General features: G+C 34.1%; 6 protein-coding genes across 8 annotated transcripts; 3 read left to right on the forward strand and 3 right to left on the reverse strand.

The window, feature by feature from the left end:
• Positions 1–4,643: 4,643 nt before the first annotated feature.
• On the reverse strand, positions 4,644–8,062 carry LOC129877309 (multiprotein-bridging factor 1b). Its single transcript, XM_055952794.1, has 4 exons — positions 7,853–8,062; positions 5,840–5,923; positions 5,110–5,192; positions 4,644–4,987 (listed from the first exon to the last, which is right to left on the reverse strand). Exons 1-4 carry the CDS (start codon positions 7,983–7,985, stop codon positions 4,868–4,870), a joined length of 420 nt encoding a protein of 139 aa, XP_055808769.1. The 5' UTR covers positions 7,986–8,062; the 3' UTR covers positions 4,644–4,867.
• Positions 8,063–9,445: 1,383 nt separating this feature from the next.
• Positions 9,446–21,789, reverse strand: LOC129877308 (uncharacterized). 2 transcript variants are annotated; one of them, XM_055952792.1, is made up of 6 exons: positions 20,831–21,787; positions 19,883–20,104; positions 19,710–19,793; positions 11,067–11,210; positions 10,859–10,963; positions 9,446–9,860 (listed from the first exon to the last, which is right to left on the reverse strand). In XM_055952792.1, exons 1-6 carry the CDS (start codon positions 21,626–21,628, stop codon positions 9,762–9,764), a joined length of 1,452 nt encoding a protein of 483 aa, XP_055808767.1. In that variant the 5' UTR covers positions 21,629–21,787; the 3' UTR covers positions 9,446–9,761. The 2 variants fall into 2 exon arrangements, with proteins under 2 accessions (XP_055808767.1, XP_055808768.1); XM_055952793.1 differs by lacking the exon at positions 10,859–10,963 and having other exon boundaries at positions 20,831–21,789.
• A 4,680-nt stretch (positions 21,790–26,469) lies between these two features.
• LOC129877523 (peptide-N4-(N-acetyl-beta-glucosaminyl)asparagine amidase A-like) lies at positions 26,470–28,583 on the forward strand. The gene has a single exon (XM_055953037.1). It carries the CDS (start codon positions 26,578–26,580, stop codon positions 28,348–28,350), a length of 1,773 nt encoding a protein of 590 aa, XP_055809012.1. The 5' UTR covers positions 26,470–26,577; the 3' UTR covers positions 28,351–28,583.
• Positions 28,584–33,638: 5,055 nt separating this feature from the next.
• LOC129876132 (uroporphyrinogen decarboxylase 1, chloroplastic) lies at positions 33,639–38,714 on the forward strand. Its single transcript, XM_055951468.1, has 6 exons — positions 33,639–33,748; positions 34,002–34,147; positions 36,463–36,845; positions 36,968–37,252; positions 37,726–37,961; positions 38,377–38,714. Exons 1-6 carry the CDS (start codon positions 33,723–33,725, stop codon positions 38,540–38,542), a joined length of 1,242 nt encoding a protein of 413 aa, XP_055807443.1. The 5' UTR covers positions 33,639–33,722; the 3' UTR covers positions 38,543–38,714.
• Positions 38,715–45,720: 7,006 nt separating this feature from the next.
• On the reverse strand, positions 45,721–46,662 carry LOC129876133 (protein LIGHT-DEPENDENT SHORT HYPOCOTYLS 10-like). Its single transcript, XM_055951469.1, has one exon. The coding sequence runs from the start codon at positions 46,571–46,573 to the stop codon at positions 45,962–45,964; it is 612 nt and encodes a 203-aa protein (XP_055807444.1). The 5' UTR covers positions 46,574–46,662; the 3' UTR covers positions 45,721–45,961.
• A 17,215-nt stretch (positions 46,663–63,877) lies between these two features.
• On the forward strand, positions 63,878–71,843 carry LOC129876011 (phosphoenolpyruvate carboxylase). Of its 2 annotated transcripts, none has more exons than XM_055951291.1 (11): positions 63,878–63,997; positions 65,208–65,426; positions 66,241–66,632; positions 66,846–66,930; positions 67,985–68,207; positions 68,338–68,441; positions 68,550–68,637; positions 69,057–69,211; positions 69,311–70,309; positions 70,402–70,788; positions 71,282–71,843. In XM_055951291.1, the coding sequence occupies exons 2-11, from the start codon at positions 65,259–65,261 to the stop codon at positions 71,573–71,575; spliced, it is 2,895 nt and encodes a 964-aa protein (XP_055807266.1). In that variant the 5' UTR covers positions 63,878–63,997; positions 65,208–65,258; the 3' UTR covers positions 71,576–71,843. The 2 variants fall into 2 exon arrangements, with proteins under 2 accessions (XP_055807266.1, XP_055807267.1); XM_055951292.1 differs by lacking the exon at positions 63,878–63,997 and adding an exon at positions 64,249–64,388.
• Positions 71,844–72,089: the final 246 nt, after the last annotated feature.

A 72,089-nucleotide genomic window follows, 5' to 3' on the forward strand; every position in this document is an offset into this window, starting at 1 on the left:
TACTCCTATGGATACTTACGGTGAGTCCCATAAGGTTTTTGAAAAATATTGATTGAAAGATATCACCAAAACATTTATGAGCTAACACACAAAAAAATGAGAAAATCGGCTAATTTCGCTTGAGTGACCCCTAAATTCTATAAATATGTCGTGGATCTCGTTGAGACTACAAGTACTTCTTTTGCTTGTACTTACGGAGGGTCTCATAAAGATTTCACAAAAAAAATTACCGAAAGATATATTACCAAAAAAATCATTGGCTAACATACACGAAAAAATAAGAAAATTGCTTAATTTTGCTTGAGTGGATCATGTCAGGAGTACACATTGGCTAACATACACGAAAAAAATGAGAAAATTGCTTAATTTCACTTGAGTGGATCATGTCAGGAGTACACATACTTCTCCCCTTGGTATTTACGGAGGGTCTCATAAATGTTTTTCAAAAAAATTAACTAAAAGTCATATCATCAAAAAACTCATAGTCTAGCACACACGCAAAAATGAAAAAATAACCTAATTCCGATTGAGTGGCGCCTAAATCGCGCCTAAATCATATAAATATGTCGAGACTACACGTACTGTACTCCTGATTATTTACGAGGTATTATAAAGGTTTCACAAAAAAATTAACTCAAAGTCATATCACCAAAACATTCATGAGTTAACATACACGAAAAAAATTAAAAAATTATTTAATTTCGCTTGAATAACCCCTAAATGCTATAAATATGTTGTAGATCGTTTCGATATCACACGTTCTGCTCCCTAGGTACTTGTAGAGGGTCCCATAAATATTTCGCAATTTTTGTTTTTACTGAAATCACTCAAAGTCAAAGGTTTTGTTGGTGGCAAAATCGGCATGCCTTCTAGTTGTAGATGTCATATCACCAAAAAAAATCATAGTCTAACACACGAAAAAAATGAGAAAATCTCTTAATTCCACTTGAGTGGCCCCTAAAAAGTATAAATATATCATGGATCATACTAGGGCTACATGTAAAGCTCTCGTGGGTACTTACAGAGGGTCTCATAAAGATTTCGCAAAAAAAAATAACCAAAAGTCATATCACCAAAAAATACATGTGATTAAACACACAAAAAAAATGAGAAAATCGCCTGATTCAGCTTGAGTAACCCTAAATGCTATAAATATGTTGTAGATTATGACGAGACTACATGTACTTCTCCCCCAGGTACTTATAGAGGGTCCCATAAATGTTTCACAAAAAAATTGACCAAAAGTCGTATCACCAAAAAATTTAAGGGCTAACACACGAAAAAAATTAGGAAATAGATTAATTCTGCTTGACTACCCACTAAATGTCATAAACATGTCGTGGATCGTACTGAAGGTACACGTACTACTCCCCCAGGCATATACGAAGGGTTCCAAAAAGATATCGTAAAAAACTTGATCGAAAATCATATCATTAAAAATTCATGGACTAACACATACAAAAAAAATGAGAAAATAGCCTAAATCCTCTTGAGTGGCAACTAAATGCGATAAATATGTCGTGGATCATTCCGAGACTACATGTAATGCTCTCTCATATACTTACGGAAGGTAACACAAAGGTTTCGCAAAAAAATATACTGAAAGTAATATCACAAAAATAGGTTAATTCCACTTGAATGACCCCTAAATGCTATAAATATGTAATGAATTATGTCAAGGTTACACGTACTGCTCCCACGGAGACTTACAGAGAGTCTCATAAGGGTTTTGCAAAAAAATTGATTGAAAGTCATATCACCAAAAAAATTCATGGGCTAACACACGAAAAAAATGCAAAAATTGCTTAATTCTACTTGACTGGCCCTAAATCCTATAAATATGTCGTGGATCGTTACGATACTATACGTACTACTACCTTGGGTACTCACTGAGGGTCCCATAAAGGTTCCGTAAAAAAATTGACCAAAAGTCATGAGCTAATACACACGAAAAAAATTATAAAAATCACCTAAGTCCGCTTGAGTGGCCCCTAAATGCTATAAATATATCGTGGATCGGATCGAGGATACACGTACTGTTCTCCCAGGTACTTATGGAGGGTCGCATAAAGATTTCGTAAAATAATTAACCAAAAGTTATATCACCAAAAAATTCATTGGCTGACACATACGAAAAAATGAGAAAATCGCTTAATTCTGTTTGAGAGGCCCCTAAATGTCATAAATATATTGTGGATCGTGTCGAAGCTACATTTATTGTTCTTCCCAATACTTACGTAGGTTCTCATAAAGGTTCCCCAAATTTTTTTATTGTAAGTAATATCACCAAAAAATTCATGGCGCATACACACAAAAATGAGAAAATCTCCTAATTACGCTTGAGAGCCCTAAATACTATAAATATATCGTGGATCGCCTAAATATTTATGCTTCCACAGAACAGAGAGTCTCATAAGGGTTTTACAAAAAAATTAACTGAAAGTCATATCACTAAAAAATTAATGGGCTAGCACACGAAAAAAATGAGAAAATCGCCTAATTTCGCTTGTGTGGCTCCTAAATCCTATAGGTTTTCTGTGGATCGCGCCGAGGTTACATGTACTACTCCCTTGTGTACTTACGGAGGATCCCATAAATGTTTCGCAAAAAAAATGATCAAAAATCATATCATCAAAAAATTATGAACTACCATGACAATATATAAATAGTGTGATGATATCATTTCATATCGAAGCAAATTCCAATGATATCATGTTAGTATATAAATATATTGTGATAGTATCATGGAGGTCTTATTGGAGGATTGAAGCAAACATCAATGATACCATGACAATATATAAATATAGTATGATGGTATAATGAATGTTTCACTAAAATACTGAAGAGTTGAAGTCAATGATATCATGACAATATGTAAATAAATTGTGATGGTATCTTGAAGGTCTCACTAAAGGATTGAAGAAACAATCAATGATATCATGACAGTATATAGATAATGTGATGGTATTAAGGAGAAGCCGTTGAATGATTAGAGTAGACATCAATGATCAATGACAGTATGTAAATATACTGTGGTGGTATCATTACGGACTAAAATAAACCCAAATAATACCATATCAGTATATATATTGTGATGATATCATGAAGATCTTACTAAATATTGAAGCATACATTAATTATATCATTAAAGCATATACATATACTGTGACATTACATACCTAAGCAAATAAAAAAATTCAAAAAAACGAAAAGAAAATTAAATGAAATGAGAAAAAATTTCAAAAAAACAAAATACAGAATGATTGAAAATATGAAATTAAATTGTGGTGAAAAAAATAAAGAATATTATGATTTGAGAAAAAAATGAATGAAAAAGGAAGAAACAAAGAAATAATCAAAAAAAAAAAGAAGAAAAGAAACGAAACATGAAATTGAAAAATAAAGAGAAAACAAAATAAACCAAACCAATAAAGGAGAAAAAAAAGGCGGGGGGAGAGGGAGAAAAAAAAGGTTAAAAAAAGAGAAAGGAAAGGAAATAGAGAAAAATAAATGAGAAAAGAAAAAATAAAAAGAAGAAAAGGACTATATAAAATAAAAGATGAAAAATGATTAGATTATAATATAAAAAGAAAATAAGGATTAAAATAATTTGGAAAAAAATCAATAAACAAAAATGCATAAAAATAAAATAAATAAATAAATAAAAAAGAAAGTAGAGAAAAATTAAACGAATAAGAAATTAATGAGGAAAAAAAGAAACTATATAAAATAAATATTGAGTATAAATTAGATTATGGTGTAAAAAGTAAATAAAGAATAAAATAGTTTGAATAAATTTAAATGAACAAAGAAACATAAAAAGAAAAAAAAAGAATTAAGGAAATAAAAAGCAAAAGAATTAAAAATGCGCTAAATAACTAAAGCTGCTGGAAAAATCGACATTTTCTATTTAGTTTGGGGATATTTTATGTAAAGGACATTTAGTTGTAAAGAGTATTCATATTGGACATGCATGTACTTATCCCAAAAAAAATCTGCTAGGAAACATTATTTCTTTAAATGACACAAATTTAAATTAATCAAAAATTAAATGCATTTAATCGAGAAGTAAATACATATATCAAATACCAAGTGAATATAAGAAAAAAGTTGTTGGTAGCAGCGCTTATGCTGTCCAATTTTTTTAAATAAAAGATAGAATTGCTTTTTCTTTTTTCAAAAAAAGTGTTCCTACATTTTGAAAAGTTAAAATATGTGTTCCATATTAAGAAATATGTTTTATAGAAAAATAAGTGAATTTCTTACTTTTTTGTGTATGATAGATAAAAAAAGAAATTATCCTAAAAACATTTGTGTGCTCTAGACAAATACCATAAAACATGTGAGTGGGGGGTTGCACGACTATGGAATACTGACCACGCTGAGAGAGGCCCAAGGCTTCCCACAACTGAAGAAGAGCTAGGGGACCTGTCCGAAATTCAGTGTGGGGTGGTGAGGACGAGGGGCTATGGCGCAGGTGAAAATGAGATGGGTTTGAGTATGAAAAGGATACTACATCACTAAAAAAGTCATTTTTCTCATTGAAAAAATATTTTCCAAAAATTTCAACCAAACAAACCAGATAAAAATTGGACATACCCTAAGTTCACATAACACCTATAATTAAGAAAAAAGAATAATCCTATGAAAAACAGTTAAGCATATAAGCAGAAAAAAGTCCGTACAAGAGTAACTTAAACTTTCCACAGAAGAAACAGCTAATTCAACAAAGAAAACCGTATTCATGAATCCAGGCATAACGATAAGCAAAACACAGCGATGATTAAACAAAAGTTTGTGTACATCACCAAATTTTGGATTCAAACAGACGGTGACAATACATAAGGCTCACTTGTGCAATCACACTTTATTTCTTTCCTCGAAGTTTCGCTCCAAGAGCTCTCTCCAGTTTTGAGATTATCTGCTGGTTTGGAATTGCCTTCCCCGACTCGTATTCTTGGATGATCTGTGGCTTCTCATTTATCAACTGCAAAATAACAAGGGAGCTTATCAGATTTGTTTTGCTACAATTAACAATCCTCTATGTATGTGTCCATTTCATTTTTTTTCCCCTTCTGGGGGAGTCCAAAGTGAATTAGAAGTATATACTTGAGCAAGTTGAGCCTGAGTCAGCTTCTTGTCTTGTCGTGCTTGCATGATAGCTTTCTTCAGTTCAGTTGGTACCTTTTCATCTGGAAAATTAACCAAAGTACGTCGGACGCTTTCAAAGGAGAATGATATTGTGATATACATTACGGACAAAATAAGCGCAAAATAACATTAGAACAAAGGCAGAACTGCTCAAACATCCCAGGTACTAAATACCAAGACACTGATTAAGGCAAACAAAAGATAGAAAGAATAGATTTAAGAAAGAAAAGAGAACAGGGGAACGACACTGTGATATACTATGCCTAGGAGGAACTTTAAAGAGATGACAAGTGAATTTCTTCCTTCTTTAATTTATAGATTGTGAATTCGTGCTGTTTCTAAAATGCAATTAATGCAGAGAGAGAGAGAGCAACCAAAAGGATGTTAATTTAAACTTGATCATGACTCAAGAAAGAATGTATTATTTCCTCGATTGCCTTGAGACCATAAAAATCATTGAGAACTTCAAATGCAGAAGTACACAATGTGTTTTGGGAAATGTATGGTCCTCGAAGTATTTCAAAATGAAGATACTGCATGCATATGAAGTAGGCAGAATAAAGTAAATACTGAAGACATCAGACCAATCAAGCAGTAACTATGACTACATACATAACAGAGATTAAGCATCATAGTTGTCCGCCAGAAATTTTCTTAACTATGCTATAAAAGGTGTAGCTCAACTTACGAGACAAATTCTCAGTATCTTCATCAAGTTTCCTAGTGTTCAATGATGTACTACTAGAGGCAGCCTTGTTTGATCCCGCATTAGCTGCATTAAAAAAAGGTATCATGAGAACAATAGATTACAAAAGCAAGAACATGTGACTTGGGAACAGGAAAGGAGAACGAAGCATCTGAATGTTCAAACTGATAAGTGAACTTAAAAAAAAAAAACTAAGCTAGCAAGAGAACACTCCAAACAGTTAATTGTGTTCACACTTGAATGAACACATGTTTACAGAAGTTTCCACAATAACAATGTAAGTTTTTAACCTTTAGAAATTCACCAATATCAGAATATATAGGAAAGTAGGTAAAATAAGACCAAAAAGTAAATAGGTGCAATTTCTGTTACCATAACTCTATCAGTCAGAAACAACAAGAACTGCTGAAGTGAGAAGATTGATGATTCCAAGAGAGACACTCCACAAATTCAAACTCCTCTACCAGCACACAAGTTTAATGATACAAGATCAATGAACATACACTTGAGCAGTAAAATTGCATGTTCAATATTTGGAAATGTAGTGAGTGACTGATAAAAAAATCGATCACATTAGGCATAAAATGCACATATAGCAGAGAAATAATTCAGAAGTACAGCCATGATTTGCATAATTAAACATTTAAATAGATTTAGATCCATCAGCATCGTAAGCACATACAAAAAATTGATCACAGATTAATATGTGCAGATTATCTGATAATCTAACAGACACGAAGGATGAATCCCAGAAGAAAGAGAAAAAGAAGTAGCATTCACACAAACGCACAGATTATACAGGTAGACAAATTAAAGTAACAAAATCAGAAGAAATAGCTACACACGAACTGACAATAACTACAATTACAACTCAATCCCAATCTAGTTGAAGTCGGCTATATGAATCCAACATGTCTATTATGTTATATACATACTATCAGAAAAAAAAATAGAGAAAATCAATCAATACCAAATAGAAGCTAGAGATGAAAACAAGTAATTGAACAAATGATGAAACAGACTAATGACTACAGCTATGCCTCAATCCCAGAATTGCCGAGGTAGCTATAAATTCTCCATATCCATTCCGTTAAATACAGAATTATAATAAATACTGTAATAAAAAAGAGCTAGAGATGACAAGGTGAACATGAGGCTAACAACAACTATTACTACACCACAATCTCAAACTAGTTGAGGTGAATTCTCCATATCAATTCCATGAATACCACAAGGAGAGAGAGAGAAACAAGCAATACAAGTGGAGCTAGGGATGACAAAAGTGGCTCTTCAATTGAAAAAAATTGAATTCAGGAATCCTACTTCACAAAAACAGCTCAACACATTTTACTATAAGAGTTCTACACGAGATGGTACAGATGAACACAAGCCAACAACAACTACTTCTACACCACAATTTCAAACTACTATAGGTGAATTCTCCAGATTCTCCACATTAATTCCCTAAATACCACAAAAAAGAGAGAGAGATACAAGCAATACAAATCGAGCTAGGGATGATAAAATTACTTTTTTCTATTGAAAACTGAGTTCAGAATCCAGTTACACAAAACAGCTCAAACATTTTTTTATTACTACAACACACAATCTCAAACTCGTTGAGGTAAAATTCTCCAAATTCTCCTTATCAATTCCCTGAATACCACAAAAAAAACAGAGAAAGAAACAAGCAATACACATGGAACCAGGGATGATAATAGCAGTTTTTCAATTGAAAACAAAAAACTAAATTCCGAATCCTATTATACGAAAACAGCTCAACAAACACTTTCGACAAAAATCTCTGTATGAGATAGTACGTAGAGAAAATCGATCGATCGAGAGATGATAAAAATGAGTTCAGAAATCCTACTTCACAGAAACATCTCAACAAACAATTTTTCACATATAGTTCTACACTAGATGGAATATGGAGGAAAGCGTCTTCATAGATAGACAGATAGATACAGAGAGAGAAAAGGAAGGATAACATACACTTTTTGACGGTTTCGATCTCGGCGCCAGAACGACGGGCGGCGTTGACGGCTTTCTCATCCTTGCGAGCGGCGGAGGTAGGCGCCTTCTTCCTGATTACTACCGGCTCCCAGTCTTGCGATATTCCACTCATCTTTTTTTTTCTCTCTCTCAAATATCTCTTCGTAGTTATCTGTATATAGAAGGGGTCTTTTGGGGATTTTATTTTCATTTCAAGGTTTTCCTTTTCACCGTCGATAAAATTATCACGCAATATAGATTATAAATAAGTAAGACGATTTGTTTTCACGTATAATTTATTTTTAATGAATATAAAATTTTGAATAGTATTTAATAGTGTATATAACAAAATAACTGAAAAAATATATTAATTTATACGATCTTTGATGAGCCAGTCTAAAAACTAGCATCAATTGCAGCTCATGGAGATGGTGGTCGAGATGAAGGTTATGAAGTAGTGAGTGGTGGTGGTCGTCATGGTTGGTAGAGGAGGTTGGCGGTGGTGGTAGTGTAGTGATGGTCAAAGGTGATGAATGTGCGATGCAACTGATTAGTAATGATGATTAGTGATGGAGGTGATTGATGGTGTTTGTGCAGCAATGATTAGAAGTGATGAACGTGCGGTGATAGTTGGTAGTGCAGGTGAATTGTGGTGGTTGTGCGATGAAGATTGAAGGTAGATGTAATTGGTGGTGATAGCTAGTGATGAAAGTGGCTAGTGGAAGCATTGCGTACTGGAGATTGAGGGTAAAGGTGATAAGTGGTGTTGGCTAGTAGTGGTAGTCATTGGTGGTGGATATGGTTTTATGGAAACTTTCAAACAACTTTGCTCATCCAACTTGAGTAAATTATTTTACCCTATCATACTAGGAGTCGTCTACTTGGTATTAAAAACAACAATGGGAAGGAAAAATACAAATTGTTTATAAGACAATCCGAATTAAAAGGTAATTGATTGATGATAAATCCATCATAATAGTGCTAATGATAAAACTGTTCAATAACTATGTTGGTTGGAGATAGCAGGTATCCCATAAAAAACAATGAAGGTTGTTGTTGAGGTTTTTATTCCAACTAGCAAGAAAAGGCCTCGTTTTGGTTTTATAGAATGAATGTGAAAAGCAGCAAGAAAATAGGATTTCATATTGAGCTCCAAATATACGCTATTGGGATGGGATGGCTCTTCTCCCTCTCCTTCTTCAAACTCCGATTCATATTTTTCATAGAGAAATCTCTGATCTCGACATTCAAGCACGAATCCCTTGAGCGCTTCGGCAAAATTTCATTTTTTTAATACTTTGCTGACCATTGTGTCGAAATCAACTTGTGCGCACCTCAACTAATTACACGGAATACCTACCATTTGCCACCAACAACAGATACTAGGTAACTCTATCCACCAAAGAACCGACGGAAAGAATGACCTAGTGTTTTTGTCTCAGCAACAGGCATCGTGTAACCTCATGACCCTCAACCACTTCATTGACCACTAGGCCACATCCTTGGATGCGGTATCCCGTAAAATTGATCGAGATGTGTGCAAGCCAACCTAGACACCATAGTTGTCAAAAGAAACAGCGCGACCATTGAACATGGATGATAGAGAATAACTAAAGCATAGGCATCCCCCAAGTATAATAACTTCCTCAACAGCACAGCTACTGATGAGGGCATCTCAATTTCATTCATATAATTTACAAGAAAGACAAATCACTAGGGTATCATCTGATTAACAATAATGTCTTCTTAGACAAACTAATTTACCTAGATAACTAACCAAAAGTTTTTTCCTCTATCGTCTAACAACCTTTACCATGAAAAAGATGACCTACTGGAAAGAGAGATCTTGAAAGCATGAACGGCTTCACTTTGCATTCTCAAAGTTCTTGAATGATAAGGAAATCAATATTCAACTCATGTCGCTAACGATTGTTGTCTCTTGCAGAACATCATCCTTCTGATGATTGTTTTCTTCATTTGCGACAATCATATCCTCAGGCAATGGCTCCTAGATGACATAAATTATGATGTTTCAGCTCAAAATTAATGAAATAGAATATATGAATTTGTTAGAAGTCTAAGAAAGTAAGAGGGAACTTGTAGCTAAATGACGATACAACTGGGACTGGGAGATTGCAAGAACCCAGGAAGTGACAATTCAGTGCTGAGAAGCACTTTTCTCTTTGGCACTGGATATATATAGGACAAGTTAATTACGTGAACTATGCTTTCATAATTCCGTGCAATCCTTTATTAATTTATATACCTTATCCGTTGTGCAAACAATGACTACAATTCCTTTTGGTAGAATGGGTAAAAGCGGGTGATGTGTGATTTATAACCATGTGAAGGTTTTACATCTTAATTTCTTTTGTTTGATCACTTTAGAATGACATTATAGATGAGAGCACTGAGTGGGTGCAACACATCACAGACGAGAGAAAATTGAAAGACTGCAAAAAGGCGGACGAACTTCTGACTACACTAAGTTAGATTCAATGGTTTAAACTTCCTATCCTTTGTCGACAGCTACTCAGGTTCAAGAAGCAACACTCTTCCTCACATCCGTACTCACGGTACACCTACCTCCACAATCCGGTCTAGGATTAACTCCTTTTTTGATGAGCTATCTATCATCTACAGATCTAACTTACATTTAGAAAAAGGCCTTATCCCGTGTGGACTGCTAACCAGGTCGGAGGACCAACCCTCATTCTCTCAGTCATGCTCAGCGGTTACCTACCTTTAAAAAGAAATTAGGATTGTCTCAATTTAGTGATGAGCTGTCTCTGATCTACAGATCTAACTTACATTTAGAAACTTTCTTTTTATTAGTTAAGAACATGTTTATCAAGTATTAAAAGATGGATATAGTGAGCTTCTGGAAGAGATACGAGAAAAGTGGCAGTTTCATCTCAGAAACACAACACAAATGAAGGCAACAAACCAGAAGCAGATCTTAACAAAACAAACTTTCTATGAAGAATGCTAGACCAAAAGCCTTACGGGACAATTGGATGCACCCTCTGCATTCTCTTTTGCTGTTTCAGGTATATCATTGCTAGCAACTTCCAAGCTTCTATTTGCATTGGCTTCACTCATGGAATTGTGCTAAAGACAAAATATAAGTCAGCTACCACTGACATTATCTCCTTCAATACTGTCTAATTTAAAAGATATCTGACCAAACATATAGAAGCTGCATAGAACTAACCTCTAACGTTGCACCATTTTCTTGCTGGTTTTCGTTACTGGAAGACTCTTTTTGCTGAGATAACTCATTGCTGCCAATATTTACAGTATCTGTGGTATTGCTTTGACCACTCAAACTGTTCTTACCATCATCACCCTCATTCCCCTGCAATATTTCAAAATGTTTACAGATTCAATTTATGAGGTAAGATAATAACTTGAACAGCCAGTATGCTTAAGATGGACGAATCAGTGCGAACCATAACGGTTTTGAGCTTATACTTTCATCGTTAATCACATTGGGAACTTGACCACTCTGATGTTAACTTGTTAACGTAAAACGGCACAACAAAAGAGATTTGTTGAAATTCTAGTTCTTTCTTCTCGCCTCCCCCCAAATAAATTCTCCATTGTCAATTTGGTGATGACTATCATTGAATCAATTAATCAACCTCTCTTCAACCCAAACTACTTGTGTCAACCATATGAGTTCTCTATATGTTCCACTCTATCGGGGACATTTTTCATTCCAGGAAGTATAGAGACAATATGGGGGTTCTCTAAACTAAATGTTCTCTACTCACACTTATCCCTACCAGAACTAATGTAACTATGACAACGACAATTATGCCTTAATCCCAGTTGGTGATGACTATGCCCTATTAAAACCAATGGAATAACAGTAATTAACCTGAGCCTTCACAATTTATCAGAAGATTCACCAAGCTTACGGCCTGCAGATAAAACAATGCATAGAAGCCTATTAATGTCCCATCCAAGAATTTCACAAATGACGTGACCATAAGCCTTATGTGACCCCCCCCCCTTTTGTTTGTGTTGACTATAGCAATTAAAAGCAGAACAAGCCCTCCACAAACCTACTACCGCTTCTTCCACCTTTTCTTACCCACCCCACAACACACAAGACAATTAAATTCCCCACTATCATGGTTCACATCCCAATACTATCACAACGCAGCATCCTCCGCAAATTTTCACAAAAAAAAATTATAATCTTGATATCCGCTCTTCCACCTCTGTGACATCATCATCATCATTTTTGGTATCATCATCATCCTCAGCATTGTTTGAGTACTCAAATATTCAGATACAGCCTTCAGAGCCTGTAGGTCTGGTTCACAACAAAAAGGGACAATGCAGTGGACAAATGTGATTGTGATTGTGATTTAGATTTGGGCTAAGATGCGCGGACTCTTCACTTTCGATGCCGCACCCGTGTCGGATTCTCCAAAAATACACTACTTTTGGAGAATCCGACACGCACCCATTGACATTTTTGAAGAGTCAGAGCAACATAGGATTTGGGGGCAGCATTAGATTTTTGGACAGCTAACAAGGTCCCAGAAGCAACCTTCTCTTTCACAACCATAATCATGGGCCACCTAACTCCACAATCTTATCTAGGAATTAAGACAGACTCCTTTTTCATGATTAGCTATCTATCATCTATAGGTCTAACTTATATTTAGAAAAGCCTAACCTATGTGGAGTTGTAGAATGCTAAACAGGTCAAAGGACCTACCCTCTTTCTCACAACCATACTCATAGGTAACCTACCTTCACAATCTTGTTTAGGATTGACTCCTTTTTGTGACAAGTAGTCTTTCATCCATAGATCTAACTTATATATATATATAGTCAACTACATTTTATAAAATATTAAACACTAGATATACAAGAGTTTCTGGAAGAACTGCTCACAATAAAGTGATAGTTCACAATTTTTTATTTTATTTTTTGACAAAAGTAACAAGTTTGTATATAGATCTTCAGCACTAAGGCTGGGATCCCAAGAATTTATATCAAAGAGCTACATACAACTGACTAGGCTCAGCAACCCGAAAAAGAAAACTTATCTCTAGGTCCTATTTCATCTTACAAGGATCCTAAGATGGCTACAATTGCTACAGGATCATCTATATACTCAGAACTACACCAATAGCGAAAAGTGATAATGCAGTTCAATTTAATCTTATGTAAAGGAATACTGATACTTTCTAAACATCTTGAATTTCTCTCCTTCCAAATGGTCCGTCATATCACTGCTGGGACAATTCTCCATTTGTTATTGTATGTGCTACCACCACCCTCATTGTTCCAGCTTACTAGAGCCTGACCTGCCCTTTTCAGGCATAGTCCACCTTATGCCTCTGAAACAAGGAAACAGGTTTCATAGCTGACTAACCACTTACAGTGTAAGAATATAAGATAGATTGTCTCTGTCTGTTGGTCACAAAAATAGCATCTTGGACATATTTGTATGCCCCTCTTCCTGAGGTTTTCTTGAGTTTGAGCAGCCTCTTTTCACTACCAGCCAAGTGAAGACTGCCACTTTGTAGGGAATTTTCACTTTCCATATAAGCTTCCAGGGTAAGAAACTGATTTGAGACCCCATCTCATTCAAATTCCTATAAGCAGAGCTGACTGTGAAAACAACTTTGCTATGGCATTTCCATCTGAGAGTATTTTCACCTTCTTTTGGTCCTGTATACTGATCTAAGGTTCCATAAAATTCAGCTAGTCTTTCCACCTCCCAATCTTGCATCAATCTTCTATATGTCAGGTTCCACCCTTGAGGAGTCCATACTTCTTGCAGAGTAGACTTTTGTTGCTGATTTAGTAGATAAATATCTGGAAAAAGTTGCTTGAGATTGCTACTTCCTATCCAATCATCTTCCCAGAACATGTTCCTTTCACTATTTACATTGAAGCTTGTTTTTTCAAAGAAAACATGCCCCAAGTTTCTGATTGACCTCCATTTCACTGTTTACATTGAAGCTTGTTTTTTCAAAGAAAACATGCCCCAAATTACTGATTGACCTACATACTAATACCATAAGCAGAAGTTACTTCTTTAATCTTCCAAAAATCTTCCTCATATTTTAGTTGAATCATCCTGACCCACAGTGTCTGCACTCTGCTCTTCTTTACGGAATCTCCACGGCCATTTCATAAGCAAGCTTTTGCTCTATTTTCTCAATTTTTTGATGCCTAGCCCCCCATGCTTCTTAGATAGGATTACAATCTTCCATTTAACTAAATAGAATCCTTTGTTCTCCTTATCTCCATTCCCACAAAAAATTCCTCATGGCATCAATTCTTTCTTCCACCTTGGCTGGAATGGGGAAAATTGATATCAGATAAGTTGGCAAGGCATCTAAGACTGAGTTAATCAAGACTAACTCCCTCCACTGGACAAATATTGTGCTTTCCATCTGGATAGTCTCTTCTCACATATATCCACTACTCCATTCCAAATCTCTTTAGATTTACTTTTCGCTCCCAGAAGCATCCCCAAATAGACAGTTGGCAATTGCCCTATCTCTCCTCCCGGGACTTCTATAAGTTGTTGGATTATGTTCACAAAATGTGACTTTTCCTCCAATTGATGTGGAGACCAGAAGTTGCTTCACAAAGAATGAAAATTACCCTCAAAATCTTCAGTTGTTTCTCCTCTGCATCACAGAAGATAAGAGTATCATCTGCATATTGTAAATATGTGAGCTTTCACTGTCCTCTGTCAGAAGGGAAGAAACCTTCAGGAGAACCATTTATCAATCCTGAAAGTCTAACAGTAGTTATGCAAAATCTCATTCACCTGATCCACTTCATTCCAAATCCCATCCTCTACATGATACCAAGCAAAAAGCTTCAGTTGTTATGATCATATGCTTTTTTTATATCCAATGTGCACATATCTCTTGGAATCTTGTCTTTTATTCTTGAATCTAGACACTCATAGCAATGAGAACTGCATCAGTGATTTGCCTACCTCTCAAGAAGGCCATTTGTTGTGTATCAACTAATTTATGCATCACTTTCTTCAATCTTTTTATGAGAATTTTGGATATCAGCTTGTAAACACTTCCTATTAAACTGATTGGTCTGAAATCTCTCAACTCCTTGGCACCATGCTTTTTTGGGATGAGAGCTATCTATGTTGCATTAAAACTCTTCTCAAAAATCCCCTGTGAATGAAAGTTCTGAATAGCTACCATCACATTCTCCTTCACAATCTCACAGCATTTTACAAAAATACCCATGGAATACCCATCTAAACCTGGTGCTTTGGCTATGGCACAAGTCTGAAGCCCAAACACGACTTGTTCCTCTTCAAAAGGTTTTTGCAATTCTTGTTGCTCTTCTGTATTGATAGAAGGGCACTGACTCATGTTGTAAGAGGGCCTTCAATTCTCACTATCACTATACAACTTCCTATAAAAGGACACAATCTCTCTTTTTATGTCTGCAGGCACCACCAATTTTTGTCCTACTACTACTAGTTTATCAATGTGATCTATCCTCTTGTGAGCATTTGCAATTTTCTAAAAACACTTAGAGCCTGTTTGGATTAAGTTATTTTTTAACTTTTGAAAGTGTTTGGCAAATCAAAAAGGTGCTTAAAATAAGTTAAAATTTACAAAAAGAAATCAAAACTTGGTCCCCCCCCCTACTTTTTTCTTTTTGGCTTAAAAGTTATTTATTTATGTTTGACCAATAATTTTACCTTTTTCTCCCTAATATTTTTTATAATTTCTATATTGTTTTCCTCCTACTTTTTTCTTTGCTATTTTTTTTCTTCTGTTTTTTCTTCTTCTTGCTCTTTCTTTCTTCCATTTTTTCCCTCTTTTTGCTCTTTCTTTTCTTCAGTGTTTTTTCCCTCTTTTTGCCCTTTCTTTTCTTCAGTTTTTTTCTCCTTCTTGCCAGTGTTATCAAAGGCGAAAAGCACAAAAAAGCTCCAAGGTCCATTGGGGATTTAAGCGCAGAGCGCAAATAAGTGTGGACTTTAATGAAAAAAGGCGCAAAGGGAGAAAAAGATACAAATATATATGTTTAGTCCAAGACCAATAATTATAAACATGAATGACAAATATATGACCAAAGAAATTGAAAAAAAGGTATGATAAATTGAAATATCAATTATTTAGTGTCACTTCTTCAAAAGAGGCTCATTGGCAAGGAAAAGTTTGTCTTAGAACCTTGATGAGCACACTGAACCGCACATAAAGCGAGGCGAAGCGCTAAACATGTTTTGAGCCTCGCTTTAGGGCTTAAGCATGCTTAAAGCGCGCCTTTGACAACACTCCTTCTTTAGTTTTTTCTTCTAAATTATCTTCTCCTTTTTTTTTCTTTATAAATTATTTGTGGTAAAGAAGAAATATAGTCATTATTATTTATAAATATGATTGAAAAAGCATCTCAGATATTTTGACCCAAAAAAAGTGCTTAACTGCACTTGTGTACCAAACACATCAATAATTTTTTTCAGTTTAAGTACTTTTATCCAAACACATAACTACCTATTTATTAAATAAATTTCAGCACTTTAAGTACTTTTTAAGAGTCACTTTTTTTAAGCCAATCCAAACGAGCTCTTAATGTTTTTTATCCCCTAATTTTATCCCCAATGTTCTTGATATTTGTCTCCAAGCTATCTCTTTTTTTTTTGCATAATCTTCAAAATCTTTGACCACATTTGCTTTCTGGACAGCTTTTTCTTCTGCTAAAGGTCTATTCTGCTGGATACTATCAAACTTAGTAATTCTGGTGAGCATTTCCCTCTTTCTTTCTTTCCAAATTCCCATATGTACTTGCACTCCGTTCTTTCAATTTGGACTTCAGAGCTTTTAGCTCCGAAGCTAAAATATAATCACACTTCAATTCAAATACAAAGGATGTCCGCCATTCTTTAATTCTTTCATTAAAACCATCAGTCTCCAGCCACCATCCTTCAAACTTAAACAGGATTTTGTGTGAACCCAACTGCCATTTGTTAGTGCAATTGGTGTGTGATCTGAACATACTCCGGGTAAAATCTCTTGCTTCACATTATTGAACCCCCCCCCTCCCCCCGCGCAATTTAGTAGAATATAGTATTATGTCAATTCTAGATGCATCTTCCCAGTTTGTTCCCCTGATCCAGGTGTATTCCCCTCCTTCCATTTGCAGATCAATCGATTCCATGTCCTCAATTACATCAGAGAACTCATTCATGTATACCAAGGTTCTAGAGAAGTTCTTTTTCTCTGAGGCATACCTGACAATGTTGAAATCACCTCCCAAAACCCAAGGGCCTATAATAAGCTCCTGACAGCCCCTATTTCCCACCAAACTTCTTGTCTTTCTAGATTGCAAGTTGGGGCATAAGTTCCTGTCATATGCCAAGAAAAATCATGTACTCTTGACTTGAAGCTACAAGTCAGAGTATACAATCCTATCTTGACTACTTCCCCATCCCAAATCTTGTTATCCAACATCATCAAAATACCTCCCCTGGTGCCACTAACCTCTAGCTGCCCATATTTAACTCCTCTGTTTCTCCATATTTGTTTTATTACTTCCCCATTGTTCCCTTCTAATTTGATTTCCTGCAAACATATAACATCTGCCATCTAATCTCGCAACAAGCTATTTATCACACTCCTCTTCTCCCTGCAATTTAATCCCCTCACGGTCCATGATATTATCTTCACATTCATCGTATATCTATAGAATTACCCCTCCCCCTTATTCTTGTACCTTTGCTTTGGAAATTCATATCAATTGTCAATCCATTTAACTCTTTCAGCCCTCTAATTCAGAAAGTTTCCCGTCTAGTTCTCTCCTACCTTGGTAATTGGGTGTCTTGTGCTGTCTATTTTCTTAGAGAGTGTCAAAGCTTCTTTTTGGCACACCTCGAATACTACCCCGAACTCTTTGCTCATCTTGATTATGTTTTGATGGACCCATATTGACGCATCCATCTCCCCATCACTTTCCTCTTCTACAGATAAGTAATTTAAAGGTTATGCTTCCTCAATGTTCCATCTCTCTTCCTCTATACAATTCCCAATTTGCATTTTGATTGGAAATTGTTGATATCTGACTGGGTTTTTCCTTCTTCTATATTAGTGACCGCATAGGCAAAAACCTCCCCCTCTTCTAGTCTTGTGAGTTTAGTTTGATAGTTTGGTTGATTCTCGTCAGCTACAACAACTTTTCTCTCTCTCTCCAATTAGTCGTCGAAGAAGACAGTGTCCGTAGAGTTTGCTTCTATCTCGACTAACAATGAATCGGCCTAAACAATCACCGCTTCATTAATTTTTTTGGATCCAAAGAGTTGGGCATCATTAAAGACTAGGCATGTACAAGCTTTCCTCTTTATGCTCTTTTCATTTATTATCCTGTGATTCGAGTTCCACCCACCAAAATTAAATAAAGGTCTTTCCCTTTCAGCACATGTCGCTGGGCCATGCCATCTATAAGGTTTAACGTCAGACCCACGCGGTCGACCAGCTCTTTGTCAGTTTTATACCTATTGTGCCTTCCCTTTTTCACCTCTTTTGTCCAACGATCTTTGCCCATCTTCCTCTCTACCTTGCCAGCCACCACCATCGTTTGAGCTTCAGACAGATCAAAATAAAGAAGGTTAGTCCTTTATCCACTGTTTTAACTTCTTTTGGGATGTTTCCTCCATCTCTTTTTATCTTTAATCTTGCACTCTTTAGGTGGTTTATGAGAGATGTATCTTCCTCTGTTTCTCGCCATCCTCCGCGATGGTCTCCTATGGCTTTAAACATCTTCTTCGTCCATAAATGGAGTGACAAACCCACTGCTCCTATCCATGTAGCGCTTTCACGTTTTGGGCGGCATCCAGTTGTTGGTGACCACCATTCAAGATGTAGCCTCAGCTTTTCCAAGTCCATTCCCCATGAATGACATGTTCCGCCATGTTTTTGTTTGGGGATTCAAACAAAAACGAGCAACCTCCCATTTCATAAATGTTGATCCCAAAGGACTTCTTCCATGTATTGATGGCCCATTTCCTGATGTCTGCAGGTGTGGGTTTCTCCTTCGGGTCTACTTTAAAACTCCCCAGAATACATCTTTCAAGAAGGCCCTTCTCCTGCTTTGTGTCTCCACCAAGGATGGAGATAGCTTCGTTATTGTGACTGATCACTGATTCGCTGCTTCCTTTGATTGCCAATTGCTGGTCCTGATTGAATCAGCATACATGATTTTTGGATCCGCCATTCTGGGACAGTTTGTACTAAATAGACCCTTTTGCTCTTTGATGAAATTTGCTATCTTTAATGCTATGTCCCCCCAACCCCTATTAAAGGCAAACTCTGGTATAATAAGACAGCTCTGGTTTCCCCCTGCACTGTTACAATGCTAATGAATCTGCTGAATTTGTTATGCTTTCTGGATCAAAAAGAATCCACAAACTGTTCATTTAGCTTCCATCTTCTCGTATGTGTACTGGAATCCCTTAAAGCTTCTCGTAGTACAAAAGCTATCCATTCCATAGTTTTCTTGTTGAAAGTAGTTCTGCGCGTCCAATTTCGACTTCTTTCCAACCATTCAAACCAAACTTCTGCCTTTGCTATGAGCCTCGTTATATCATATGATCTTAACCCTACCGCTAAATAGATTCTGTTTTCGCCCATGTCGTCAGAGAGTAAAAACAGAAGAGAATCGCCTTGTGAGAGCACCGGAGAGGGAGATCCACCCCCCCCCCGGGAAATGTGCCTGAGAGCTTTTGTTTTTTATCTTTGCTAAGGGAGTGGTAGTTCACAAATTATTAATCTCAGAAACACAAACTAAATAAGTAACCCAGAAGTAGGTTTTCATTGAACCAATTTTCAATGACCAAAAGTCTTACCAGACAATTGGATGCACCCTCTGTGTTCTCTTTTGATGTTTCAGGAATCCCATTGCTGACACTGGCTTCAATTAGGTAGTTGTGCTAAAGAAAGAATACAAGTCAGTTACCACTGACATAATCTCATCCAATACTTTATAAGACAAAGCATATAGAAACTGCATAAAACTAACCTCTAATGCTGTTGAGCCACCACCATTTTCTTGTTGGTTTTCATTACTAAAAGACTGTTTTTGCTGAGATAATTCATCAGTGCCGATATTTACAGCATCTGTCGCATTGCTTAGACCACTCAAACCATCTTTACCACCACCAACCTCATTCCCCGGCAATGTTTTATTGGATCCGTCATCAGAATTGGCCAAACTTGAAGTCAGAAGTTCGGAGCCTAATACCTGAAGATAGATCAAGTCAAACAGAATACTATTGATAGACCGAGTCAAACAGAATGCTATTTCTGTTTATGATTACTTGGTGTAAATACAAACAGTTGGACTTTTCTAGAATATTCAGACAATCATTTTTGTCTCTTCATTTTATGCAACAACTTATGGTTCTATCTCATGTACTTTCTAGGGCTTTCCCCTATTCTCTCTCAGTTTCCTGTTTGATTCTTGGTGTTCGCATATTTCAAAAAATTGACACATACAATTTATGGGACAGCAATATGTCACTTTTCTTGGCTAATCAATGCAAGCTAGAATGGTTGAGCTTAGACATTTATGGCTTAATCACGACCGAAACTTGACCACAGTGATATTAACTTATTTTTGGTAAAGGGGACAATAAACAAAATTTATCACAATTCTATTTCCTTGTTCTCGCTTCCCTTCCTGCCTCTTCCCTCCCCAAAAAGAACCACCAAGAAACTCTCTTTCTGAAAATGATCTCAACTCTCAACATTGTCAGCATCTAGACATCCAGGCAGAAAAATGATGAATTCTCAACTGACAAAACAAGCACTCAATCAATTGACCCAAACTAACTAGGTCGACAATATGAATTCTCTATGTTTTCCACTCTTTCGGAGAACATTTCACACTAATCTCTATAACACATAATGTAAACTATAACAACAGCGATAATGCCTTGATAAACCCAATGGAATGACAGCAAATTACCTGAGCCTCCACCTGTTTATCAGAAGATTCACTAGGCTTATCACCTGCAGATAAAACATTTGATGGGAGCCTATTAATGTCCCATCCAAGAATTTGACAAATGACCTGACCATAAGCCCTATGTGCCTTCCTCGTATTTGTGTTTGCTATAGTAATCGAATGCTGAACAAGAGCTACACAATCCTTAAACCTCTTCCTCCAACCTTTCTTACCAACCCCACAACACACAAGACAACTAAATTTCCCACCACTCTCACTGTTCTTCTCATAATACTCTCTCAACCCACCATCCTCCTCAAACAACTTTGCGAAAAAGTTCAAATTTTTCTCCCCTTTTTCCACTTCCATAACATCATCATCCTCAGAATCATCATCATCATCAATTGAGCACTTCAGATACTCCGATACCACCCTCAACGCCTGTTGATGGGCCCTGTTCGCCCCGATACTGGCCAATTCTTCAACAGTGGGCAAATGGGGTTGCGAATTTGGTTGTTTAGTAAAGCTGGGCCAGCCGGATTCCATCACCGGAGGCGATTCAATTGGACTTGGCCAAACCCATTCAATACCGGAATCTATTATAGCTTCCTTCATCCTTTTCGACTTCTGCTTATTTCGTTTCTTGAATTGGGTAGAACTGGAGGGTTGTAGACTCACCGGGGTTGCGGGGTGGAGATTGGGGTGGGGGTGGGGGTGGGGTTGGGGTTGGGGAGGACCTTGATGCCACAGAGAATGGAGGTAGTGAACTTCTTGTATTAATCTCTGCTCATCGTAACGATTCATCGGAAAACGTGACATTCTTGAACTATTGGGTCAAAAGGGTTTTGGGATGATACTGAAGAAATGCCGGAGAACCGCCGGAAAGTTGAGGGTTAGGCAGCAAAATCTCCGGTTCCGGTGAAGAAAAATGGATTCTTGAAAAGCTGAAACCGGGAACTGAATAGGGGATTTTAGGTTGTTAAATAAACAAAGTGTGGTTAAAGGAAAAAAGAGGTAAAAAGTTTAGGTCCAAATTTGAGCTTAATGTCACGAACTTAGACTTCAACTAAGATCTCCGTGCGACACTTGACAATTTACTCACGTAAGCCTTTAGAGCTTTTATGAAGAAGGCTTTTATATTGCTTTGGAAGAATGTTTGATTGCTAATGTCCCCTCTATTTATACTACTCCTAAGGGATCTAAGTGTAAATAAAATTTATTATACAAGTCCTTCCGTATTTATAAAGAAGTTCCTACTCTAGAACTCTCCACACACTCTAAAGAATTCCAAGTCTTTCAAAACTTCTCTACAAGTTTCTACAAGAATCTAGAGTCTTCCACTAACCTCTCCAAGACTCTAGGTTCTTCTACCTTCTTCAAGAATTCTCTAGGACATTCTAGAGCCTTCTATTAACCTCTCCAAGACTCTAGATCTTTCCTCCGTCTTCATGACCAAGTGGCGTGTCATGACACTCTCCCCCACCTGATATGGCGACGACCTCGGCGTACTGCTGCTACAAAAGCCTCCGGACTTAGTCTTGAAACTGCCACAAGTCTTCATGCCATTCTTATGTGGCCTCTTCCAGAGATTGTCCCTTCTAGTGGACGAGGAAAATGGCAGTGGCTTGTTGTCCCTATTCCTGCTTGGTTCAGTCAACACTGGCCTCCGTTCTTTTTGGCACTTTAGAGGCAAGTGTCTTGGCAACTTTTTCGGCATCACGCCCTTCTTCATGCAAGGTGGCAATGCCTCTCTAGCACCATTGTCTTCACTCAAACTCGCAATGGTGTCTATGAACGTCGGTACTCCCTCCTCTAGGCCCTTCTCAAGCTCCATGGTCGAAAGTTGGGTTGGTCCTTCCGTCTTCGGCACCTTGACTAGGGGCACCATACATGATCCCTTTTGCTCCATAACCACGAGTTGTTGGAGGTAGGGGTCGATCAATGTATGGCATCGCTGGAAGAACTCCTGCCCAAGGATGATATCAAAGATATCTAAGGGAGCGACGGTAAAGTTGGTCTTACCTTGCCACTTGCCCAATGTGATGTCTACTCTTTGAGCGACTCCGCACACCGGTGTAAGGGGTGCATTAACCGTCCTGAGGCGGGCGTCACTTAGACTGTAACTTAGCCCCAACTTCATAGTTGCTGACTTGGTCATTATGTTGGCCTCTGCACCTATGTCAACTATTGCACGAGCGGGTCGTCCATTGATCATGATGTCTACATATTGTGCGTCGTACTCTTTCGGCTTTTCTGATTGCTTTGCGATAGCTCCGTATAGTCCAATCAGGCTCAATTGTGTTGTGTCTGAACCTTGCTCTTGCCTTTGTGCATCTTTCCCCTTCCATTCCCATAGGATGGCACCAAGGTTCTTCAGTTCAGGACACCTTGCATAGCCATGCGGCCCTCCGCATATGTAGCATCCATTCCCCTTCGTATTCTGTGTCTTTCTGTCGGCATCGCCTCGTCGTCCAATCTTCTTACCATCGAACTTATGGTTGTTATGGTTTTTGGGATGAGGTTGTTTCTCTTCACAATCTCCCCCACCTTGGTCATGACTACCTCTCGTCTCGTCTCCTCTTCTTCGGTCATGTTTGTCATGCCTGAAGTCTGTCAAAGCTTCGGCTTGTGTGATGGCCTCATCGATGGTGCTGACTTGGCGACGCTCCAACTCCGTCTTGGCCCAACTCTGTAGTCCATCCATGAAGTGGAAGAGCATGTCTTCATCCGTGAGGTTGGGAATCTGAAGTGTGAGAGTAGTGAACTCCTTCACATAGGCTCGTATGCTACCCGTTTGCTTCAATTCCCGAAACTTGCGTTTGGCCTCATAGATGACATTGTTGGGGAAGAAAGACTTCTTGAACTCGTTTCAGAACCGCTCCCAGGTGTTGATTGTGCATAGACCCTTCCCGATCTCAGACTCCTTGCGCTTCCACCATAACATGGCCATCTCCGAGAGGTATAGCACGGCTGTGTTGATCCTCATCTCATCATTCTCCACTTTGTTACACTTGAAGTAATTCTTCAAGTGCCAAAGGAAGTTCTTCACCTCTTGTGCATCACGGGCACCTTTGAACATTGGTGGCTTGGGAGCCTCAATCTTGGCCTCCCGATCCGCACTGGACATCATGCATCTCCCAGCATCTATGTCTCCTTTGAGTACTGCCATCTCGGCCTTCATGGTCTCCATCGTGCTTAGCGCGTCCATGAGCCGACATTCCAAGGAAGTGATCACCTCTTTCATCTCGTACTCGACAGCCTTGCGCACCTCCAACTCCTTCTAGATGTTGTTGTTCTCCTCAAGGGTGAACTCCTCTAGAGACTTGAACTTGCCGTCGACCTTGTTCAAGCGTTTGCCTAATATCTCCACAGCTTGCCGGACAGCATCCACCCTTGCAATCCACTCCATGCCGGGCGTGACGTCCACGGGCTCCTCACCTCGCTCATCGTCACTAACCTTAGTGACCGAGGGTGAGTAGGATGTTAGGGCCTCGCTTGGTGTAGGCTCAAGCGGTACCTCCTCACTTCTCTTAGAGTTCTTCTTTCCCTTGCGATGCTTCCTCCCAACATCTTGCTTGACGTTGGTGGCGGTAGTGGCGTTGATGTCTCCCTAACTTGCCATATCCCTTAGTAGAACCTAGCTCTGATACCACGTTGTCATGGACTTAGACTTCAACTAAGACCTCCGTGCGGCACTTGACAACTTACTCACGAATCTTTCACGATCTTGCAAGCTCAAGTAAGACTTTACGACTAGATCGCTAAGGGAATGCTAGATTGTAAGAAAGACAGGAGAGCTTTTATGAAGAAGGCTTTTATATTGCTTTGGAAGAATGCTTGATTGCTTGACGATCTTCTACAAATGAATGCCCCCTCTATTTATACTACTCCTAAGGGGTCTAAGTGTAAATAAAATTTACTATACAAGTCCTTCCGTATTTACAAAGAAGTCCTTACTCTAGAACTCTCCACACACTCTAGAGAATTTCAAGTCTTTCAAGACTTCTCTACAAGTTTCTACAAGAATCTAGAGTCTTCCACTAACCTCTCTAAGACTCTAGGTTCTTCTACCTTCTTCAAGAATTCTATTGGACATTCTAGAGCCTTCTATTAACCTCTCCAAGACTCTAGATCTTTCCCCCGTCTTCATGATCAAGTGGCGGGTCATGACATTAAACTCTATAAAATAGTTCAAATTTACTCTTTATTAATAATTATGGTTAAATAAACTTCTATCGTTACGAGATTGGTCTACATGTACTCTTAGGGGTCCTATGATAGCTGGTCAGAATTATGCAAATAGTAGTTATGTCAATATTATTAGTTATGTAATTATTAGTATGCGGGTACTAATTATTGTATCTTCTGTTTCGCATATGATAATACACTAATTTTCTCATAATTTATACGTGTATTAATTGTGCGAATTTTTAAATTACAACTCAAACGTTATATTAACTTTACACATGAATAACGTATTTTCTAACCAGCTACCAACGTTGAATAACTTATATAGAAATTAATATATAAATAAGTCACTTCTTTATTAGCTACCAAATGGCCTCTAGTGTATTGGTCCAAGGATAAGGAATAGTAATTTTTTTGATAGTCTGATATGCGGCATTAGATGAGATATACAACACCAATAAGATAGACAGTGAAATTCTACTAGGTGAATCTAGAGAGGGTAAAGTGTACGCAAACTTTACCACTATCCTAAAGAGATAGAGAGACTGTTTTCGAAAGACCCTCAGCTCAAATGCATCAAACTCAAGTACAATAAGAAGAAGAAAACAAGGAAAAAAGCATAACATTTAATAAGAAAAACGAATCTACAAGAAGGACAGTAACAACAACAAATTAAAATAATTGAGAATCAAAACATAATAAACAACAGATGGCAAGAACTACTAGGATATAACTAGTACTACGCACCAACCTTCGCAAGGCAAGACAACACTCTTCCCTACTAACCTTCTAGCTTAATACACGACCTTCACTCATTTCTATCTAGAGTCATGTCCTCGATAATATAAAGTTGTGTCATATCCTAGCTAACAACCTTTCACCAATACTTTTTCGACCTAGCTATACGCCTTCGTGTACTCCCTACAACTAGCCTTCTGTACCCCCTTGCTAAGGTGTCGGCGCACCTCCTTTTCACATGTCCAAAATATCTCGATCTATCTTGTCCTCCACAGAGATTACTCCCACCTTCTTCCGGATAAATTCATTCCTAACTTTGTCACTCCTCAAATGTCTACACACCCATCTCAACATCCTTATCTTCTCAACATGCATCTTTTGAAAATGTGAGTTCTTGATTGGCTAAGATTCCACCACATACAACAAAAAAGATCTAACCACCACTCTGTAAAACTTACTTATAAATTTAGGTGGTACTTTCTTATTACACAAAACTTAAAGGGCAAGCCTTCGTTTCATCTTTATTATTCCAATACAATGTGTGACATCATCGTTAATAATCTCTAACTATTTAAAATTACAGACCCAAAATATTTAAAACTTTTTCTCTTGAAAATAATTTGCGTGCAAGCCTTATTATTTCACTTTATTCCATCAAATTTGATATTATTTTATCCCACCTTCAAAATAAAATAATTATTTCAAATTATAGCCCCCTCAAGCTAAGAAGCTAGTCCGTATTAGACAAAGCACATCAGAAAACTTCATTGTCATAATAATTTTTTCTTCACTCTATATCTACAGTATATTAGCCAGCTGATGATGCTCAAAGCTCATCATCAATGGCTGCCTCCTCTTCCATTTACTTAGTTTATTTCTTGCTACCCTTATTTTCCACAGCTACCCTCCACAGTACTTCTTCTTCTCCTCTTTATAGACCCCAATTCCTCACTCAGCAAGAATCTTTACCCAATAATGCCACTCCCACAGCTTTTTTTGAAGTCACAAAACCTATAAAACTACCCAAAACCAAACCTTGTTCACACCTGATTCTTGAACATGATTTTGGGTTCACTTATGGAAAACCCCCAATTCTTGCAAATTACACACCCCCTTTAAATTGCCCATCTCAGAATTTTTCCAAGATTGTGCTGGAATGGAGAGCAACTTGTAAAGGTAGGCAGTTTGATAGAATTTTTGGTGTTTGGGTTAGTGGGGTTGAGATTTTTAGAAGTTGCACTGCTGAACCAACTAAAAATGGGATATTTTGGACTGTCAAGAAGGACATTACTAGGTATTCTTCTTTGCTTATGAAAAATCAAATCTTTTCTGTTTATTTAGGGAATATTGTTGATAGTACATATACTGGTGTGTACCATGTGAAAATTTTTGTTCATTTTTATCCTGCTGAAGTGAAAATGGGTGATTTTGATTCTGGGGCTGATTTGATTATCCCCATTTCAAGAAATCTGCAGTTGAATGATGGGTTGTGGTTTGAGATTGAAAATTCAACAGATGTACAGTCAAAAGATTTCAAGATTCCCCAAAATGTGTATAGGGCAGTATTGGAAGTTTATGTTTCATTTCATGAGAATGATGAGTCTTGGTATGCAAATCCACCTAATGAGTATGTAAGCTCGAATAATCTTACTATCGCGGGGAATGGAGCTTTTAGGGAGGTGGTTGTTAGTTTAGATGAAATGGTAGTTGGTGTAGTTTGGCCTTTTACTGTTATATATACCGGGGGTGCTAATCCCCTTTTTTGGAGACCGATTAGTGGAATTGGCTCGTTCGATCTTCCTTCTTATGACATTGAAATTACCCCGTTGTTAGGAAAGATTTTAGATGGAAGTAGTCATAAGATTTCATTCAGAGTCGCGGATGCTCTGAACGTGTGGTATGTTGATGCAAATTTGCATCTTTGGTTGGACGGAAGAAGTATGAAAACGAAAGGGAAGTTGTTGAAATACAGTTGCTCGCCCCTTTCTTTATCGGTGCTGACCAATTTTACAGGTTTTGATGGATCCTTTATCACGAATGCTAGTCGGTCCATCACATTGACTGGAATGGTAAAGTCGCCTTATGGAACAATCACTACTAAGTCATCTCAAAGTTTAAGTTATAGCAACTATATGGTAATGGGAAATGAAGGGAACTTGCAAATAGTGGATCAGATAATCGAATTCAATGATACTGTTTATTCCACGACGCTATCTTCTTCTGTTCACTCGCTTGAGTCCTTCAAAACGTATCTGTTCCAGTGGTATTCAGAAAATGTAGATCAAGGAAACCAAAGCTATGCCTCAATATCAAACTTGACATTGGGATTAGAGGACAAGAGGGTAAAGACTTCCGAGTATGGATCCTCAGTCAGCTCTGTTAAAAATTTGCAAAAAGCGCAGGGCTATATGCTTGTAAAAGGCCAGTTAGTAGTCAAAGGACTTGGGAGTACCCGACAAGTATATAAATATAACAAAGATTCATGTTGCTACTCCAGGAACATAAGCAGCTCAAATTACACGATACTTTATGATAAGGTAAGCAATAGCTGCAGCGATTGTACCTGGTCTAATTGGCCTTTGAGGATTGGCAAAAGGCGATCTCTTCCTGGTTGAAGGGTCTTTTTTGCAATTTCATATTGACATTTCCGAATTCCACTGTCTTTCACTCATTTGCTGCTGGAGCTACTCTATGTGGTCGAAGTAGGCAACTGTGTCGTGGTCTTCATATTATGATGCAAATGCACCACTGCAGTGCCTTTTGTATTCTTGGACTTGTTAACTTTGTAACTTTGTTAATATATGCTGTTTTGCTAAATAAATTGTCTCTGAAATTTCACTTCGCCTAATTATCTTTTGTTGTGTGTCTTTCTTCAAACACGAGGAAATTCCGTATCTTTGTCAAAGTTTACTGGCCTACCATCCTCGAGAACTTGTTAGATCCATTCTTTCTTGATGGCTTCTCTTTCCTCCTGTTTCATTCTTTACTGCCACTCTATTGGTTTTGGTAGGGGGGAGGGGGGAGATTTGTATAAAGTGCAACTTCGTAGACGTTTCTTTCTAATATAGCTACATGTTCATGAGAAGAACTTTGTTCAGCTTTCAATGACTTGGTCATTTCCAGCATAGTTGCGTTAGAAGTTTGGTATTTGAGAAAGTATACTATGCTTCTCTTCCTATTATCTCAAACGCGAAATGTTTCTGGCTGAAGAAGCAATAAAAGCTATATTTTGGAACTTTATCTTCTCTTTAGCTCGATGATATATTCCTGTCAAGGTAGAGATAAGGTTTGCTAACACTCTAGTACCCTCCCCAGACCCTACTTGTGAGACTATACTAGGTATGTTCTTCTTGTTATTGTTAGCTCGAAATGATATTCTAAGGTATTGTCTTATGAACTTGATAAATCTTGATCTATGGGAGCAAGTATGATCTTATTGATCTGCAATCCTATGTTCCAAAGTGAAAGATCAGTTTTATTTATCCTGGATCAACTTTGATTCAGATATAGAGCCCGTTTGGATGGGCTTAAAAAAATAACTTTTATGTATGAAGTGCTTTTAGAACTTTAAAGTGCTGAAAGTTATTTTTATAAATAAGCAGTTGAGTGTTTGGATAAAAGTGCTTAAATGAGGAAAATTATGTGAATTTTAGGGTTAAAAGAATAAAAAGGGTAGTTTGGGAATTTAGTTAAAATATAAGGGATATAAAAGTAATTTCCATGGTCAAAGAAAATGACTTTAAGCACTTAGAAAAAAAAAGTTAGGAATCCTAACTTTTCATTTTTGACTGACTTTAAGAACTTTCTGGCTTAAAGTTAACATTAGGCAAACACGTCCAAAAGCTGAAAAGGGGCTTCAAGTTGGTTTTGACCAACTTAAAGCCAATCCAAACGGGCTCATAGTCTAAATTCATAGAGTTTGAAAGTAGTACCGGGATTTCGTTACTTGATATTCTGATTACTTATGTCCTTCGATTTCTGTTATTGCATGTTGTTTCTTGTACTTCGTTATATTATTTTATTGTAGTATTGTTCTGTTACTATCTGTTGTTTTTATTATTATCTGTTGTTTCTTGTACTTTCATCTCTTTTTTTTCTAGCCTGTTTTCTTTTCTTGAGCCGGTGTTATATTGGAAACAACCTGTCTACCTTTGAGGTAGGAATAAAGTCGGCCTGCAATCTACCCTCTCTAAACCTCACTTTATGAGACTACAATGGATATGTTTTTGTTGTTGTATACTGTGATTACTTCTGTTGTTATTATATGTCATTGCACTTTGATCATGACTCAATCTCAATTTAGTTAAGGCCGACTATCTGAATCTACTGATGTCTATTCAGCTCTGTTAAAATTCGAATTTACTATTAGATGATTCATTATAGTTAGATTATCTCAATGTTGGTTGTCAACTTATCACAATCCCCCACTTTTATTTGAATTTAGGACTAGTTATGTTTTATGTTTGAATGATCTAATTTGTAACTAGGAAAAACTAAGGACACCAAGGCGACGCTGTATCCAAAGATTAAATTTGAGACTTTTAATTAAGGATCGAGGAATATTTACTACTCTACCATAATTTTTCTTTCTCTATTTTTTTAAAACCAATTTTTGTCTTGATTAATATAAAATATATTTTATTTATCTTAGCTTATTCGATATTATTTCTATTTGTGAAATTAATAATATTTTAACTAAAAAAAGTCCACATATGCCCTTGAACTATTGGAAATCAATCACTTTTATCATTTGTTATACTTTTGATCTACTCATATATTCATGCCATTAGTAAATAATCTTGTAGGATCGACAAAGCTCCAAATTAAAATGCATAAACTTCACACGTCTAAATTTTTCTAAAAACGGATGTCAAAATTGAACACTAATTTATAACTATAATTTAAAATAGAAAAAATGATTTGATATACCTTGAATTGTATCATTTTGAGTAGATATATTTTTCGTTATAAAAGTGACTCATATATATCTTCAGTATTATACAAATGGCTCAAATATACCTTTTTTGTCTAGCGGAAGTGAAAAAAAATATATTTTTGATTTATTTTTAAATTTTTTTATTTTAAAAAATAATCCATATAGGTATATTTGATCCTTCTCACACATATTGTTTTTGACTTATTTGATTCAACGGCTAGTTTGAATTAATTATTTTGATGGTCAAATTTACTTTTCGCTCATTTTCTTGTAAAGTTTATCATAGATGCCCCAATATTTTTTTTACAGATACAAAAAAAATTGTAAAATTTATCATAGATGCCCCAATTTTTTTTTACAGATACAAAAAATTAAATTATAATATAGCCGCAAAAAAATTATTTTATTTTTTTTTTTACTTTTTCCTCCTTTACCGATCAAAATTTTTTTCTTTCTCATATTTTCACACTAAAGAATGAAAGAAAAAAAATAAAATAAGAATAAAAAATGTAAATAATGATAAGCAAATAGATCTGTAAGGGAGATGTTTAAAATTCAAATTAGTCATTAAATCAAAGAAGTTAAAAAAATAATTCATGTGTGAGAAAGATCAAATATACCCGTGAACTTTGCTAGAAGGGTCATATATACCCCTATAAGAATTTTTTTATAATTAAAAATTAAAAAATAAATTTTCAAATAAAAATTTTCACTTCCGTTAAATGAAAGTTGTGTTTCATACACGTCAACCAGAAAGATGATTTTTAAGGATTGCATCTATCATCTAGTTCGGATTAAAGATTCCAATTCTGAAACTCCAACCCTTTAGTTAGTTTTAGTAGTGCATGAATTTCTATAAGTGTTTTCCGAAGATCTTCTAGGAATTCCTCTTGAAAGAGAAATTGACTTTGGAATATACTTTCTTTCAGATACCAGTCTATATCCATTTCTCCTTACATAATGGCTCCAACTGAGCTTAAGGAGTTGAAAGATCAGTTAATGGACCTTCTCGATAAAGATTTCATCAGACCCAACATTTCTCCATGGGGTGCTCCAATTCTCTTCACGCATAAAAATGATAGTTCTCTCAGAATGTGCATCAATTAACGTCAGCTGAACACGATCACAATCAAGAATACGTATCTCATCCCTAGGATTGATGACTTGTTCTACCAACTTCAGGATGCTAGCTTCTTTTCTAAAATAGACCTCAGATTCGATTATCATCACTTAGAAGTCAGAGAATGTGACATTCCAAAGATAGCCTAGGACTCAATATGGTCACTATAAATTTGTGGTTATGTCTTTTGGACTAACAAATGTTGTACCTTTATGGACTTGATGGATATGGTATTCAAACGGAATCCAATTATCATGGTAGAAGCTAAAGAATTTCTGATGCTACCTACTATAATATGTTATGCTCTACTTTTCTAACTGTTGTTATTTTTCTCCATATATGAGAATCTCAATATACTAAAGCCATGATTGGATGCAGCTTCTTACAGTACTTATTTCATATGAAGGTGCCTCAAATAGAAGAAGTTTGAGTGTTGAAATTCTACTAAAGTTTAGCAAATAAATTCTTAGATACATCTTGTAAGGATCTAAACTCAACACCTCCTTCATCCTTAGGATAACACATCTTCTCCCAGGTCACCTAATGTTTATTCTTAGCACCAATTGTGTTATTGATACGGGTTCAATCTAGGAAAACAAGAATAAATGTGAAATTGAAAGACAACAAAGTAAAGATAGATAGATAGATAGATAGATAGATAGATAGATAGATAGACACAAAGCTTAACCAAAGCTCTCAAACTCACACAAGGAGTATTGTTCATCAATAGTCAAAACAATCTACATAAAAGTGAAGACAAGGCTAGCTATTTATAGTGTTTAACTAGTTATTACACAAATGGCCAATAAGTGACCCATAAAGTATTACAAAAATAGCCATTTCTGATCGTCATGACCTGTGACATTTGGTGCGACGGTCCATCACACCTCTGACGCCTCGTCAGACCCACCGCCACACTGAAACAGTGACGAATTTCCTAGTCACTTTCTGACGCCCCATCTGATGGTCCGTCAGTCTTCTGGCAGTTAGTGAGTTCCTCCGTCACCTCGAGGCAGTGGTTGTTTTCAAAACCACTTAGTGATGCTTGACCTGACGGTTTGTTGGACCTTTGCTAGTGCAAGTGATGGTCGTCACTTGGAGGGATTGTGTCCTCCTTCCTTGCTTCACCCTCCAACTTCACCAACATAATGTAGAACCCTTTGAACTGTCCCGAGATGTGCTTAACTACTTCCATCTTTGAGAATAAACCTTGAAGGTCTTGCAACTCACGTGCTTGACTTCTTGTGAATGGTTTAGAGGCGATTCAGTTCGCACCAGTTATTCTAAAAGAACTAGGCAAAAATTTTATGCAACTGATCTATCACGTAAGTTGGTAGGTTCATTGCTGACAACATGTACACCTAATAGAAGTGATTAAATTGCTAATGTATGATCATTGACAGAAACAAAATTTTCACTAAGTTCATTTCAAAATATGAAAAAGTAAATATATAAATTAGTCAAGAGGAATTTAACATCTATAATAGATAGGGGCGGAACTAAGTGGAAGTTCGGACGAACCAAGTAACTTTTCCATAGATCCTAAGAATTTCTGTCAGAAGCTGATTTCAAGGTTTGAACCCGTGACCTCCTGATCATATAACAATAACTTTATCGGTTACTCCAACGTCCTTCTTGTATTCAGTGATAAAAAAGGGATCATAAAAAATGCTTTTCCACACTAAAATTATGAATTCAAACCCGATTATCAAAAATTTCTCTTTAACGACGGAAAACGATACCTCACCATGTAAACAAGATGTTCACCATTGCACTTATAGCCATTTATTTTCTTTTTTTGCTCCCTTTTTTGGCAGTTAGCCAGTTTATATAAAGGTTAACCAATAAGGGGGAAAAAAGATAAGGAGAGCAGAGGGGGAAAACACACATTTCTCTACTTTCTCCCCTCAAAGAATTCTCTCTTAATAGCTATGGCTTTTTCTCCATTAACAACAAGGTTTGAGCTTTTTTCCTTCACACAACTCTTCCCTTTTTCACATTCACATTTCTCTATTACATGTCAATTTTTCTCCAATTTTTTTTCTGTACATAATTTTGACTTTATGCATTTTCTGGGGTTTTCTCCATTAACAACAAGAATTGAGCTTTTTTCTACACACAATTCTTCCCGTTTTTACTTTCCCACTTGATTATTTTGGCAATTCTTTTTCTGTACATATTTTTTGACTTAATGCATTTTTTTTTTGCAGTGGGTGTAGTAGTTATTGCAATTTTGGATTTGGTTGGAAATCGTCGAGCTTGTTTGTGGAATTAGGGTTTCTATCAAATGGGTCAAAAGGGGTTTCAGCTAAACCAGCAAAGCTCAATATTTGTGCCTCTTCTTCTTCTTCCTCAGGTATAAATATTTGCTTCTATATATATATGGTTAAATTTTTTTCACATTGTTCAAATATTTTTGTTGCTTATAGTAACTTGATTTATCTCTTTTAGTTTTTCGTATGATGATGATATGAAATGAGCTAAAATGAAGAAGTGATGATTCATATAACCGACTCCAACTTGTTTCGTACTAAGGTGTTGTTTTTGTTGTTATACTCCTTCCTTCCCATATTATATGGATGGACACTTTCAACTTTACACGGTGATTAAGAAATCATTAATACATTGAGAGACTTTACCATTTTGCCCTTTATTTATATCAATGCAATATACATAAAGCATAGAAATAGCTTGTATTGGGAATTGTTTACATTCAAAAGGCCATTAATTATAGGGCTAAAATAGAAAAAAATTAATTAATACTATCTTGATTTAGTGAGTGATCAAGTAATATGAGACAAATATTTTTAGTAAGATGCCCATCTAATATGGGACGGAGGGAGTAGTAAGGAGTGTTCCCTCTGTCCCTAAATAAATGACTTGATAGGTGGACAAGTATCGAAGTACCTAATTTTCTGTGTGCATTCAGGCTTGATTCTGTAATTTTTTGGTGAAGTTTAAATACTTAGGAAGTAGATCAAGGTATTATTGTAAATTTGAAAAAACACAGTGAAGGACAATCCTGTTTGACTATGTAATAGTAGTTCAGTCATGTAAAATAGGATGGAGGGAGTAACAGCTGTTGACCGTTTGGTATTGATTTTGCTTAGATCCTTAAACCTGGTAACGTGGTTCTGGTTTGCTATCGAGTAAATCAGGATCTTACGTCTTAGCAAATGGACTTTAAGGTGGATGGCATTGTGTATCGTGTTTGATGATGGAAAGGAAGAAAGAGCTTTATGCTGAATCAAACATCCTCAAGCTCGAGTCGCATCCATTGCTACACATTATTAGCATAGAAATCACATGCAGTGAGAGAGAGAGAGAGAGAGAGAGAGCGAGAGAGTGGTAGTAGTAGTACAGGCAGATGCGTCTATGAAGATGGATCATAGTGCTTAATTAGGGTGTCAGTGAAAAAGAAGAGAAGCTATAGAATTTGTCAGAAGATGGATCACTTTGTTCAGTTTTCCTAAAATTGTAGTTAAGAGCAAGCTGCAACTTTTTTGGTGATGAGTCAGAATGGAACTTATGGATAGTTTTCTCATCTTATGTTTCTTTGTGCTTACAGCTGGGGTTTGTGTTGGTATTGATTCTTATAGTGTAAGATTTACCATCCCAGACCCACTTGCAGATTACACTGTGTATGTTGTTGTTGTCATCAGTGTTATCAAAGGCGAAAAGCTCAAAAAAGCTCTAAGGTCTGTTGGGGCTTTAAGCGCAAATAAAGCATGGGCTTTAATGAAAAAAGGTGCAAAGGGACAAAAAAATACAAATATATATGTTTAGTCCAAGACTAATAATTATAAACATGAATGACAAATATATGACCAAAGAAATTGAAAAAAATTTATGATAAAGTGAAATATCAATTGTTTAGTGTCACTTCTTCAGAAGAGGCTCATTGGCAAGGACAAGTTTGCCTTATAACCTTGATGAAGACACTGAAGTGCACATAAAGCGAGGCAAAGCATTCAACACGTTTTGAGCCTCGCTTCAGTGCTTAAGCGCGCTTAAAGTGTGCCTTTGACTACACTGGTTGTCATTGCTGTGCAGCATTACATTTTCTCAAATACTTTTATCACTCTTAGAACTTGGTGTAAAAAATAGAGTACCTTATAATTATATCTTGATCACTATGGCATGTGTACTGATTATTTCATATTAGTACCTTCTTATTGAATAGCTACTATATATGCAGACCCTTTGAGAAGACAATGGTATAACCCTCTGCATTGTCGCTTATGATTGTGTCTCTGGTAGAATATTAGATTAAAAAATTTGTTTACACTGTAGTCTTAACGAATGTGTCTTCAGAATTTCAATTACCCCATCTCTTCCATAATAAGCAAATACTGAGATAAACTGATAAACTTAAAAAGGGTGCTCTAGTCCAGATAAAGGTGTTAACTATATGTAGTGGAACCATGTTGCTATTGGTTTACTTGGTCTTGCCATATCCAAAAACTGCATAATAGCTACCCTAATAATGCAAAAGCTCTCTCATTGTAAGAGTGTATGGTGTTTATGTGCCTATAAGCTCTTTTGTCCCTTTGCGCCGGAGAGGGAAGTTGGGGGTTAGGTCAAGCTATCAGGTTTCTGTGTCACTTCAATTCATCTTTCAGATTCTATATGGGGAACTCAACTTTGTGCTTGCAAATGTATGTCTTCCAGATCCACTTTTGGTGAAGGCTGCAAGAAGAGAACGGGTGAGTCGCCCGCCTGCATGGATGATGCGTCAAGCAGGAAGGTATATGGCTGTTTACAGAAAGCTTGCAGAGAAACATCCATCCTTCAGAGAGAGATCAGAGACAACTGATCTCATTGTGGAAATTTCTTTGCAGCCCTGGGAAGCTTTTCATCCAGACGGAGTAATTATCTTTTCGGACATTCTTACCCCCCTACCTGCATTTGGTGTCCAATTTGACATTGAAGAGGTAAGAGGCCCAGTCATACAGTCTCCTATTCGTTCTGAAGAGGGATTGAAATCATTGCACTCCATTGACTTGGAGAAACTACAATTTGTGGGAGACTCACTTGGGATTTTGCGAAAGGAGGTATCTTGGTTATTTCCATGCTATTTGTGCTGATAGGATTCTTACTATGATCTCTTAATGTAAAGTTAAATGGAACAAAGTATCAAAAGCTAAGGATTTTTTCCCCTCCCACAAAATGTCAGGTTGGAGAGCAAGCTGCAATTTTGGGTTTTGTTGGAGCTCCTTGGACAATTGCTACCTACATAGTTGAAGGAGGTACAACTCGCACGTATACGAAAATTAAGGACATGTGCCATACTGCTCCACATGTTTTGAGAGCTCTGTTATCTCATTTATCAAAAGCAATTGCTGAGTATATTGTGTATCAAGTGGAGTCTGGAGCTCATTGCATCCAGATATTTGATTCATGGGGTGGACAACTCCCACCTCATATGTGGGACAGCTGGTCTAAGCCTTATATTGATGAGGTAAGCTAGATTATTTTTTTGTTAGTCCGGAAACTATCCATTGTCCTTCTGCCCAAAAACCTTCTTATCACATTTTTTTGGGGGCATAGACTGGATAGGGAGGTCAATAGTGAAAGTTTACTGGATTTCTAACTGTGCAACATTGAAGCATCCCTGAAGGTCTGAGTTGTTCAACAATGCTTTCAAGGCATGTCTTGATATTCAGTTAAAAGTTATGTGATTTTAGGAAGAGTAATGTTGCATCTGATATCTGATGAGTCCTTATAGCATGTGGTGGATTAGGCATGGAAATCAGGTTCATAGATTACGGTCATAAGTGTTACAATATCGTGAATGATGTTTGGAATAGAGGAGGGATTCTTTGGGTGCTTTAATAGTCGGTTGTGTTGAAATATCATTCCTTTATTAGTCATTACGTGAACTTTCTCTCATTCTATTTCCTTTTTGAACACCTCTCAGATTTTTGAATGCAGATAGTTAGTATAATTAAAAGAAAGTGCCCACAAACACCTCTTGTGCTCTACATTAATGGAAATGGTGGACTTCTTGAACGGATGAAAACAACTGGAGTTGATGTAATTGGACTTGACTGGACAGTGGATATGGCAGATGGAAGGAAGCGACTAGGAACGGATATTGGTATACAGGGGAATGTGGATCCCGCTACCTTGTTTTGTCCTCTTCCTGCATTGACAGATGAGATTAAAAGGTTCGTTGTTGCATAACTGAACCTTAAGCTATAGTCACTGCTAACAAATTAGGAACTTAAATATTGGCTTCGCTCCTCTACCCTTGTCCAGTTAAATATTTGGGTTTATTTATAGATATGTTAAGGTAGTAGTTGGAAGATGTAAAAAAGGCATGTTATGTTATGTCTTGTGCATGTGTCACTTCATCTTGACGCCAATAGTGTCTGTGGTTTAATGATTATTAGAGGGCATGACGTCTAAAAGTTCATCTTTTTCTGTATATGATGAAACCATGAAAAATACGAAAATTGGAGGGAGGGGGTCGGTTTTAGATAGTTAGTCTGTAAGGCTTCATTTAGAAATGAAAGGGCCTCGCGGGGCATTCAACATCTCTTAGAGTTCTGGGAAAAAGATCTGACTATGTTTCTTGGACAGGGTTGTCAAGAGTGCAGGGACCAATGGTCACATCCTCAATCTTGGCCACGGTGTACTCGTTGGTACACCTGAAGAAGCCGTTGCTCACTTCTTTGATGTTGCTAGAAGCTTCAATTTTGACAAGGTTGAGGATCATGTATCTGAGGCAGATAAAGTTGTAGCTTGAAGACAACAATTTTGTAATGCAGGCCAGATGCTGGTTCACCTTAGGTCCTTTAAGTTGGTAGAGGAGACTAATGCTTGTGAATAAACTAGCATCTTTATTTTATCTAATTTCTTGGAAATATTGAGCAAATTTGTTACATGATTAATTATTCTATCAGAAGCCAAGTTGTCTCTATGCGACATCTAGGTCACAAATTTGAGCTGTAGAATCAATCACTATGTTTGTGTCAGGATAAACTGACTGCATCACGCCTTATTGGGGTGTGGTTCTTCCATGGACCTTGCATAAACGTGGGATGTGCACACTTTGAGCTGTGGAGTCGATCACTATATTTGTGTTGTCTACTAAATGAACTTTCGAGTTTGTTCGATAAGCTATATCACATTAGAATTAAAGTTATCAAAGACATGACCATATGAAGAATTTGATGTTCTCTTTGGAAAACAAAAATCTGGTGTGTAATCTAAAAATTTAACAATAATTTTTTTTCTATGATTATTTATCTATGAAAAACTTTTCGATAGAAAGTATTTCACCTTTAGCGGAATCACATTACGCGAATTTAAATTAGTAAGACTAATAATTTGCCTAAATAATAAAGAACTAAAGTACCCTGTGGCTTTGAAAGTTGTGAATAAGCAAACTAGCAAAATATATCAAGTCAGTGATTTTTGGAATAGATTGAAAAATTTAAGTTTATGAGTTTTGAATTATAAAACATGATAATAACTAAATTTAGAATGAATTTTCTTAAAGTGATTATAAGGTACAGATCAAAATTATTAAATATTATCAAACTCTTAACTTTAAACATAGATCCTCCCCAAATGACCCATTCTCATCTTTAAATTCTTTTGAGACCAAGATGACACCCCTCACCCCTACCCCTAAAACAAATTCTGGTCCAAACTCCAGCATGCCACATTGCAATGACTCAGCAAAATCCTTTAATTACATATGTTTGACCAAACATAAAAGAGAAAAAAATGACCCCTCAAATGTAGTGCTTCCTCTCATTACCTTTTTCTATTTGTGTACTAATCACTATTATGTCATGCATCAACCATGATGAAAAAAAAGAGAAGAAGATTGATGTATAAGATGACAAGAAAATAGGGTGGGTGATTAATAGACAGATTTGGTAGACTTTGGATCTTGAGGAATTTAATATAGATATATCATTTACATTTTCTATGATAATCTATTTCTATATTAATCTAGACTTTGATCGTTATTTTTCTTTCAATTTTGTTTAATTATGTTTTTTTAATCAAGGATTTATTAAAAATTTATAAAAGTAAAAATAAGGATTACATATATTTTATTTTTTTCATACTATATTGTGTATATTGTTGTTATGGTTATTTTTCACAGGACCGTCTCTCGACCATAAAATCACTAAAGCAATGAATTGGGATCCCAAAAATACTAAAGATATTTTATATATATATATATATATATATATATATTGTTAAAAAAATCTCATTAACGGTTAAATTTGAAAAGAGAAATGAAATAGTTTTTAAGTAATTGTAATATCCTTTCTTATGTGGCAACCTATTTTGTTCTCATTTAAATTTTGACGATTAACATGAACCCACATTATTATTCCTATATTTTTCTTTTTTTTATTTTCCTTTCACTATTTTTATTCACTCATTATTGAGTATTTTGAAACTCCCAACATTCATAGCTTATGCATTATGCAAAATCAATTATTGTTTATTTACGGGAAGATCAAATGTGACCAACAAGGATTGTGGTGGAGTGATAAGTACTTCTTCATTCTTAACCAAAGGTCTCGAATTCGAGTCCCGCTGGGTACGGAGTTACATTTGTTAGGGAGCGTTTTACTCCCAATGTGGGACTTTCCGGCGTGAATCCAAATTTAGTCAAACTTCAATGTTGATAACGAACACCGGGTGGAAATCTAAAAAAAATAAATCAAATATGCTTTTTTGGCATCTTCTTCCAATTTCAAGCACAAAAATAAGTCAACATTATTTCAGTATCATAATATCAACTTATCAAATTCAGTGCAATACTATTAAATATTATTATATCAATTTCTCAAATTCTTGACCCAAATTTTATTATTCTAGTTTTATATTATATTTTTCATTAAAAATTTATCTTTTTTTACATTCTTACATCGTCTATGTATATCCTACTCTCTTCAAATCTTACTTGTTTTTCAATTTATATATGTTAGCTAAAAGGAAAAAATTAAGGCCTTTGTATAAAATTTGGCTTTAGATCGTCAATCTTATTGAAACAACGCTAATTTCTCTATATCAATCATCTTTTAGAAGAATCAAATTTTTATCGTAACTGACTTTTACTATTATGTTACAAGTATTACATGTTTTTTTTAATAATATTTTACTATAAATAAATTAAGAAAATGAGTGAACAAACGATATCATTAGAAAGAGATTTAACGTTCTATACATATAAAAAAGAAAGCACCTTGTAATTCTGAGTAAACTTAGACAAGCTTTTGAAAAAGTTAAAGGTATGTTGTTTATTTTAGGTTTAATTAGAATTTAAGGAAACATAGTATGATGTAGAACAAGACAAAAAGGGTGACTAAGGTTTGGTAAATCTCTTCAAAAAGCTGAAAAAATGATGACAATAATTAGGATCTCCATGAACATATGATACAATGAAAATTCATATTTACTACACATATTCATCATGAAAATTAAAATAGAGCTAATATATCATGTTCTTTCTTTATATTATTCATTAATAGGATATAATATAATAATATAAAATTAGAATTTCTTGACTGTCATCAGGTTACCAATTTTCTTGTCCCTTCGACACTAAGCGTGTGTTGCCTATGTACATGATCTTACAATTTTGTAAAAAAATATATTTGTATAATAAAATAAAAATTGAGTTTACCATTCAATTTTCACTTTATAATACTAAAGTCATGGTTATTCCTGTTATTATTTATTACTTTCTATGCTTTGATTACTTTATTTTATCTGTGATGCTTTCATTATTTATTTATTTGTTATTTGTATTTATTTATTTATATTTATTTGTTATCTATTCGTTATTTGTTTGTTGTTTTTCTCATATCGCTTTTAATTTCCTATTCTTATCTAACATTTTTTTTTATGCGTTTATGCTTCTACTGAGCCGAGGTTTTCCAGGAAACAGACGTCCTACCTTGGTAGGAGTAAGGTCTGCGTACATTCTACCCTCCCCAGACCCCATGTTGTGAGATTTCACTGGGTTATTGTTGTTGTTGTTGTAATACTAAAGTCATTAAATTATTTAATACTAACTTTGATATAATAAAATAAAAATTGAGTTACCATCTACGAAATCAACTCGAGTTTCATGTTTGTGGGAAGACATGGCCATTTTGTATGTTTGGAGAAATCACTAATCATTCTTACTATTTCTCACTTAGAATAAAGTTTATTTAAGAATTAAACTAAAAAAAATTACCTTAAAATAGGATTAGTAATTAGTATAATGGAGACTAATTACAATTAAGGTCAATGTCCCTATCAATGAAAAGTTGAAAGATTTTGTAAAGTTGGAAAAACCAATAGGGCATCTTATAATTTTTCAAAAATATTCTCTAGATATGGTGTCTCTTGCTTCTTTTTTTTTTTTTTTTGATATTTTAGAAGGCAAAGTTCCTTTTTTTTCTCAATATGTTTATTTGGTATTATTGCTCTTCCCTTTTCACTTTATTCTAGGTTTATCTAAGAAAATTTGTAAATGATCTTATTGTTTATTTAAGAATTAATCAATTAATTGACCATATATAGTTACTTCCATGAGAATATTAATTAACCTAGGATGCATGCCTAGACTTTAGATCACATAAAGTATTAACTTTGATCGATTTATATTCTATGCATTAAAAATACGTATAAAAGTTATTTACACAATCAAATCACTTAAAAGGTAATTACAATGTTCAATAATATTGATTGGTAATCTAGAATAAATGGTATAAATATTAATCAAAGACAAAATGAGATTCACTTCATGTTCCTCAATATGTTTTTCTCTATTTAAATTTACTTATACTAATATGAGTAAGGAGTATTCCCAACTAATTAATACTCCTTCTATCCCAAATTACTTTAATATTTATTTTTTTAGAGTCAAACAATATAAACTTTAATCAACATTTTAACATGTATTTTTTCATCATATTAATATTTAAAAAATTGCTACTTATAGATTATTATTTTTTTAGCTTTCGAAACCTAAGTTTTAATTTTAAAATGTTAAACTAATCTTATCTAATTTAGCTCTAAAATTTGTCAAATTAAATGAACTCTCTAGAAACAAAATATGACAAATATTTTGAGATGGAAAGAGTATCATCTTTTATAAGGGCCCATTTGGATTGGCTTAAAAAAACAGTTTTTAAGTTAAAAATAAAAAGTCAAACTTGAATGACTTTTAAGTCAAAAAATAAGAAGTAGGGGATGCTTACTTTTGGTTTTTAACTAATTTTAAGTCGTTTTTAACTTATTTTACATTTGTCAAACACTTTCAGAAGTCAAAAACTGACTTAAAATAGATTTGACCAACTTAAAAGCCAATCCAAACGGCTCTAAATCTTTTTCTTTCATCATATCCTACTTTTTAGTTAAATTTATATTGATTCAATAAAAGATTATAGGTCTTTATCTTTTTTATTCTTTTTGGTAAATTAATGATTCTCTAATTAAAAAAGAAATAAAGGAAAAGTAAAACACAACCATATTTATTCTTATGATCTTTCAAATCAAGAATAACCACAATATGTCTATTCAATAGAGAAAGGGACACAATATATGGTATATACATGTATAGAATGAGTTTGAATTTTCTTTTTTTCTATTCATAGCTAGAGGTTTATGGTACTAGTTCTTACCCTATATGAATTTTGCTTAATAAAGAAATTTCTTTATGGAATAGCCCCTAGATAACTACAAAAAATGTTTCAACTTAATGTTAATCACATCAAATGTGTCTATAGCTTTCAAATATCATTAAGGTATGAAGAAAAAAAATACCATCGTTCATTAGCTAGTTATTTAGGACATGATATAATATTCCATGGAGGGTGGGTTCTTTCATCTTAATTAAAGGTTTTGCGTCCGAGCTTAGTCGTTTTTGTCAGAGAGAGCGTATTACTCTCCTCATATGGGATTTCTCTATGTGAATTTGAATTTAATCACACACATATATAGAGAGGGGGGGGGGGGGGATATTGGGTGGTAACAAGAAAAAATGGAGGGTGGATAATATGTGTTGCAAATATAAAATAAATAAATGTATTGTTTCTTCTCTATCTTCATGTTTAAACTTTTAGATGAGTCGATCATATTATGATTTGGGAGAAAGAATTAGATCGATTTGACTCTGATTTTGAATAATGACGCAATAGAGAAAGTTTTTCTTTCATTTTTCACCGTTAATGTTGGTCCAGTCGAGTGTCGTCCATGTCATTCTGATGGGCACAAAAACTCTGATTTTTCTTTAATTACCTTAGCTCTATAATGCACCCATTTTTCCTCAATCCCTCCGAACAGAAAATAATATTGTATTCAAGTCTACTTTCAGGTCACACGTGAGGGGCATGTTGCAAATAATAAATCAATATTTTCTTTCTCTCTTTATTAATTTTTTTTAGATAAGACGATCATAGAATAGTTAATGCATCAGGTAAACATATAAATTGTACCAAAAATTCTACCAGCAATCAAGCAAATCTTTTCAAAATTCCTAAAATTCTTTGCATAATACAACTAGTATATTTTTATGAGCTATCATTATCCTGAAAAAAGAAGCAAAAGTAAATTTCAATGAAATAAGAGATTTTTAATTCTCTTACACTATCATGTTGTGATACTTTTAATATTGTGTGATATTGTTAATATCTTTGAGGTCTCATGTACGTACGATTTTCTTCAAAAGGTATCATACATATCTTATATATAGTTTCCTAATTTTTCAATAACTAATGTGAGACGACTTTGTTAGCTCCCACACTCAACAATAATTAAGTCAAAATAAATATGATATTATTGAAATTGTGCACCCAAAGAATGTATTCATATAGTTAGTCTCATGGATAGGGTATGTAATTTCTTTTGAGATATAATTAAGTAAATAAAGATGCATTCTATCTAATAGCGTAAAGATGAGGTTGGAGGACTATCCAACAAGTCTTACACTACTTTTATGAATCCAAATAAATAGGAAAGCATCTATACATTGACGGTATAAAAAAATTCCATAATATTGTATAAAAAGAACAATGAACTCTTCTAGAATAAACAAAAAATAAACTTGGGAGTACACAAAAATTAATGGATTGTTTCTTGTTTTTGAACATCTCCAAAAGGAATTCATGTTATGTTCTTACATACTTACAATGTATAATTCGGTGCACTAAGCTTTGATTATGTGCGGGGTCTAAAGAAGGGTTGGACCACAAAGGCTTATTGTACGCAGTTTGACCCTACATTTCTGCAAAAGATTATTTTCACGGCTCAAACTTGTGACATCTTGATCACATGACATCAATTTTACCAGTTACGCTAAAGCTCATATTTCAATTGTTACATACTTACATATTATACCAAAATACAACTTCCTCATACCTAAAATATATCATACTCTATTTTTATTTTATATATACAGAATTCTATGTGACCTTAATTTAATCTTCTAAATTACGCTTAATGGGCACCAATTAATGGCAGAATCTCCAATAAGACAAGATTTTATAAAAGCAAAAAACACAAGGATTTTAAAATTCAACAACAAGAACGCCCCCCCCCCCCCCCCCCAAAAAAAAATAATAATAATAATAATCTAATATTGTACTATACATTTCTAGAAAGAGAATTATCATAAACAAAAAACTGGTAGTGCCCAAAAGTTATTCATGGAGTAATAAAAATCTAATTTTTCTCTTATCTTTAATATATATTTTTTGAGTAATTAGCCATTTTTTCACTCAAAACTAAGAAGAAGCTATGTACTTTAGGGTTTTCAAATTCTAGTTTTAGCTAGGGTTTTCAAACTCTAGTTTTAGCTAGGTTTACCGACAAAGTCCGATTCAGCCTAACAATTTTCAGTACGAATACGAACCATGAAAGAAGAGCTAGCCAAACGAAAATCTAAAACATACAGACAAAGACCCATGTCAAGCTCATTAAATGAATATTTTCCCGATATAATAATCCATAATATCTACTAACAACAATATTTCCAATAATCCAAGCATCATATAAAAATTAAAATACCTTAATTCAAAAGTATTTTATATGTATAGCACTATATTAATTAAATACATAACAAAGCAAATACTCTTATTAATTAAAATTAAAAGTTTAAAATTTTTACCCTTTTTTATATCGATGATCTCGATGAGATGGATAATCAAGTAGATTGTAGTTGAAAACTTGAAGAAGTAGCACCTTCATTGTTGTTACTAGCCTTAATTTGCAAATTTGGCCTCTTTTTCTTTTTCTTCTTTTTATATGGAATTCCTCTTGCTTTAGCTTGTGAATCTCTCACTTCTCTTAAATAAACACGTATAGCACCACTTGCAAAAGGGTTAGTTTCTTGCAAACCGCCATTTTCTTCATAAGCTGCCCTAAGTCTTCCAATTAGGGCATCTAAGCTTCCCCATGCTTGTCTTAGTGGACACGTGCACGGGCCGGGAGGTTCGGGTTGCCCGAAAAATAGACAACCGTGTAAGTGAACTTTAGTCTTTCCAAATTGGTCCAGGTATCGAAGGAAATCTAACACATGGTTGTAGTTGCACTGAGGTAACGATACGGGTGGTCGTTGATTTTTCAGGTACTGACCGAAAGTATTCCAATCACGACGTTTCTGCGACTCGTATCGACTTAATTGTGGCGTTGATGGTAATGATGATGATAACGACGACTGACGATGATGGTTATTAGGGGGTGGTGTTATAGTAATAACACCACCAATTGATGATGATCCTTCTCCTACTTCTCTTATTTTTTCACTTGACATCATAGTTTCGTATAAACACTAGATATGAAAATGTAATAGAAGAAGAGAAGAAAGAAGAAGAAATGTGTGTATAGTGGGAGAAAAAATGGAAATAAATCAAATTAATCATGGGGGCACTGAGGAGACATGATATGGGGTCCAAAATGAAAGTGCTTTAGTTCATCTTTTCTTCTTTCACTATATTGTTTTTTTCTTTAATTGTACCATTAGCAATAAGTATGGCTTTTTGAAAAAATTTCCTTATTTTTTTAAAGATAATTGTGCTAGCATCATAAATGCAATCATTATCAGGAATATTAGTAAAATCAAGCACTTTAAATTAACCCTATGGTAACTAGCTATAGACGTCAACCGAATATGGTGAAATAAATGAGATTCTCCGATGATTAATCATAAATATAGAGTTTGGATCTCAAAAATAGATCTAGAAATCAAGAGTTTTTTTCCCCTTTTAAATAGGTTTTACGTGATATGAATTTGAATTGATTGAATCAGATTTTGAACATCAAATGATTAAATAAAAAGAAGAAGAAAATTATTTTTCTTCTCAAAGTTTGACGAGCTCATGAGCTAGAAAGGCTAGCGCTCATGAGCGAAGATAAATTAGAATTTGAAATTTATGAATTTAAATATAAAATCTACAATAACTAGTATTTGATTTAGTAGGTGTAAAATCTATTATTTGTATTTATTTAGTAAAATTATTTACACTATTAATATATAGAAAAGTTAAATTCAATATTTGTTTGATATTAATACGTAGATCATATGAGGTCATAGACGGAGCTAGAGAGAAAGCTACATGTTCAATATAATTCAATAATTTTGATCAAAATTTTATATAAAATTTTACTAAAAATGTATAAATTATTTATTCAAAATTTACTAAGTATATTTTTTGAAATTGAAAAAGTAAAAATTTAAAATTCTGAATTCACCCATGTAATAGCTAGTGAGTTATGAAAATAATCAAATATACAAGTAGTTGCATGATAGAAAAGAAAAGAGGATAGGTGTAAACTTATCTCAATACAAGAATAAGGTGAATTTTTTAGGAAAAGTCCAACTTATTAGTTGTCTTAGTTATATTTAGAAGTTGAAAAGTAAAAATTAAGATCCCCAAAAAAATCTCATTAGTAACATAAATTAAAAGTATCACCTACAATAATAAGATTTTTTTATCGAAATAAAATTAAGATTTGAAGATTTTAAATTTTAATATCTTTGAGTTATTAAATTTTATATTAATAATATGTACATATTTCATGAATTTTTGAAATTTTTACGATAAATATAAAATTTAAATCAATTATTAGATTTAATTAAATTTGTAACCGACACTTTAGCTCCGCTCCAAACTTTTTTAATCAGACAAGTGAAGAGTTTGTTACGCCAGGAAAATCATCATTTTCTAGTATTTACGAAAGTGACAACCATGAAAGGTGTATGAAAATAGTGATGGCTGCTTCTATTTTAGTTTTTTATTTGATTATTTTCTTTTAAATTATTATTATTATTATTATTATTATTATTATTATTATTATTATTATTGGTTTCCTGTAAATTTGCCCTCCATTAAGGGTAAAAGGGTGAAACAAGTTAAATATAATCAAAAAGAAAAAAAAGGAGTAATTAGGAATTCTATAAGAACTAGTTGCGAAAATTCCGTGTTGTGTATGAATCCAATATTTATTCACAAATTTATTTTGTAAGTAGTATTAATTAAACGATATTAAATTATCTCATTAAGTGTAAAACGATATTAAACAAAATATATATATATATATATATATATATATCATTGATATTCAAAACAATAAATCTCTAACTAAAGGATAAAAATTTAAAACTGAAGATCATTGTTAAAGTGGGTCTCATAATTTTAGAAAAATTGTACACTAATTAAATTAAAGTAGAACAAAAAAAAATTCAAAAAAAAATAATTAAAAATGTCCTTGCTGAAGCAAGCACGTCGATACTTCAAACTCTCTCTTATATAATAAGAGAATCTCATTGGAGTTTATTAGACCAGTTAAAAAGTATTTATAGATAACTCTTTATAAAAGTGAAATTATTTATAATCTTGAAAATTAGGAGTTGATTTCTCATATGGTCACTCAACTAATAGTTATTATCTAAGAAAGTCACTTTCTTTGTTGAAAAAAAAATTGAAATTCAAATAATTCTTGACGAGATATTCACTAACCACTTTTCGACACTATTTTTAAAAATCAGTCATCATACAACAACAACCCAGTGAAATCCCACAACATGGGGTCTGGGGAGGGTAGAATGTACGCAGACCTTACTCCTACCAAGGTAGGACGGCTGTTTCCTGAAGACCCTCGGCTCAGTAAAAGCATAAATGCATAAAAAATGTTAGATAAGAATAGAAAATTAAAAGCTTTATGAGAAAAACAACAAACAAATAACGAATAGATAACAAATAAATACAAATAAATAAATACTAATAACAAATAACGGTTAAATAAATAATGAAAGCGTCACAGGTAAAATTGAGTAATCAAAGCATAGAAAGTAATAAATAATAACAGAAATAACAGAAATCAGAAGTCAAAGCGCAAGAGATCGTAATGCACTACTACACCTATGAATAGAGAAGAATAACGAGACTATGAACTAGCCTTCTACCCTAATGTGGGTCCTCCACATCCTCCTATCTAAGGTCATGTCCTCCGTAAGCTGTAACTGCGCCATGTCCTGTCTAATCACCTCTCCCCAATACTTCTTCGGCCTACCCCTACCTCTTCTGTAACCATCCATGGCCAGCCTCTCACACCTCCGCACTGGGGCATCTGTGTCTCTCCTCTTCACATGTCCATACCATCTCAGTCGTATTTCCCGCATCTTGTCTTCCACCGAGGCCACTCCTACCTTGTCCCGAATAGCCTCATTTCTAATCCTGTCGCTCCTGGTGTGCCCACACATCCATCTCAGCATTCTCATCTCAGCAACTTTCATCTTTTGAATGTGAGAAGTCTTAACTGGCCAACACTCCGCCCCATACAGCATAGCCGGTCTAACCACCACTTTGTAGAACTTGCCCTTAAGTTTTGGTGGCTAGAGTTTCAAATTCCATGTGTGAAAATTTCATGACAATATCTTGAAATTCACATATTAGAATTTAAAATTTCACAATAATGGCTATATATTCTTCGATTACAAGAGGTCAAAGTGATTATTTATGAATTTTATCATTTCATAGTTATTACTGAAAAGACGCTAATTTTTGTCGAAAAAATTCTGAGCGAAACCGTTAAAAATTGGCTCGTCGAAAGTTTTTCTAACAAACATTTTGCTGAAATTTCATATTTTCCATGAATCTCCCTAAAAAAAATTAGCGATATTTTTAATAGCTATATACGCTCAAATCTCAAAATTTTGATTAAAGGTGAAAGAAATTTGATTCGTCTGTCGACCATGGTGAGAACTCATACCATAAGCAAAAGAAATTTTCTCATATAGACGACACGTATTAATGTCATAAGAATTTAATTAACCTATAGTTGATTATAACAGCTGTAGCACTAATAATATTTTCCTAATTATAATCACCCATTCAACTGCTCTGCTCATAATGCTTAATGATAGTATTATCCAACTAATTAATACTACTGTGCTTTGCATACGTTAGATTGATATTTGAAATTTGTCGCCTACATATTTTATGCCTTTGTTTTAATTGTTAGAGAATTTCGAAAATGATGTAACCCTGACTCAAAATTCACTCAAGGGCCTTAGGGACAGTACTCTAACAAAAAAAAAATTATCATCTCATTATTTCACTTCAAAATAGTTTCAAAATTTAACATTATATTTTTTCATTCTTAATCAGAGATTTCGGTTTGTATCTTGAATATAAAGTCGCTTTACTCTGGATGTTGAACTTTTCAGAGCGAGTTTTTAGTTAGTCGGAATCATTGCCAGAAACAGAGCAAGGATTTGAAATTTATGAGTTCTAAATTAGTCACTAATCTCATAGGCACTCCTCTTAGTTATTGTGTTTGTTGTTAAATATTCATTCATATTTAACAATTTTTTAATATAAATACAGAATATAAACAAAAACTTTGAATTCGTCCAAATTTGTATCGAATGCTCTAACTCTACCCCTAACTCAATACGAATACCAGACATCCAATGGAAAAATAAAAACAAAATAACAAAAGGCACAAAAATAAGGTAAAGAATCAAATCAAGCTTTCTATGGAAGTTAGTTTAATTAATTGGCTTCTCTCTTCATGTGAGAAAAATTGTCATTTTTGAACTATAAATCCAATTTATTACAACTCAAATGTCAACAAAAAGGGGGAAATTCCAAATGAACACGAATGTGTGAACTATTACTGGTTAATGATCTATTTTGTTCTTTTTATAAACATAAATAACAATAACATTTTAGCGTAATCTCACAAGTGACATCTAAGGAGAGTATGATCTACGTAAATTTTATCATCATCTTTGTAGAGATAAAAATAATGTTTTCGATGGACTCTTGGCTCAAAAAAATTAGATGTATTTTTTATTATTAACTCTTTTATATGTACACGTAAAGTAATTAAAGTGTTTTTTTCATTATATCAATGTATTTTTAATTGGCTATAACATATTTATTTTATTTTCTATAATTTCGAATTCATAAATTTTATATCCAGTAGAATCCGTCTTTGCTAATGGCTATATATTATAGTGTATTTAATATAGTGCATAATTAAAGTTTTATTCTTTGATGAGTGCAAAAAATCACTTTTCAATTTCTTAAAAAGATGGTACTTGGTTTAAATAATTTCAGAGCTGAATAAGAAAAAATGTTTATTTAGAATGTTTAATCAAGCTTAATTTTAATTTTGATTTGATAATTAGCTGTACATTAAAAACAAGTATATGCACTAACCCCACTTAATTCCTACTAATCCATTTTTATGCACTAATAAGTCATTTTCAATTTGTTAAATGAAGTAACATGTTGAGTGGCTTCTCTAATTCTGCATCTTAATTAAATGGTAATTTACTATCAGTCACTTATAATTTGCAAATAATTCCTAATTAATTAGTGGCTTCTTAAGATTAAACATCCTAAACTGTTGATTTTTTTTATTGCAAATATAACAATACTTATCCTAAATAGAATAATATACACCAGCTCACATTTATAACTTGAAAATAGAATAATATACACCAGCTCACATTTATAACTTGAAGTGATAATTAGTTTTGATAGTTAATCAAGTAGAAGTTTTAAATTAATATTGCTATTAAGGTTGTGTTTGGTCGACGAAAGCCATTTTGTGAAAATATTTTCCAAAAAATGACTTAGTTTTCTGAAAATTGTTTGCCGGTATTTGGTTAGAGAATGGAAAATATTTTCCGGTAAAAGTATGTATTAAAGATTGATATATAATAGTATTATCAAATTGGATTGTGTTTTGTTGAAATTTTTGAATATTAAAGATTGATGATAATATTTTAAGTGTCGATTAAAGCATTGATATAAAGTTCAGAACAAAGATAATTCCAAAGGAAAAATGACTTCCAACAAAATCGAGGGAAAGTCATACCCCCCTTGGTAAAATATATTTTCGCGACCAAATACCAGAAAATGATTTTATTTTCTTGGAATAATTTTTTTTAAAAAAAAAATCCTCCATATATATATCAAACACACCTAAATGTATTTGGTCTGTAATCACTAGCTAGTATTCAAAAATTAATTTGACTTTTATTTTACTAATTTGTAATATTTTAACTTTTATTATGATTAATATTTGTCGTTTGGTCAACAAATAATTTTTGAGAAAAACTTGAAAAAAAATTAGAAACTAGTGTTGGGCCATATGATTTGTTATTACTTTGCAAATATTCCAAGTTCCCAAATTTTATAGAAAAAACTAGGGTGTCATTTGGCCCCAAATAGATTTTGGAAAAAGCTTGACAAAAATTGGTAACTAGTTTTTGCCCATATAATTTGCCATTACTTGGCAAATATCCCAAGTTCTCAAGTTTTAAAAAAATCTAGAACTTGGAACTTGAGAAGTTTAAAAATTTTAAAATTACCCCAAACTTTTATATTTTATTAAAACACCCATCATGTATTGTGCCCTTAGTCCATTTTCATTTGCCTTGGTGATGGATGAATTGACGCGACGAATTCAAGGTGAGGTGCCATGGTGTATGCTTTTCGCGGACGACATAGTCCTGATTGATGAGACTCGTAGTAAAGTTAACGCTAAGCTGGAGGATTGGTGACATACTTTGGAGTCTAGAGGGGTTAAGCTGAGTAGGACCACGACAGAATACTTAGAGTGCAAGTTCAGTGAGACACCTAAGGAGGTTAGCGCGGAAGTTAGGCTTGGTGACCAGACCGTCAGAAAGAAAAGTAGTTTCAAGTACCTTGGGTCTATCATGCAAGGCAACGGGGAGATTGACGAGGATGTCACACATCGTATTGGGACAGAATAGATGAAATAGAAGCTCGCTTCCGATGTGCTATGTGATAAGAAGGTGTCACCACAATTTAAGGGCAAGCTCTACAAAGTGGTGGTTAGACCGGCTATGCTATATGGGGCGGAGTGTGGCCAGTTAAGGTCTCCCACGTTCAAAAGATGAAAGTAGCCGAGATGAGAATGTTGAGATGGATGTGTGGGCATACCAGGAGTGACAAGATTAGAAATGAGGCTATTCGGAATAAGGTAGGAGTGGCCACGGTGGAAGACAAGATGCGGGAAACGCGACTGAGATGGTTTGGACATGTGAAAAGGAGAGACACAAGTGCCCCAAAGCGGAGATGCGAGAGGTTGGCCGTGGATGATTTTAGAAGAGGTAAGGGTAGGCCGAAGAAATATTGGGGAGAGGTGATTAGACAGGACATGGCGCAGTTACAGCTTAACGAGGACATAACCTTAGATAGGAGGGTGTGGAGGACACATATTAGGGTAGAAGGCTAGTACATAGTCTTGTTAGTCTTCCGTATTAGTAGGCGCATTAGCGCACTATAATTTCTTGTGCTCTGACTTCTGTTATTATCTCTCTATTACTTTCTGTACTTCTGTAATTCTGTACTTTTATTACTCCACTATACTTTATTTGTGTCGCTTTCGTATTTTGCATTATTCGATATTGGCTTTCTTAAATCGCTTTGAACTTCATAGCCTTAACTGACCTCTTTTTATGTTTCTTTTGAGCCGAGGGTCTCCCGGAAATAGTCGTCCTACCTTGGTAGGAGTAAGGTCTGCGTACACTCTACCCTCCCCAGATCCCGCGCAGTGGAATTTCACTAGGTGTTGTTGTTGTTGTTGTACCCATCATGTATTGTAGGGAAGAGATTATTCATAGAATGTGGAAGATTTTGTAAAAGAATAGTTTGTTGTTATCTTATCCGGAAAAAAATAGTTTGAGTGACAAGATTGACAAAAAAGAATAATTTGTTATTAATTCGATTAATGTATCGCTCTTGTCCATATTGTTATTTTGTTGTTGTTGATTGTTATCAATTATATTATAAGTATTTTTTTAGCGGAAGATGTTCATTATAAAATGATAACACAAAATTATGGTATTTTTAATAATATTTAGAATTACGGGTACAAAATAATATTTTTTAAAACAGTCAAATATTCTTGAAAAAATTTGTGGTCAAACGCATGGTGAAATTTCACCAAAACTTCACCCCCAAAATTATTTGCAAAGAATATTTAAAAATTTGGGGTCAAACGCTAGCTAGAACTTGGGAACTTGAAAAGTTTTAAAAATTTTAAAATTATCTCAAACTTTTATATTTATAAAAACACCCATCATTTATTAATTCCAACTAATATTTATCTACCAACTTACTCTATTAACGTGACCAACCAACACCATTTAATAATATCTCTATCTATTAATAAATAACCAGACTATTCATTTCTACAATTTGTTTTTAATGCGATTAATGTATTGCTTGTGCACATATTGTTATTTTGTTGCTATTGATTGTTATCAATTATGTTATAAGTTTTTTTTAATGAAACATGTTCATTATAAAATAATAATATAAATTTATGGGTATTTTAAATAATTTTTAGAACTTACGGGTACAAAATAATATTTTTTGAAACAATCAAATTTTCTTGGAAAATTTTTTGGCCAAACGCATGGTGAAACTTCACTAAAACTTCACCCAAAAATAACTTACCAAGAATATTTCTGAATTTGGGGCCAAACTGTAATGACATATTCCCGTCCTTATGGATAAGCCAATGGAGAACAAAATTGGATCAGAAAATTTTTGGGTAGTGACTTGAAAATATTTAGCCTAGGCCAGACTTGGACGAAATTTAAGTCAATTGAGGTTTAAGGAAATTCTGTAATGGATGGGGGATTGAGTTTCTAGTTTGATCATTTGAGTTGATAGCCAAGACGATACGGAGCCTGTAAGATTTTACGAAATCGTATTAGGGCGAGTAAAACTCTCGACATTGAACTTGGCGTGAAGTATTGATTTTAGAATTTCATGGGTTGAGGATGTGTTTTAAAATGGGAGCTTGAGACTCAAAAACTGACTTTCTGTTTTCATACATCCCGTCAGAGAAGGATTATTCCTGCCAGGGAGAGACCGCTGTGGCGAAACAATCGTGAATTAAAATGGAGAAAAGTTCCAAAATTATTTTTATTTTTTTTAATTTGTTCTTGAGAGACCAGAAGCGACCTAAGGCAATTTCTTACAGTTTTCCACCAATTTTAGTGTTAAAGGTAAGATAATTTCTCCACTAACCTGTAATTTGATTGTTAAAACCTAAAATCCATGAGGGATAACTTAGAGGAGGGTTCTTGACTTGAATTTAATGGTGGGAAATAGCCCTAGATGGGTGATAGGATCATGAAAGTGGCCAAGTTTAGGATTTTGATATATTCGGGTATTGTAGGCCATTAATTATTGATTCATTGTAATTGTTGTTGTTTTAAGACCAAGAACAAGCCAAGAGACTTAGGAAAGGGAAAGCTCCAACTCTTTAGAGTTTTCAAAGTTTGATTTCGAGATAGGTGATGGTTTGTTTTTTCGAATGTATCGTATGTGCTTGTTAACTGCTTTATTTGTATACATATATGTATGTGAATATGGAAAGATGAAATGAACCACATGAAATGATTGTTTAATGTCAAAGGCTTGAAATCAACCTGTTCTTGTATTTATGATTGCTGAGACTATTCATTGTGTTCGTGATTATGTTGTGTTTGATTGAATCGGGTGTCACATTCTGACACATAACTAGATCGAGTGTCACATTTCGACACGTAATTGAATTGGGTGTCACGTTTCGACACAACATTGGACCGGGTGTCACGTTCTAACACACTAATAAGTGAAGTGTAGGTTTCATGAGAGAATTCTTGACTATGTATTGATATTGAGACTATTAACCTGTGTATATGTATATGTACTGGTATGAGATGATAAATGATAAGGTATTCTATATATGTGTGTTTATTGTGCTGTAGTTACTTGTTCATATCTCACTTACTGGAATAGCCGCATAATTCTACCAGTACACTGTTGTTTTGGGTACCGATACTGCACTTGCTCTTTCTTTATTGAATACAGGGCATCTGAAGATTGTTGTTGAGAGACCTCAGTTAGGAGATCGTTGAGCTATAGAATTCAAGGGTGAGCCAGTTCTTTCAGGCTACCATGAGTTCTTCTTTATCTTGGTCCCTCCTTTCAGGACTCAGATATTTAGACATTTTTTGTATAATGACTTCTTTTCGGGGTTGCATCTCTTTTCTTAGACTTGTGACTTATAAGAGTTTTGTTACAATGACCTTTAGATCTCAGGAGTTAAATTTTCGCACTCTTTATGTCTTGTTTGTTGACTTACTGAGTTTATGAGAACTCAACTTTTAAAATTGCTATTTAAACCTGTTTCACATTTTTTTAAATGTTGTCTCTTGTCAATATTATTTAGTTGGGTTATAATAATAATTCTCTCTCCAGAAAATTAGAATGGACGCTAATCAAGACGGGTCAGCGTCGTGACACGCACACTAACTTTAATTCAATGTACAATGGAGAAAAGCCAAGAGTAATTCCTTGTGTGTGACAATGCATAGTACAAAAAAGTCGAGTAAATTCTTTATATTGATGGATCAAGAGAAGAAATTAATTACTTCTATGTAATAAATCATTATAAAGATTGATTTCATTGATGTGATTTAAAGTGGACTTAAGATAGGGAATTTCATTTGAAAGTGACAAATTAAAGAATAATTTTTTAAAAAATCATTGATATCAAATATTGACATTGCTTACTAAAAATTCTACACACACCACTAATTGTAAGCATAGTATAATAACTTTATTATTTTGTCAGTTGTTTCAAATTGAAAATTTCTACCCAACTATTAGCAGTTATACAACAACTCAACAAAACTCATAAAATAAAATAAAAAAACAATTCTAATCTTTCCTCTTTACAAATTTTTAACTTGTATAATCATTGTATAAAATATGTATAATCAGATAGTATAAATTATCCATTGATTATCACTAATCATACACTTGTTATACACTAAGTATATCGTATACACTAACTATGGCTACAAAGCGTAAAAATTAAAATTAATGTTAAGATCCCTATTTAATTTGAACTTTACCCTAAGGTGGAACTGGGCTTAATATATCCTGTTGGGCTTCCAAATAGTTCAGCCCATAGGGATTAGGAAGCCCAGTGGACAATCTCCAGTACATGACTGGGCCACTTTTGTTGTGGGCTTTGTTGGGCTGCATGTAGTCAATAATCTAAAATTTTCGCGGGTTATCTTATTTGGGCACCACATATTTAATCTATCCATATTTTTAAAAAAAAAAAATCACGTCTATCCACTTTGGAATAACTTCATCTATGTTGTGTTTGATGTTAATCTTGGCAAAACTTAACTTTAGACAAAAATTTATGAAGTTACATATGGTTGAAGCTCGAGCATTTCTGCCTGAAGTTTAGGCAAAAGAGTCTGAAGTTTGGGAAAGATTAACTAGATTTCAGCTATAGGAAACTTTAGACCGTACATGTCTGAAGTTATTTTGAAATGAATAGACTTATAATTTTTTACGCACTCCAAATATGATTTAAATATTAATTTCAGAATCGGATATGTGTGCATAATGGGCTTTCACCATTTTAATTTTTAAAATATATCAGAAGTACCTTTCAAGTAATAATGAGCTTAGTAAAATATGACTAAGAACTAAAATTATAATTTATTAATAACTAAGGGACTAAAAGTGTTATTAATCCAAATTGTAAACTTAAATAATGACAAAAATTATTGGATGAATAGAGTAATACACATCTTTCACCACTAGATGTCAAATTCACCCCGTATTCAATATTCACTTTGCGATCAATTAATTTAAATTCGCATAAAAATATCCCATTTTGATAGATAAAACATCCACATAAGGCGATTCCATATCAAGACTTGAATTCTTCTCACTTTACTACTATCTTTGCTGGACTCTGTGCGGGCAAGTCCATTAAAGTAAGAGCAAAAAGGGAATATTTATTTACAATTATTATAGTACGACTTTTCATTTCCTAATATTCGATCTTTCAATAAGTAATCAACTGTGGGCGTAATCAGAATTAACTTTGACTGGAGCAGCGCCAACAAATAATATTAGTAAATCAATGCCTCATTTTTCTAACTTAATTGAGTGGTGTGGTCTTTGCCTTTTCACAAAATTATTGTACTAATTTATTGAATGACTAAAATTAATTAATATTCTTTAAAGTTTGGATCCATAGGCTTATTATGTGCTAGCGGTTTATTCGGATCTGAAAATTATTAAATCAGAATTAGGTAACATATTAATTAGTATTTTCTTTTGTTTCTTATTTAATCTCAGATGCTTATTTTATGCTCAATTAATTTAGATTCACACCAATATTTTTCTCTTTAAGGGATAAAACATTCTTTAATTACTAACACGACTTCATTACTATGACTTGAACCAAATACCTTTGCTTAAGGGATACATTTTTAATAGTGTATTGATTAATCATAATTAAATAATCAAAATATATGTTGATTGAATAATTGGATCAATGTAGACACCAAATGTGAGAAGAAAATCTCCCACCTCCCGCTAGAGGATAATTTAGTATTAAAATTACAAGTTTTGCATAATTCAGTAATTTTAGATTAATTTTTATATATAACTAACAATATAGAATCAAATAAACAAAAAAAAAGTTATAATCTAAACCCTACAACTTCTTAAAATATTGGTTCTTGATAGTGAGGTATGTGATGGCATTATTTCACTTTTTTTTTTAATGATAAGGAGCTTTTTTTAAGAAAATTAAAATATTCATCTTTAATGATAAGTTGAATTTCACAATTAAATAAGTTATAATAATTGTAATAATTACATGAACTTATCATATATTCAATTTCACAAAAGTCAAAAGATCACCGACCATCACTTTTCAAACAAAACGGTTACACTTTAATTTTATAGACTAGCATATTCATATTTGACTAAGAATATGCTCTAAAAATGATTCTACAAATATATGATTTTTTTTTGTTTTTGTCCATTAAAATTAAAAAATAATATATCCAATAATATAATTAAAATCAATCGGAGTTATGATGGTATGGTTGAGAATATCTCTTCATGTTTAATTAAAATTTTCAAGTATTCGAACTTCTAAAAATGAAAACAATCTTATAAAAAACATCATTTTTTAATATAAATTTTGCAATACGAAAATTGAAATTTAATCAGATTCCATAAATGCCGAAAATGAAGAGAAGAAAAAGAAAAGACTAACATATTCATGTTTGACTAAAGAATATGCTGAAAAATGATTCTAGAAACATATGCCAAATAGGTTTTCTTGTTATTGAAGGATTAGTATATGCAACAATATAATCCAAGGACTAATTTTGGATTCAGTGACGGAGTTAAAAATTTGATAATTTGTGTATAAATTTTCTTTTTAGTTATGTTAAAAATGTGCAAAATTATATATACACTCGTAATAATTAGTATTCTAACCTCTGTACATTTTAAATTTTTTTGGAGGTACCTTGGACCACCCTTCGTCTAAAGTGGCTCCAACCATGACTTAGTTTGTAGTAAAATGGTAAAAAAAATCACTGATAATCAGAGATTTCGAATTTAAATAAAAAAATATATTTAAAATATTACCTTAATAAATAAATCGTATAATACGTGAATTCAAAATTAAGTTGACCTTAATACAATATCAAAGAAATAAAAAAAATTGAGCCAAGTACTTGGCAACTTACTGTTCATGGTTGACTAACTACACAATAATGTCTTTTGTTTAGTATTTTTTTCTTCTTGGCAGTTGGCAAATTGGTCTCCTCTTTCTTGCTGGTCCCCATTTAAAATAAATAAATTATTATATGATATTTGGAAATTATTACGTATTTAACAAATTAAATTTGCGTTGTTAAATAAAAATCGTTATTCTTAGAACTCAAATATAAAACTTTTGATTAATGGTGAAAACATCTGATTCATCCAATCATAATTTTTGATAAGTTGCATGTAATTTTAATTCATATCAGAGTTATGAATGTGTTTCAGTTAAACCTATTAACTTATCAAACTAATTTATAAATACAGATTTTACTTATCTAAAACTAAATGTCACCAATCGTGTTTATGAGTCAAGTGCTTATATGCCTAAATAAGTTGAAAGTCATAAGTTAATTAATTTTAATTTATAATTTTTCCAGCTTACGATCACTTTTGATATATGACCAAATTGTTTATTAGTTTATCTGTAGCATCGACGTATTAATTATTAATACATAATTAACTAAATAAAAGTTTTCCTCTCTAATATCTACGATTTTTAGATGAGTTTTTCTAAACATTCTTCCTAAAGCATTATCTGTTATTCATTCATTTTTATGTTTTTTTTAAAAAAATTATAATTTTACCAGAAAAAACCTATGAAACTACCATTAAAAAAATATGACTTATGCATCAAATATTTTATTAAAAAGAATAATTTTGTTGTTCTATGATTACCATAATTAAGAAAGTTTACGTCACAACATACATCAACTCACTAATTGAATTAATTAGGAGCGGTTTAATTATTTATTTTTATTAGGTCTTCTATATATATACTTTAATTATATTTTTTAGTTCAACCTAATACACTCACGTTTCATCACTGACTACACAACCACTAAAACATTTTATAAAGATAATAAATAGAATCAAACATAGTTGATATCAATTCCTTCTGTTGTATAAAGCACGACTCAATAGAATAGATGACATAAAGTTAAATAAAAATGTTATTTAATAAAAAAATTATATATATTGGGTGTGATTGGTACGAAGAAACTTTCTTTTTATGTAAAATTGTTTTTTACAAAAAATATTTGAATTTTCTTTGATCGTAATATTTTATATATATTTTAAATATATTTTGTATTATTAATTTTTGTGACTTGAATACATTTTACGTAATTTTCAAATATGTAAATTTATTTCAGGAAACTTAAAAGATTTCATGTTTTAAGTTACGATTAAAATAAAAAAGTTTGATTCTCGAAATTCAAAAGATATCATGTCATAAATTAGGACATAGAGAGTGCTTCATTGATGAGAGAAAAATAATGTATATTACACAATCTTAGATTGGAAATTCAATAAAATAAATGTATGTTGACATTTTAGCCGTATATTGTTTGAAAAAAATAGATTGGTTAAACTTTCTATACATGTGTATATTACATTTATCTAACTTTAAAGTCAAATTGGGTCACACTCAAAACATTTTTTTTTTTTTTGGTTCTTTGCTTCAAATAATTTTATATAAAAAAATCCTTAAATAGAAACTGAATATGATTAGTTGGTATTATGGGCTGAATCATCCTATATTATTTAATTAATTATAAAAGTTGCAAGATTCCTACGTCTCATAATAATGTATATAAACAAATCATATCATTTAGTTTCATAAATGTATTTAAATAGAAACTAATAATTCATTGATTCCTCACAATTTTGTACATACATAATTGCTATTATTGTTCATAATTTAGTCATTCCGTCTTAATGATTCATCTCTTTTAATAAGCATTTAAAAATATTGATAGTGAAAATATTATATATACCAAACATCAATATATATATATATACATATATATTATAGAAGTTAAATCATATAACTAAACAATTATCTAATAGTCTATGCAGCATTATGTAAGCAATATGCTTTATTTTATTTTTTTTCCATTTGTTAAAAGGTGTTCTAAAAGATTGTCTAATTTCTAGATTTTTTTTCTTTCTATTTTTGTCTTTTCCTTAATTACAAAATGCAAATACACATTTTACCTAGGGTGGATGTGGTGTATAAATAGCACTATGCATTTAAAATATTCACTTTTTTCCTTTTTTTAGAATTCTGCATTAATTGAGATGCTTTGTATATCAGACTGTTTATGTTCGTTTTTTTAAAAGTGTCTTGATTTGCCAATTATATTAGAAATTGTTCAATTATATCCTCTTTTGTTAAAAAAATTTTCTTCACTCATATCCTTGTTGATATTATTGTTAGTAAATTATTTTATATTTGTCCTTATCATCAAGAAATTCTAACTCGAAATAGGTAGAATTCCAAATTTTTCAAAAAATACAAATTTACTCCTCAATTTTTGATTAGAGGATTAAGGTAAAATGTTTTTTTTTTCTAATGGTGAAAAAATATTAGAACAAAACGTTGATGGGGCAAAATTACTCAAGTTGATAGTACATGGATACATTTGATCAATTTGCCTTTATTTTTTTTAAAAAATTAAATTAGGGAAGAAAAAATGGTAAGGAGAATGAAGAAAACGGTATAATAGGGTTTTTAATCTTCCAATTATTGGTAAATTTTAATTTTGGTAATGGTGATATCGAATTAAGCACACTTAACTTTTGATTAATTGACATTTGTGTTTTTAGCTAGTCCTTTCAAGTAGGAAGTAAGAGTATATGTTATATTTGGACTATTTTTAAAATTTAATTATTGTAAAATGTGAAGTAACAGTACAGTAAGTTTGACAAAACACATAGGTATTTAAATGACATAATGCTTAATTATTATGATAAATTGTGAATATTCATAAGTAAATGGTTTAAAAGTACACTTTTCAATTAATTAAAAGTTAAATATGATTAATCAAATATCAAATAAATTAAAATAAGAATTATTTATAATCGAGGGTCCAAAGCTCCAAATGTGCTATGAGTCTTTTTTTTTTGTGAAAGATTTTTACAGATTAATTAATCTCAATTGAATGAAACAATTTATATAGTCAATTTTAATTTATTTAAGATTTAACCACAGCTATTAAGGTGACTCTTTATTCTTGATTTTTTGGTAATCCTAAAGAAGGCAATGAAAGATCTTAAGGCATATTCCTTGGAGAAAAAAGTAGAACCAAAAAACACTTTAAAGTGGAAAAGTAATTCATTTCAAATTTGGCACAATACGTAAACAAGTATTTAAATTTGGCTTCATTTGATAAATAAATATTTTAATTTTGAGAGTCCACGTATTGATAAGTATTTCAACTTTGAGAATTCAGATAATGATATATTAACTTAGTTTCAATCGACAATTAAATATTTCAACGTCTTCAGTGTGTCTCGTAAGCACCCGACTTTAACGTGACACAAAAATTCTAGATATTATTTTGTACGCTAAAATATTCAACTGATATATTGGAGACACATTGAGGTATCTAGATGTATATTACCAGATGAAATCAAGTTTAAAAATGTTTGTTTATACATCATGCTTTTAAACTTTTACTTGAGGCCTGAAATGAACTATTCACATAGAAAAATTAGAATATAAAACAATGTTAAAAGAGGTGTGGTGGAATAGAATTTTTCAAATTTGAACTTACAAATGAATAAAATTTTAATAAAAAAAACTTTTCGATAGAGAATTCCTTTAGTGAGCTTTACATAAAACGAATCTGAATTAGTTTGATAAGTAAAGCCAAAAAATTGATATCAAACACTAAATTGATAAAGTATATCAAATTCTAAATCAGATACTAAACATCAAGTCGGAAAAAAATAATAATCCAAAAGCATTTAACATTAAACTGAAGCTGAAAAGTGCTTCATTTGAGGCATGAAATGAGCCAATCACATCAATTTCAAGAAAATAAATCCCAATATAAAAATAGCACTATACTGTATTAATGGTAAGTGGCAAAACGGAATAGTCTTTTCCATCTATAAATATAGCTAACTTTGTACATTGCTTTTTGCATCACATCAAAAACAACCCAAAATTTGCCTCCACTTGTAGGAAAGAGATTCTTGTATTTCTTCTTCTTTTCATTATTCATTTTTTACATCAAAATTTCAAGATTCAGGTACTTCTATGTATATGTTAGAGTTACACTCAACACCCACTTCTCCAAAAAAAAATTCAAAGTTCAAAACTTTTTTTCTTCACTTGCACCATGTACATACATTAGTAAAGAAAATGTCTTTATGAACTCATTTTTGTATGTTTAAATTGTGTACCCATTTGTCATTTCTTAATTTAAATCATGTGGATGAGTGAGTGGATCCAATCTCAACTGTATATATGTTAAGAATTTTTGATCCATAAAGTTCAAATCTTGAAGCTTTTTGGATTCAATTCACTAGACTTGTCCTTTTGGGGTTTTCACAAAATTGCCTCCATTTGTAGGAAAGATATTGTTTTGTGTGTGTTTCTTCTTGTTGTTGTTCATTTGTACATCAAATTTCAAGATTCAGGTACTCTTATATCTGTGTAACAGTTACACTCAACACCCACTTCTCCATTTTTTCAATTTCAATTGAACCTACTCCCCCCCCCCCCTCCCCATGTATATATTTGTAAAAGAGATGTCTTTTTAAACACCCATTGGCCATTTTTGCATTGTGAATCATGTGGATCAGATCTCCTCGACAATTTTTCTTTTGATCTTGTGTAAATCCATCAATTGTAAGTTAAGTAGACGTAGAGTGTTACTTGTTGTGTTGATCTTTTAGCTTTGATTCATACTTTGCATATATGTTAAATGATTCACTAATTAAGCATAAATAATTGATTTCGAATGAGTAAATCAAACATGTTGTAGTAGAAAATGGAGCCTAAACTCATAAAGTTCAAATCTTGGAGCGGATGTAGAGTCTTACTTATGGATTCATTCGAAACCAGTAGTTTTAACTCAGACCCTGTATATGTGTTAAAAGTGTGTTTTGGTAGAATCTGAGCCTGAACCCATAAAGTTCAAATCTTGGAGTGAATGTAGAGTCGTTGTACTTATGAATTCATTCGAATGAATCCAATAGTTTTGACTCAAACCTTGTTGTGTTTTAAAATGTGCTGTGATAGAATCTGAACTCGAACTCATAAAGTTTGAATCTTGGATTCGCCTTTTTGTGTGTTAGTTGATAAGAATTTAACTCACTGGATTTTGCATTTGGGTTTTTTGGTATGACATAGAAATGTGGCTTACAATGATCTAACCCTCCATACTATATGGTTTCTGTTATTTTTATAAAAAACTCATTTATTTTAATATCTTGTTATGACAATCTTTTTTGTAGGATCTTGATAGTTGAATTTACGAGTGGATAGGATTGTGGGAGAGTGAGAAAATGACGACTCGGAATTTGGAGAAATTGGCATCCATTGATGCCCAACTGAGGGCTTTGGTACCTGGTAAGGTTTCTGAGGATGACAAGCTGGTTGAGTATGATGCTTTGCTTTTGGATAGTTTCCTAGACATTCTTCAGGATTTGCATGGAGAGGATCTCAAGGAAACGGTATATACTTTTTGTTTTTTTTTGTTTCACTTTTGTTGTTACAGCCACAATTATTGTTCTGATTTTGAGGAATTATGTTTAATTCGGGCAATGATTAACCAATTATTGTTCTTCTTCCAAGCACCCGTGTCGAATCCTCCAATCATACACTACTTTTGGCGGATTTGACATGCACCCAACAAACATTTATGAAGTGTCTGAGCAACATCTCTTCCAAGTTCCAATGGTTTTACTTGGTGGGGAGATCAAGGGTTGGGGGTGGGGGAATGCATTTTGCTTCCTTTTTCTTGTTTGAATCTAAAGATTGGATCTTTATATCTATTTGTAATGAGTTGAACATAAATATTCAGTATTTAACATTTCAAAACTGAACTGTATTAAGTGGCTGTTGGTTGGGTAGTTGGACCGAGGCAGTAAAAATATTCCGATTTTATAGTCATTTGATGAGATCGTAAACTTGTGTTCCCTGAAGTGTCTTTGAGTTGACTACACTTAATTTACATAGATCAATTAAGAAGTACTTATAAGACTGGCCTCAGGATTTTGATCAAATGTCAAAGGTAGTAAAACATGGGATGTCTAGCAATCGTATGCCACAAGTTAATAGTAGTAGTAAAACATGGGATGTCTAGCAATCGTATGCCACAAGTTAATCTTACGATTAACCAATAGAGTATTGAAGTGGGTGGACTCATTATCCATTGAATTTTGATGTTGAAAACAACAGATTGCTCAATTATCTAGAATAATATAACTTCATGTAAGACTGGTCATTGCTGAAGTTTTTTTTATGTTTTCTTTAATCTGACTATAGGTCCAAGAGTGTTATGAACTTTCTGCGGAGTACGAAGGCAAGCATGATCCAAAGAAGCTGGAGGAGCTTGGAAATGTGTTGACTAGTTTGGATCCAGGGGATTCCATTGTCATTGCTAAAGCTTTCTCTCACATGCTTAATTTGGCCAACTTGGCTGAGGAGGTGCAGATTGCCTACCGTCGACGCCAAAAGTTGAAAAAGGGAGACTTTGCTGATGAGAACAGTGCAACAACTGAATCTGATATTGAAGAAACTTTCAAGAAACTCGTAGCAGACTTGAAAAAGTCTCCTCAAGAAGTTTTCGATGCTTTGAAGAATCAGACGGTGGATCTAGTATTAACTGCTCATCCTACTCAATCTGTCCGAAGATCTTTGCTTCAAAAGCATGGAAGGTCTGCTTTTTAATTACCAATTTTCTTTTTTGAGCAGTTATAGACTATGTTGCTTGGTCTCTCCTAAAATGCTGTCGTACCGTGTCAGATCCTCTAAAAATGTATTTACTTTTGGAGGATCCGACACACACATGTCTGCATTTTTGTAGAGACCAAGCAACATTGTCTTAGGCATGTAGTATTATCTCTTTTTCTGAATTTTCTTATGTTTAGGATCCGAGATTGCTTGGCTCAGCTGTATACTAAAGACATTACCCCCGATGATAAACAAGAACTTGATGAGGCATTACAGAGAGAGGTAAATATCGGTTTATTTACCTGATGCATGCCATATTCCCTGAATCAGTTTCTGTAGTTTAGCCTTAATTTCTAGTGCTTTTCTATGGATTTCCTGACTATCTGTCACTATCTATCTATTACGCAACTATTAGCCCAGATTAACTTTCTGAGATTTTTAAAGTTCTGTCACACTGCTGACATGAACAATAGGAATGACTTGAGATCTCTGTAAACTTACTATTGTTCTCTTTGGTTATTTGACTGTCCAAAACATTAGAAAGCTTGTTATACTAGAGGAAGTGACCTCTGCTGAACAACAACAACAACAACTACAACATTTCAGTCCCAAGCAAGTTGTAGTCGGCTATATGAATCTTCACGAACATTGTTACTCCATTTAAACTCATCTCAGGCCATATTAAATAAAATAAAAATAAATATAAAAAGTACTCCCTCCATTTCAAATTGTTTGTCTTACTTTCCTTTTTAGGTTTGTTTCAAAAAGAATGTCTCTTTCCCTTTTTGGCAATTCTTTAATTCTAACTTTCCACGTGACATGTTTAAGATCTACATTCTACGTATCTTAGTTTAAAACACAAGATTCAAAAGTCTTCTTTATTTTCTTAAACTCTTTATCAAGTCAAAACCAGCAAACAAATTAAAACGGAGGAGTATTAGAAGTTCTTTGTATATTTTCTACTTCTCTAAGAGATTAAACAACTCCTGTAAAAGTATGGACGTAACATATAAATGCTAAAATATATTCTCAACTAATAGGTATCTCGTATATTGATCTTTTTCTTCCCCTTTATGCTAAGTTTTCGCTAAGTCTGCTTGAATCCCAAGAAATTGTTGGTCCTTCATGCATACAGGTAGATTTTGAACTCAACCTCTTTATTTCCCCCTGCAATGTGACCATTCATTTTCCCTCCTTCATTCTTCATTTTGACTTGATAAATATAAGAAATAATTGTATGTTACCTCTATAGCTTTACAGTTATTCTACCTGAATCAGGTCATTCATATCAAACAAATTTGGTGCTTCTCACAATTGTATCTGCTATTTTTTGCAGATTCAAGCTGCTTTCCGCACTGATGAGATTCGGAGGACTGCTCCAACTCCACAAGATGAAATGAGAGCTGGAATGAGCTACTTTCATGAAACTATTTGGAAGGGCGTTCCACAGTTCCTTCGCCGGGTTGATACGGCTCTTAAAAACATAGGGATTAACGAACGAGTTCCTTACAATGCTCCTCTTATTCAGTTCTCCTCTTGGATGGGTGGTGATCGGGATGGTACGCTCCATTCTAATACATATTTCTTTTTTAATATATAAATACACCCCCACACACACTTTTTTGGTGTGGATCTTGTGAAGACTCCTCTTATGTTTGTCACTCAGCAGTTGTCTGATACTAAATGTAGGTAATCCAAGAGTGACCCCCGAGGTCACAAGAGATGTCTGCTTATTAGCAAGAATGATGGCAGCGAACTTGTACTATTCGCAAATAGAGGAGCTCATGTTTGAGGTATCGAAGAACAGCTTAATATTTTTCCAATTTGCTCTTTGATCCATATTGAAGCATTGCATCAGTTCCATGGTCTTTTATATGCTTCTAACTCGTATGTTCTTTCAGTTATCTATGTGGCGTTGCAACGATGATCTTCGTGATCGAGCAGCTGAACTTTACAAGTCCTCAAGGAGAGATACCAAACACTACATAGGTAACTAGTGTTATTGTATTGAGATAATGGTCAAAGACACACGTGAAGTATCACTTTTTTGTCAGTTTTCTACCTGAACTATAGCAACTATTTATCAAAACACACCTCGACTAGTATCTGATGGTGCGTGGTGTACTCTCGTTTTTTAAAAAATGGTGCCAAATAGTTGGTGATAGTTCAAGTTGGCAAACACCTGATAGTTCAGGTATGAAACTCGCAAAAAAGTGATACTTTAGGTGTGTTTTTGACCATTATCTCTATTGTTTTTGAGGTATGTTGCACCAATACCAATCAGAAGGACACATGAAGTTCCACATTAGTGTTTATTCACCAGAAATTGCATCAAGTAGTCCCTTTCAATATCTAATTGGATGGAGCAATTTAATAATTCTGGTCTTCAACTTTTCCTTTTGATGTAGAATTCTGGAAAACAATTCCGCCAAGTGAACCATATCGTGTAATTCTTGGCGATGTTAGAGATAAGCTGTATCAGACACGTGAGCGTACTCGCCAAGTGTTAGCCCATGGAATCTCTGATATTCCTGAGGAGGCAACTTATAATAGCATTGAGCAGGTATCTAATACTTGTGACCCTTCTGTATGAAGAATATTATAAAATTAAGCAGGGAACAGTCACTAATGTGATGCTTATGTGGTTTTACATTTTATGCAGTTCTTGGAACCTCTTGAGCTCTGCTACAGATCTCTTTGTGATTGTGGTGATCGTCCCATTGCCGATGGAAGCCTTCTGGATTTTCTAAGACAAGTTTCTACCTTTGGACTCTCATTTGTGAGACTTGACATAAGGCAAGAGTCAGACCGCCACACTGACGTCCTTGATGCCGTTACTCAGCACTTGGAAATTGGTTCATATCGCGAGTGGTCTGAAGAACGTAGACAAGAGTGGCTTCTCTCTGAACTCAGCGGCAAGAGACCTTTATTTGGACCTGATCTTCCAAAAACAGAAGAAATTGCTGATGTCTTGGATACACTCCATGTCATAGCAGAACTTCCATCAGACTGCTTCGGGGCATACATCATCTCAATGGCCACCGCGCCATCTGACGTGCTTGCAGTTGAGCTCCTACAGCGTGAATGCCATGTGAAGCAACCTTTACGAGTGGTTCCACTTTTTGAGAAATTGGATGATCTGGAAGCTGCTCCTGCTGCTGTTGCACGTCTCTTCTCGATTGAGTGGTACAGAAACCGGATCAATGGCAAACAAGAGGTCATGATTGGGTATTCGGATTCTGGCAAGGATGCTGGTCGGTTTTCAGCAGCCTGGCAGCTATATAAGGCTCAAGAGGAGCTTGTAAAAGTTGCCAAAGAACATGGTGTGAAGCTAACTATGTTCCATGGTAGAGGTGGTACAGTCGGAAGAGGAGGTGGCCCCACCCATCTTGCTATATTGTCTCAACCACCCGACACTATTAACGGATCTCTCCGTGTCACAGTTCAGGGCGAGGTTATTGAGCAATCGTTTGGGGAGGAACACTTGTGTTTTAGAACTCTCCAACGTTTCACTGCTGCTACCCTTGAACATGGGATGCATCCACCAGTCTCTCCAAAACCTGAATGGCGTGCACTTATGGATGAAATCGCAGTTATTGCTACAGAGAAGTATAGATCAATCGTTTTCAAAGAACCCCGATTTGTTGAGTATTTCCGCTTGGTAGGTGTGAAAGAAAATTCAGCATTATATCTTTTCACAACAAATATTGCATTGAGCTAATTTGTTATTTGTTCTTTTAATAACCATCACAGGCCACACCTGAGCTAGAGTATGGTCGAATGAACATTGGCAGCCGTCCATCAAAGCGTAAACCCAGTGGAGGCATAGAATCACTCAGAGCTATTCCATGGATCTTCGCCTGGACTCAGACAAGGTTTCATCTCCCTGTCTGGCTTGGCTTTGGGGCAGCATTTAAGTATGCTGTTGACAAGGATATCAAAAACCTACGCATGTTTCACGAGATGTACAATGCATGGCCATTCTTTAGGGTCACGATTGACTTGGTTGAGATGGTGTTTGCGAAGGGAGACCCGGGTATTGCAGCTTTGTACGACAAGCTTCTTGTTTCAGAAGATTTGTGGTCCTTCGGTGAGCTTTTGAGGTCCAAGTACGAGGAGACAAGGGCCCTCCTGCTTCAGGTAACTCTTCATGAATCCTGAAAAGTATTACTCCCTCCGTTTCAATTTGTTTGTGTTTCAAAAAGAATCTCTCTTTCCCTTCTGGGCAACACGTGACATATTTAAGATCACAAGATTAAAGAACATTTTGGTACATTCTACATATCTTTAGTTTAAGACCACAAGATTCAAAAGTCTTCTTTACTTTCTTAAACTCCATGCCAAGTCAAAACAACACAAACAAATTGAAACGGAGGGAGTATCCACTATCATTTATTATGTCTGATTTCATAAATGAGAGCCTTGGAGCAATGGTAAAGTTGTCTTCGTGTGACCTATAGATCACGGCTTACGCTAATACTTGTGTCATGATAGGCTGCCTACATCACATCCCTGTAGTGTGTGCACCTTTCTTAGACCCTACATGAACGGGGATGCTTCGTGCATCAGGCTGCCTTTTTTATGTTTATTTGCTTGAGAACTCATTACATTCTTGACTGTTCTTTCTTAATAGATTGCTGGACACAAGGATCTTCTGGAGGGAGACCCCTACCTCAGACAACGACTCAGGCTGCGTGATTCCTACATCACGACCTTAAACGTGTTGCAAGCCTACACTCTAAAGCGTATACGTGATCCAAACTACCATGTCAAGCTGAGGCCTCATATTTCCAAGGAATACATGGAATCAAAATCAGCTGCTGAACTAGTGACGCTGAATCCGACAAGTGAATATGCCCCTGGATTGGAGGACACACTTATCTTGACCATGAAGGGTATTGCTGCTGGAATGCAGAACACAGGCTAAATGCAAAGAACCTCGTTCGTGTTTTTCTAATTTTATACTCGAAAAAACATCTATCTGGTTTACGAAAGATGATGTATTTTTCATCCTGCTTTGTTTTGTGTTGTGTTTTTGAGGTGGTGTTGTATTTTGTGTCCACCCTATTGAGATCATGTTTGATCAAGTTGCTCGTTGCAAGGCCTCGAAAATAAAACTGCATTTGAGCAAATGTTGCACCAGCATGAACTGTAATCTCATTTGCTGGCATAATGAAATATCTATTTGCTTCCAACATCCATTTTTTATGGACCTGTTTTTTGAGGTTATGGTCTAGTTTTGCTAAACTTTTTTTTGTATATTGTACCCCATGCGCTTCATATTCGTTATAGTCTCATGCCAAAATAACGAGCCTCTTGTCCATTCTCATTGAATGGATCACAGGGGAGCAAATCCAATTAGAAAACTCACATTGGATTTTAGGGATAACAACATTCAACTTGTAAATCAATTCATAACCTTTGAACTCACTTTACTTGTA

The sequence above is a fragment of the Solanum dulcamara genome, chromosome 12 (genome assembly GCF_947179165.1).
Source record: "Solanum dulcamara chromosome 12, daSolDulc1.2, whole genome shotgun sequence".
Lineage (NCBI taxonomy): Eukaryota > Viridiplantae > Streptophyta > Magnoliopsida > Solanales > Solanaceae > Solanum > Solanum dulcamara.

Bases quoted from the DNA above. Each gene is read 5' to 3' on its own strand.
- LOC129877309 (XM_055952794.1), bottom strand. From the start codon at position 7,985: ATGAGTGGAATATCGCAAGACTGGGAGCCGGTAGTAATCAGGAAGAAG. The intron at 5,924-7,852 runs GTATGTTATCCT...TTTTTAATGCAG, and splicing joins GATCGAAACCGTCAAAAAGT to CTAATGCGGGATCAAACAAG. The intron at 4,988-5,109 runs GTATATACTTCT...GTTATTTTGCAG, and splicing joins CTCAGGCTCAACTTGCTCAA to TTGATAAATGAGAAGCCACA.
- LOC129877308 (XM_055952792.1), bottom strand. From the start codon at position 21,628: ATGTCACGTTTTCCGATGAATCGTTACGATGAGCAGAGATTAATACAA. The intron at 19,794-19,882 runs GTTAGTTTTATG...TTCTTTCTTTAG, and splicing joins GTGGCTCAACAGCATTAGAG to CACAACTACCTAATTGAAGC. The intron at 9,861-10,858 runs GTAAGGCTTTTG...TATGTCATCTAG, and splicing joins AGGGTGCATCCAATTGTCCC to GAGCCATTGCCTGAGGATAT.
- LOC129877523 (XM_055953037.1), top strand. From the start codon at position 26,578: ATGGCTGCCTCCTCTTCCATTTACTTAGTTTATTTCTTGCTACCCTTA.
- LOC129876132 (XM_055951468.1), top strand. From the start codon at position 33,723: ATGGCTTTTTCTCCATTAACAACAAG. The intron at 33,749-34,001 runs GTTTGAGCTTTT...TTTTTTTTGCAG, and splicing joins TTTTCTCCATTAACAACAAG to TGGGTGTAGTAGTTATTGCA. The intron at 34,148-36,462 runs GTATAAATATTT...TATGTCTTCCAG, and splicing joins CTCTTCTTCTTCTTCCTCAG to ATCCACTTTTGGTGAAGGCT.
- LOC129876133 (XM_055951469.1), bottom strand. From the start codon at position 46,573: ATGATGTCAAGTGAAAAAATAAGAGAAGTAGGAGAAGGATCATCATCA.
- LOC129876011 (XM_055951291.1), top strand. From the start codon at position 65,259: ATGACGACTCGGAATTTGGAGAAATTGGCATCCATTGATGCCCAACTG. The intron at 66,931-67,984 runs GTAAATATCGGT...TATTTTTTGCAG, and splicing joins ATGAGGCATTACAGAGAGAG to ATTCAAGCTGCTTTCCGCAC. The intron at 68,638-69,056 runs GTAACTAGTGTT...CTTTTGATGTAG, and splicing joins AGATACCAAACACTACATAG to AATTCTGGAAAACAATTCCG.